Source organism: Pochonia chlamydosporia, chromosome 1 (genome assembly GCF_001653235.2).
Source record: "Pochonia chlamydosporia 170 chromosome 1, whole genome shotgun sequence".
Classification (NCBI taxonomy): domain Eukaryota; kingdom Fungi; phylum Ascomycota; class Sordariomycetes; order Hypocreales; family Clavicipitaceae; genus Pochonia; species Pochonia chlamydosporia.
The window spans coordinates 7,224,717-7,293,201 of NC_035790.1; the positions used below are offsets into that span (position 1 = coordinate 7,224,717).

General features: G+C 48.9%; 18 protein-coding genes across 18 annotated transcripts in view; 11 read left to right on the forward strand and 7 right to left on the reverse strand.

Moving 5' to 3' along the window:
* Positions 1–294: 294 nt before the first annotated feature.
* Positions 295–1,302, reverse strand: VFPPC_01907 (fungal zn(2)-Cys(6) binuclear cluster domain-containing protein; the record flags this gene model as incomplete). The annotated part of the gene is made up of 3 exons (XM_018281658.1): positions 295–879; positions 964–1,123; positions 1,172–1,302. 3 exons carry the CDS (start codon positions 1,300–1,302, stop codon positions 295–297), a joined length of 876 nt encoding a protein of 291 aa, XP_018138678.1.
* A 4,084-nt stretch (positions 1,303–5,386) lies between these two features.
* VFPPC_01910 (basic-leucine zipper (bZIP) transcription factor) lies at positions 5,387–6,238 on the forward strand (the record flags this gene model as incomplete). The annotated part of the gene is made up of 2 exons (XM_022428249.1): positions 5,387–5,975; positions 6,093–6,238. 2 exons carry the CDS (start codon positions 5,387–5,389, stop codon positions 6,236–6,238), a joined length of 735 nt encoding a protein of 244 aa, XP_022284097.1.
* Positions 6,239–8,652: 2,414 nt separating this feature from the next.
* VFPPC_16665 (hypothetical protein) lies at positions 8,653–8,976 on the forward strand (the record flags this gene model as incomplete). Its single annotated transcript, XM_018294418.1, has 1 exon — positions 8,653–8,976. The coding sequence occupies one exon, from the start codon at positions 8,653–8,655 to the stop codon at positions 8,974–8,976; it is 324 nt and encodes a 107-aa protein (XP_018138680.1).
* Positions 8,977–10,681: 1,705 nt separating this feature from the next.
* On the reverse strand, positions 10,682–13,282 carry VFPPC_16666 (mutator-like element transposase; the record flags this gene model as incomplete). Its single annotated transcript, XM_018294419.1, has 1 exon — positions 10,682–13,282. One exon carries the CDS (start codon positions 13,280–13,282, stop codon positions 10,682–10,684), a length of 2,601 nt encoding a protein of 866 aa, XP_018138681.1.
* Positions 13,283–15,259: 1,977 nt separating this feature from the next.
* Positions 15,260–16,169, forward strand: VFPPC_01914 (hypothetical protein; the record flags this gene model as incomplete). The annotated part of the gene is made up of 2 exons (XM_022428250.1): positions 15,260–15,532; positions 15,576–16,169. 2 exons carry the CDS (start codon positions 15,260–15,262, stop codon positions 16,167–16,169), a joined length of 867 nt encoding a protein of 288 aa, XP_022284098.1.
* Positions 16,170–19,034: 2,865 nt separating this feature from the next.
* On the forward strand, positions 19,035–23,721 carry VFPPC_16667 (kinase domain-containing protein; the record flags this gene model as incomplete). Its single annotated transcript, XM_018294420.1, has 5 exons — positions 19,035–19,388; positions 19,441–19,540; positions 19,589–19,776; positions 22,200–23,239; positions 23,286–23,721. The coding sequence occupies 5 exons, from the start codon at positions 19,035–19,037 to the stop codon at positions 23,719–23,721; spliced, it is 2,118 nt and encodes a 705-aa protein (XP_018138683.1).
* Positions 23,722–25,034: 1,313 nt separating this feature from the next.
* On the reverse strand, positions 25,035–27,680 carry VFPPC_16668 (FluG domain-containing protein; the record flags this gene model as incomplete). Its single annotated transcript, XM_018294421.1, has 5 exons — positions 25,035–26,128; positions 26,207–26,556; positions 26,611–27,110; positions 27,172–27,382; positions 27,445–27,680. 5 exons carry the CDS (start codon positions 27,678–27,680, stop codon positions 25,035–25,037), a joined length of 2,391 nt encoding a protein of 796 aa, XP_018138684.1.
* Positions 27,681–28,760: 1,080 nt separating this feature from the next.
* On the forward strand, positions 28,761–31,298 carry VFPPC_18181 (C2H2 finger domain protein; the record flags this gene model as incomplete). Its single annotated transcript, XM_018281661.1, has 6 exons — positions 28,761–29,101; positions 29,163–29,409; positions 29,457–29,779; positions 29,841–30,217; positions 30,270–31,048; positions 31,197–31,298. 6 exons carry the CDS (start codon positions 28,761–28,763, stop codon positions 31,296–31,298), a joined length of 2,169 nt encoding a protein of 722 aa, XP_018138685.1.
* Positions 31,299–33,128: 1,830 nt separating this feature from the next.
* Positions 33,129–35,744, reverse strand: VFPPC_01919 (hypothetical protein; the record flags this gene model as incomplete). The annotated part of the gene is made up of 5 exons (XM_018281662.1): positions 33,129–33,655; positions 33,700–34,921; positions 34,978–35,079; positions 35,131–35,423; positions 35,480–35,744. 5 exons carry the CDS (start codon positions 35,742–35,744, stop codon positions 33,129–33,131), a joined length of 2,409 nt encoding a protein of 802 aa, XP_018138687.1.
* A 391-nt stretch (positions 35,745–36,135) lies between these two features.
* Positions 36,136–37,025, forward strand: VFPPC_13179 (hypothetical protein; the record flags this gene model as incomplete). Its single annotated transcript, XM_018290956.1, has 4 exons — positions 36,136–36,147; positions 36,195–36,359; positions 36,654–36,753; positions 36,805–37,025. 4 exons carry the CDS (start codon positions 36,136–36,138, stop codon positions 37,023–37,025), a joined length of 498 nt encoding a protein of 165 aa, XP_018138688.1.
* Positions 37,026–45,272: 8,247 nt separating this feature from the next.
* VFPPC_01921 (basic-leucine zipper (bZIP) transcription factor) lies at positions 45,273–46,196 on the forward strand (the record flags this gene model as incomplete). Its single annotated transcript, XM_018281663.2, has 1 exon — positions 45,273–46,196. One exon carries the CDS (start codon positions 45,273–45,275, stop codon positions 46,194–46,196), a length of 924 nt encoding a protein of 307 aa, XP_018138689.2.
* A 1,624-nt stretch (positions 46,197–47,820) lies between these two features.
* On the forward strand, positions 47,821–48,090 carry VFPPC_01922 (hypothetical protein; the record flags this gene model as incomplete). The annotated part of the gene is made up of 1 exon (XM_018281664.1): positions 47,821–48,090. One exon carries the CDS (start codon positions 47,821–47,823, stop codon positions 48,088–48,090), a length of 270 nt encoding a protein of 89 aa, XP_018138690.1.
* Positions 48,091–49,514: 1,424 nt separating this feature from the next.
* On the reverse strand, positions 49,515–50,599 carry VFPPC_01923 (C6 transcription factor; the record flags this gene model as incomplete). The annotated part of the gene is made up of 3 exons (XM_022428251.1): positions 49,515–49,718; positions 49,790–50,350; positions 50,426–50,599. The coding sequence occupies 3 exons, from the start codon at positions 50,597–50,599 to the stop codon at positions 49,515–49,517; spliced, it is 939 nt and encodes a 312-aa protein (XP_022284099.1).
* Positions 50,600–52,158: 1,559 nt separating this feature from the next.
* On the forward strand, positions 52,159–54,653 carry VFPPC_01924 (fungal zn(2)-Cys(6) binuclear cluster domain-containing protein; the record flags this gene model as incomplete). The annotated part of the gene is made up of 6 exons (XM_022428252.1): positions 52,159–52,308; positions 52,362–52,831; positions 52,893–53,202; positions 53,252–53,568; positions 53,617–53,967; positions 54,053–54,653. The coding sequence occupies 6 exons, from the start codon at positions 52,159–52,161 to the stop codon at positions 54,651–54,653; spliced, it is 2,199 nt and encodes a 732-aa protein (XP_022284100.1).
* Positions 54,654–58,783: 4,130 nt separating this feature from the next.
* Positions 58,784–59,365, forward strand: VFPPC_18180 (RNase H domain-containing protein; the record flags this gene model as incomplete). The annotated part of the gene is made up of 2 exons (XM_022429832.1): positions 58,784–59,060; positions 59,325–59,365. The coding sequence occupies 2 exons, from the start codon at positions 58,784–58,786 to the stop codon at positions 59,363–59,365; spliced, it is 318 nt and encodes a 105-aa protein (XP_022286021.1).
* A 717-nt stretch (positions 59,366–60,082) lies between these two features.
* VFPPC_01928 (hypothetical protein) lies at positions 60,083–60,868 on the reverse strand (the record flags this gene model as incomplete). Its single annotated transcript, XM_018281667.1, has 1 exon — positions 60,083–60,868. The coding sequence occupies one exon, from the start codon at positions 60,866–60,868 to the stop codon at positions 60,083–60,085; it is 786 nt and encodes a 261-aa protein (XP_018138694.1).
* A 2,181-nt stretch (positions 60,869–63,049) lies between these two features.
* Positions 63,050–64,640, reverse strand: VFPPC_01929 (hypothetical protein; the record flags this gene model as incomplete). Its single annotated transcript, XM_018281668.2, has 2 exons — positions 63,050–63,631; positions 63,684–64,640. The coding sequence occupies 2 exons, from the start codon at positions 64,638–64,640 to the stop codon at positions 63,050–63,052; spliced, it is 1,539 nt and encodes a 512-aa protein (XP_018138695.2).
* A 2,997-nt stretch (positions 64,641–67,637) lies between these two features.
* VFPPC_01930 (ferric-chelate reductase) overlaps positions 67,638–68,485 on the forward strand; it is a gene marked incomplete at both ends in the record, with an annotated part of 1,748 nt that continues 900 nt past the window's right edge. Inside the window, 2 exons of the mRNA XM_018281669.1 lie at positions 67,638–68,183; positions 68,235–68,485. The exon at positions 68,235–68,485 is cut by the window's right edge and continues 428 nt beyond it. Of these exons, the coding sequence (XP_018138696.1) occupies positions 67,638–68,183; positions 68,235–68,485 (797 nt within the window). The remainder of the gene's footprint in view (positions 68,184–68,234) is intronic.

The window sequence follows — 68,485 nt, forward strand, 5'->3', positions numbered from 1 at the left end:
GATTACTGTATGAACAGACACTGTCCTCTGAGTTGGCCACATAGGGTCTCCTCATAAATTATCGTACTATGGGAAATCTTGCATAAAAGTAGCGCTTTATAGACACAAGAGCTTTCATCTATAATTCTAGGTAACTAGAAACGAAAAGCGCTGGTGCCTAGCGGCTGCGGATGTTAAATACACCATAAACATTGAGGAGGCTGGCTGTCAACTGGTTATCGCATCAGATTGAGAGACTAGAGAGTCAGAGAATCCACGTATGGGCTGTGCGCTTACCGAAGTATGGCCGAAGTCTTAGATGCTGTATATTGCTAATAGGTTTTGGTGAGCCGCGCTATAAGTAGGGCTGTTGTCATCTTCCAGAAGACTGACTACGTCCGAAATATCTTGACCCTGATGCATTCTACGAAGTATCTGCTCACCACGTCTCTCGTCGGCGTATTTCAGGCGTTCGAATAGTTCCCCGTATGCTTCCCCTTTTGCGTCATACCAACGGGCTATTGGCGGTAACTTGACACGTCGTTGCCGATCTGCTAGGTCTTGAGCAGAGTCTGCTGAAGCTTGCTTGGTGGCACCGTCAGGTTGCCTACACTGCCGTATTAAACCCCCATGTTCAATCCATTGAACAATATGTTCAGGGTCACAGCTTTGTTGGAGCTGGTGAATAATAGCGATAGCATCAGCATCGGGAGAAGTAGCGAGGGTGCCAACTAGCTGCAGCAGAACCCGATGAGATCTGTGGATGTCTCGAAGTTGCTGTTCTGCGTGGGTTTTGCGCCGCTTTAAAGCCGATGATCTCGTTTCAGATGGTCGCGTAGTGTATTGGCAGTTTCTTCTGGTGGATATACATGCAGAGCATTGTGGTCGTGTCCCATCACACTATCACATTGTTAGGATGACTCTGTAACTTCGCTGGGTTATACTATCGCGAGGATATAAGAACCTTTACTTTTCGCTTTCTGCAAGCTTCGCAAGCTGCAACGACCGACTGTCGTCGTTTGGTGACAGCTGGCTCCGACATGGTAAGACTACCGCCGGAGGCCGGTATGAGTCGTCGAAGAGCCCTCCTTGATGGCTCGTCGGGCATATCGTCACAGTAGCAGTTCGTGCATGAACAAAATCCCTCGCAGTTCGAGGTCATTTAGCGTCACAGGCGATTTATGTATCCAGCAATGGAAGTGACGTCTTGATCACATTTGTCTTGGTTTGGAGCGCAGCGAATGGAGCAATCCCTGAGGTGATCGGTGCAGGTGACCGGAGCACACTCCGTAGTCCACAAATCACATTGATATCATCCTGCATGTCACGTCGATGTCATGACATACATTTGCGAATGTTTCCCCATTTCTCTATTCATATGGAAGTCTTTTGATGCCTGGGAGATGCTCCTCATAATTGCGCTATATGCCCCTGCTGCGTACCTACCTCTTTCACGCGGCAACGCCTAAGTTCGCGGGTCGCATCCTCATGCCGTGCCAGGTGAGACAAGATGACGTGCAAATACCATTAACCTTCCTACCTAAGATCGAAATGCCATAAGTACTCGACTTTGTAATCACCAGCTCTCTTGTCAAATTATAACGACCCAAAAGCCTCTCAGAACAAATGATATACCAAATCCGCCAACAATGGGCGCTTCGTCTATTTATTTTCCTGACAGGTAGTCAGCAAAGGCTGAGGAAATGTTGTTACAGGCAATAAGAGTACTGGGAAAGGAGACCCATCACACGCTTACATGTGTGGAGCTACTGGCAGCAGTGTATACGAAGCAGGGACGATTGATGGAGCGCGAGGATTTCGAAACGCAAGTGGCGCGCAATGGAAGTCCAGACTTTTTGCATATTGAGGCTGCTTTAGGTGATCATTGCCAGGATTACCATTTTACTAGCGGCCCTGTTACTGAACATTGGCGTATTGCGGGGCGAGCTGTCCGTGTAAGAGTCCGTATCAATTGCCTGCTGAATTTTCGACGTCTCCAGAATGGGGCGGAGAAGGGCTGTGTTATGACGTATCTCCGTTCCGTGGATCAATGGTCCTACTCACCTCAAGCGGTGTCCTAAAAGCGCCTTCGGCAACAACCAACCCTATCTCACAGCCTGATAGGCACACATCTAGTGATGATTTCTCAATAACGACCCCAATTGATGTTTCAGACGGCTTGTAGTGTGGTTCTTGTTCCGTTACTAGGTTATGAAACAGTGGTATGTCGGGAGAGGCTGCAACATGTTGTATCTCGTTATCTTCTGGAAGACCATTTATGCCACCTGCGGTGCCAGACACCGTTTTAAGTGAATGAAATCTCGTACACGAGAGATAATCGTTATTCTGCCGGCCTCGACTCTAAGTTTTTGTAGAAGCTGGATAGTTTCAGTTGCTGGCAAGCTACTAAGTGCTTGCAGTACTTCAACAAGTGGATTATTCGACTCCTGCGACATAGGTCTTTCGTCTCGAAATACACAACCAGCAGTACGCCCACTGCAATGGGAACACATTGGGCGTTTTCCATCGCACTAATGAATTTAGTATAACGGTACTCTAGGGTAAAAGTAATGTATGATACAAAGATTAAATACATACTCCAATTTTCTTGCGCCGGCTTATCCTACCAATTATTTGCAATTCCAGTGCAGCCTATCCAGTCGGTTGCTGTTGGCAAGGTATTTCTCGCGTAACTCATTTCGATATTGTAAGAAGTTAAGAGCGACCAGAATGCGTCTCTATGACATTTACAGGAGGGTATACTCCGGCAAATATCTCTTCGTCACCATCACCATCTCGATTGTTAGGCTCACCTGATGAATCCTTGACAGCCTTGAGCTGCTGTTTTGCATACTCCCTCTGCTGATATTCTGTTTGTTCCAAATTTCCTAAAATACGACACATCCGTCTCCCTTCCCGACTGCCTTCATAATTATCGCCAAGTGAGTAGCGAGTTTTTCTTCTGCTTAGACAAGTTTGTACAGGCTGACTAACAATGTCCTCTTTTTCGCCAGTAGTCAATACCATCCCGCTGGAATGCCGTAGAGAGGAAGAAATTCTAGATATATCTCTAGTAATTGGTGCTTCGGTTGAACTTCTGGACGAGTACTCTGACAAGTCGCTTGCGAAGCTAGGCCCGACCCAGTGCAAGCTCTCTTCCATCCCACTAGTCATGGCAGGCTCTAATAATCCTACTGTTGGCCAGTCAAAATAGTGTAAATCGTGCAGTTCAGACGATGCAGTGTCCGTAGGGAGTTGTTGGTGGCAGGAGGAAAATTCGGTGTGTTCGTTAGTAGAAACTACCACCACACCGTTCCTGGAGCCTTCCCGCCACTTCAACCTCGTCGTTGGTAGCCTGGCTTCTTCCCCACCACGAAACTCCTCCCAGCCTTGTTTATGGCTGTCGGCCAGGAATGGAGCCGCAAAATGAGGAGGAGCCATTTGATTTGGACAATTTATGACCACTGCGATTATTGGCTTGCGCAATTGGTAGTGTGATTAAATATTGAATTGCAGATGAAAGCGTTGACAACTGACTGCGTTCGTCTTGGTCGTCAGAGAGTGCGAACCGAACAGTAGCTCGTGGCCCCATAGCGGCCCATACCTGACAACAGAGCAGAAAATGCAGAAGCCTGTTTGGCAAGCGGTTCGTCCTTGTCTCTGTTTCCGGTGGCTTCCCTTGGCCATATACGTCACCGCGAGCCCTGGGACTGGGTGAGTCTATTGCTGTGGCGAATTTCCAACCACATGTTTAGCCTCCCTGCGAGTGCACAGTTAGTCAAGTCCTTGGATCGTCATTTTGTGCTTAGGGGGTTTCCAATTCGCTTATCGACCATACATGGTGACACAACTCCGCTTGACCAGCAGGGAGAAAAATGTAACAATTGTGTGATCAATGATATCACCAGGGAGGAAGCACCCGGGGCCGGGACTAATGAGAGCTGCATGGACTGACTACTCTGGAGTATGATCTATTCCCCAGCACTCGACGGGTCTTTTCTCCGGATCTTCCAGCAAGAGCATAACCTTCTGCCCAGTCATCTAGCGAGTTTACCCACCGAGTTTACCCACATCCAAGCTACGTCACAATACAGTTTTGGTTTTGGATCTGGGTGAAATAAAATCGTGCCCTACAACATACATGCGCTTCAGACCTGCTGGATTTACGACCCAACTGGCTAATCAACGATGACGCAGGCTTGGTCTGGTTGAAGGTTCGTTGCAACATCGTTGAACTTTCGTATCGTAGTCCATCCTGTTCCACGTCATTCATAATGCGTCGAGCATTGCTAGTCGTCAGGAACTGCTGATCTGACAACCAAATGGCAGATAACTCGTATTTGAGCCAGTATATGAAAGGTTCTCTATGGATTAACACCAAGGACATTTTGGATCCCACTCAATTAGGCCCTCTGGGTACTGCGCTCCATCACCCTAATGAGATGAGATGGGGTGCTATTTTGCCCAGTGTACAGGGATACTCGCACTGGCATCCCATACCGCTAAGCCACTTAGAAGGCCATCATGTTTGGTTCGCGATGCAGAATTTTCCACGCCTTATTGAGAGTCCAGAATGGTATTATCTGTGCATAATCCCCAAGTGTGAGGTTTGTACTGTGACTGCTCAGACGTCGATTGGCACGCCACGGTGGATTGCTACTTACATGCAATGGCCAATACGCCCGGACCAAACGCTCCGCCGTTTTGTTTCTGGCAACAGCCATGGCAACAGGGGGTTACAAAGAAATGTGTCTATACTTTATTGCTAACCCATATACCGGGTTCGGTAGGGATGGAGCAGATCAATCCACATCTATAGGCAGATCCCAGCCAACGATGAAACTGTTCGGAGGAATGTCAGGGATTAGTCCACCGAAATATTCGTGGAATCGCAATGATTTCTGTGCAGCTCTGCCAAGTTACGTAGCCTGGATTTTAGCTTCAGGTTTGGGAAAGGATCGTCGCTAGAGTTGCCCACAAAGGCATCCTAATGCTACGGTGCTTTCCACATGCACAGTTTGACACCCTCAGCCAAAGGCTACAGGGTACCCTTTAAACTTAAATGGCTCATCGCTTGAAAATCGTTCGATTATTATCTCAACAGACTCAGTTGCAGTGAGAGAATCGTGTCTTACAGTCCGAATCCTATGGATTTTATCCCACCAGGCTCTCATATTTGGATCGACGGTGACCAACTCAGAACCAAAGCTGCCACTACACTACGCCATTTGTCTGTCTAGGACTGGGAAACAGAAACAGAAGAAACTGCCGCATTGCTGTCAAAATATTTCATGCCGTTGCTGCATTATTTGTGTCTTTCTCAAATTTGACTCATCTTTGCCATTCCACCCACTACAGGGTCCAATAAACACAAAATATCGACGGCTAACTTCTTCTGATTGGTCAAATGGCAGAAGAAAGAGTCATTGACCCTGTGCTTCTTGATCCTGAGCGGCGTTCCCTTTGTCGGTTTCCGACAAGTGTTTACGATCGGACAACTAATCCGTTGCTCTATCCGTTGTCGGGACATTACTCCGAGAATATTCCCAATGAATCAATAGAATCTAGCGCAGGAACGAAGAACAAATTAGCAAAACAGAAACCAGCTACCGCAAACACGGCCGGCTCCTTCCCAAAAACACGACGGCAGCCGGGACGGGAGGCAACAAAGGCTAACCTTCAGCTAAGTGCGGAGCCTAGCGCGAAGAAGTCAAGGAATCATCGTCAAAGATCTCTCGAAAGAAACCGCGTAGCAGCTTCAAAATGTCGGAAACGCAAGAAGCAGTGGACAAAAAACCTAGAACAGAAGCAATCTTGCCTAGAATCAATCCACCTTCAGCTTCAGGCGGAATGCATGAACCTCCGCAAAGAGTCGTCTCAGCTGAAGAACTACCTGATAAGCCATGCAAGCTGCCAGGATGCCAACATTGATGGTTGGATAAACAGCGAGGCTTTAAAATATGCTCGCAATCTACAATCTGCGAATCGTTTGAGTAGCAAATTTTCCGTACAAAGTCTACACAGTAAGTCAGCAGACCACGAGCAGTAACGGCACCGAATACTGCTACACCAACCATTTATCCACGTATCGACTGCTAACACTTATGTGATAGGAAATGTCTCAACTTCAATGAATTCATCGAGTACCAGTGCTGTTTCTGTCATATCGCAAGAATCACTAGACCTCGGAAATGAAGACTTGGAAAGTGATGAATATTCTGACGAGGATGATGACTCACAAGGCGATTCGGAGGGCTGACCAAATGAAGCCAAGTTTTAATGGTGCTTAGCAGTCAAAGCAGCCCACAAAAGCTAGCTCTTCAAAGTGAGAGAGTCACTCGACATCTCAATATCACTCAAAAATAAATTATGGGACGATGTCAAATGATTTGGGGTTAGAAGAGTATTGGAGATGGCGGTGAATGTGTTAATGAGCTTTTGGGTAACAATACAAAGGCCCTGCACATGCCCCATGATAGTTATTCACATACCCGTTATCCATGCACCGTGAAAGCAATGGTGATAATTGCATGGCGCAATTCGACAGTAATTGGGCAGTTTCTGAAGTCCATTTTTTCGATTTCAAGCTCACAAACCCTCACAGCCGAGTCAGCCAAGGGATACGCGCCGCTTCACGAATGGCGCTTCGCACGGGCTTGTTTGGAGTTGAGAACGAGCGAGCAATCGCGGTTCTGGCTGGGCTACCCTCGAGGAGAGAGACGCGTATATATATGCAGCTTGGGGCTCGTTCAATTAGGCAATGTGAGTACTTGCTAAACTTTTTAAGAAGTACTTATCCTGAGGTTAATCAAATGCCTTCATCCTACCGCCAACCGGGCTTGCCTTGCCCAGAAAATCCTCCAGCATTGCCAGCATCACGAGCTCCAAAACAAAACGGCGAGGAATAAAGTAAACACCAAAGCTATATGGATACTTTTTCTGACCTATGCCGGTTTTGGGTTCCAGTTTTGGGTTATCCTCTACGAAGTTGCTTTGTTGTACTCCAAGAACCGGGGGAATGCCGACAGTTACGGGCTCTTCCCTTTATGTGCTATGCAAGAAATTAACTTTTCCCTGGGATAGTGCGAGGACAAGCCAGTGGCCGGTTTGTATCCTTGGGATGACCTAACTCTATTAATGACAGCCGACTGGTGGATCCCACCAGTGGTGACTTTACCTGGTTCTGAGCTAACTAAGCTGCACTCCAGCCTTCAGTAGATCTTCCTGAAAGATGCGGTTACCATGCCGCGTTACCAATGGCATTTTATTTTGTCTGTAAGGATCAGGCCATATGATATTCGTGCTGTTTTCCGTACTTGCTCAGAAAATAAGATACCCCGCGACCACCGGTGAAGACGGAAAGATCGTGAATTGGTCTGAAAAAAGTTAATCCTGTCAGGCTGCCTGGAACATCTTCCAGTCGTAACGTCAAGGATGGAACATTCCCTCTTCGGCTGCGTGTGGCTTTTCAGCCGTCACATTCCAGCCAAATGGCCTTCAATTTCATCCAGAACACGAGACACATTCTATAAGATCATCAACTCTGATCCCATAATGATTACATAAAATATCTCGGTGATAATAGTGGCGAGTGGCAGTGCGATCTAGCAGGCAGAGAATGTCTCCCCTCCGTCAAGAATACACCCATCATACAAGCAGAGATAATACAATTATTAAGTTCTTAGCCTTAACAACCAACATAGCCCCGGTAGCAACTACAGTCGGATATCATGAATCTGACGTTTCTGATCTCGCCTTCAATCTATTTCATGCACATCCTCGGAGACTACCACACCGTCACAATCCTTTATGTAGCCTTTATCGTTGTATGCGTATACTCCCAGGCGGATGGAGTCTTTCATATGTATCTCATAGGCTACTAATTTGGAACTGAAGAGGGTAAGTTGTCCAACTTGTCGGTTGACTTGTAAGAAAGCTTTCAGAGTGTCGATAGGTGGCTTCCCAATGGACATTGGGTGACTCCACGTTGGTACAAAGAGTTACCGAATGCTGATGCTCCAAAGCTTTTCTGAAGCTGACAAGGTCTTTAGTCTCCTATTCCTTTATCCGCTTCTTGAACTTCTAAATCATGCCTGAAAGCAGAAAAGAGACAAGGCATCCCGGGCCCAAGTTTCTGACAAAGACGTAGCGAATCCATTAGCAGGACAGATTGTCAGACAACCCATGGGTAAAGTTCCGTTATTGACTGTAGGTGGGGCAAGCTGTACTGCCACGCCGCAAATTCAAGAAGTTGCGAACTTAGTCCTTATTTCCAAAAACCGAGTTCTTGGCGCTGGGAATAAGGACCCAAAATCTCAATCATCAACACCTTGAAGTTCCACGAAATGTAGATCATAACATGATAAAAGGTCCCGCCATCATCGATGGATAATTGTTCGAACTCGGCAACCTCCCCGGTCACAACTATCACCTGGGAGGCTCTACTATCGTCCAGGCTGTTACATCTTCGACATTCACCCGATGAGATGTGGAGAACCCTCTAGCTTTTACTCTAAAACTGTCACCTACTGCATTCAGACCAATATATAATTAGCCGGTTAGCCCTCAACAAACTTGCTACTTCGATGAATCACGAACATGCTTCCTTGTATCCAAATACACCCGGAAGTAGTCAGAACGACGAGAGTCGGTCGTCAAATGACTCGTTTCACTATGTTGGAAACTGAGAGAAGGCTGGGCATCGAAAAGCTGGATCGGGAGCACAAAGCAGGAAACCAAATGACAGGAAGACAGATGATACGGCGGTCGGGGCTTGAGGCTATACTAGTCGATGCCGAAGCCACTGTCGAGCTATCTGGTTCGATAATGCGCCAACTAGCTCGACAAGAAAATGCGCTTCTCGAATGTGTGGGAACGGATGGAGACATGGATGAAGTAATGAAGAAGCGACAGGCTGCTAGGACAGAGGCTGGTGACGCATTGCACACAGCACTGATGAATGATCCCAGTGGTCGCTCATCGAAGAGTATTCTATAGGTCGGGTGTGGGGCGTTTCTTGTTTACTCATGGGAATTTGCCTATAACGAAACCATCTTATATTGGAGGCTTTGTCTGTATATTTGATTTCTTGCCCAGCACCATGGACCAAGAAAAAGAGTGTCCAGATCACCAGAGTACCAGTGTCGCTGGTTAAGCTTAATTATGTTCTAGAGGACAGTGTACGCCCGCTGTAGACCTGAACCCGTCTCACGAGGAGGATGCCTCGGTTTTTGAGGAACTTGCTTTAATATATATATTTAAAAAGTTCTGAGTTGTGCTGTGAAAGGCGAATTACAAGTCGCAGTTGGTCAAGTTTATTACTGAACCGCGAGGCACAATTGTGGCTTGTGTGGCTGTGTAATACCACCCTTGTAGTGAGATGGTACTGGAAGGAAGAGCTTTTAACAAACGGAAGGAACTGGACAGCCCAGGTGGACTCTCCCCTTCCAAGAATTTTGCACTATTTGTATTGAAACTCTGGTCCTGTACCCGGCTTTCCTCAACACGTAATCCTCTCTCAGAAATGCGTAACCCTCTTGGAAACCAACAGCCTACGAAGCTGTTCTGCTTTGACGGACTTCCTCAGTGAGGGCTTGGTAAGTTTCCCCGGCTCGGAGACGCAGAACCGTGGCCCAAGCAATATCCCACTCCGCAGTCTGTAGAATCTCAATGAACGCCGTTTGTTGATCCAGCTTATCTTTCACTGCTCGCATCCGACGCGCAATAGTATGGAGTTCCGATTCGGGCTCGAGCTGCCCGCTTTCTATATCAAAATCAGACGGCGGAAGCAGATTGCCTGCCAAGGAAACGCTCTGTAGGCAAGTCGGTGATTGAGAACCGTAGAGCGATAGTAGATAGCTGGGCCAATACTTCTCTGGAGGAATTTCCTGCTGTCATGATACTTGAGATACTTGGCAATCGGGGTCAAGAAGCGAACAACCAGACAAGGCCATGCATCGCACCCTATCGCATCTGGGTTACATTGCTGCCTGAGGCAAAATTTAAGTGGCGTACTTCACTTCGCTTCGGTATCCAAGCACTTCCCGCGGCCACTAGTGTTGGTCCACTTTCCTTTCCTTTGCTTCCTCAACCAGCGAGAACTGCCGCTCATGGTCTTCTAAAACAGTCGGCTTCAGCCGCCTCGAGAAGAATATTACTCCAGACACTAAAGGGAAGCGGGTCTGGGAAGAGCGTAATTAGCAATATGAACGTACAATTTTTGAATGAAGGTTTGACAGAGGCTGCGCATTGATGAACTTGGCAACAGATACGCTTGTAAGCCGAATTTGGCACATTTTTCTTTATGATGCTTTGCAAAAGTTAACTCGAAGGTACAAGGTCGGCCAGAGTGGAAAGCCACAGATGGTCGAAAATAGGCCCCACTATAGCCGTAATATAGCCAATCCTGCGACAGGAATTTCGCCTTTCACTGTAAATATTACAATTTTAGTTTTTCGTGCAGTTGCAATACCGTTCACGGTGAGCAGACCTAACTGGTTAGGCCATCGGGTGACTATTCTTGGCACAGCGGTGATGTAAGCACAATGTGTCGTGCGGCGGCCCCTACAGAGGCGCCCGGGCGCGCATTTAGAATTGCGCGCCCTGCTGACTAACTATTTGCGCGCCCCTCCTCACGCACAGCTGCAGCAAAGTAAGGCTGCGGCCCAGTGATTTTTTAGTGATCGGTTTCGTGTTACCCTACCTACTGACCTAAGTACAATGCCTGTTGTGCATCACAATCCGCTGCCGCTGCCTCCCAGATCTCACGCATACCTCTTCTGTTAGAGAAGGGTTCGCCTTCCATCTCAGCCGCTACCAGTGCCTCAACACGAACCTCCTCTGCCCTGCTCCAATCAAGATACGCCATCATCTCCTCCTTAGTCCACTCTCTGGGGCCTCTCTGCATCATACGTTGCTTGCCCATCTGTTTCCAATCAAGACACCACTTGTAGCTTACTTTATCGTACCGTTGAGGCAGACCCATTGCCTTCCGATACTGCTGGTTAGTTTTAATACTGCCCCGAGGCTGCGCATTGTACCAAGCTTGTCTAGCTTCAACATATCTGTGGTGAATGGCTCGCGGGTCGTCGTATCTCAGCTCTGGCGCTGCCATCGTCTCTGCCGCTGCAACCTGGTCTGCCACTGTCTGGACGACCACGATGCAGTCTGCAACTTCCTCAATTGTAGATGTCTGGCTTGCCGCCGCATGATCTACCAATCCGTCCAACTCCTGGACTGTCTCTATCTGGCCCTCTCCTGTGTGGCCCGCCAGTACTTGAACTGCTGTCGTCAGATCTGCCTCTACCTGACCTACAGCGGCCTGAACTGAAGTTGTCTCTGTGGCTGCTGGTGCCACTGTTGCAGCTGATATCGTCTGCGTTATCTGTGCCGCCACTTCTGTAGCTTGTTCTGATACCTGGAAGAGCTCTTCATATCGCAGAGGGCATGCCTTCGAAGTCATGATGTGACCCAATGCGTGGCATCTGCTGCATGTAGGTTGCGCCTTTGGCCGCATTGTTTCTTGAATCGCTTCGAATGCGCTAGGCTCTCGCCTTGTACTTGTCACTGACCGATTGCGCCTCCGGTTAAACTGACTTGACACTGCTCTAGGCTCTAGCATTGGCTGTGGCTGAGATACATCTCGCTTTAAGTGCCAGTGGGGATGAAAGTGCTGTAGCGAGAGGGTTCGGCCTTCTTCCTCAAGCCTCTTCAGAGTATGAACACACGGCAGTCCAAATGAAGATGTGAAGGTCTTAGTACAGGCAGCTTTGAGTGGCTTTGAAAGCAATTGCCGTTGTTCTAGTACTTTACGCAATGCCTTATGGGACACCCAGCCCCTTACTGCCTCGAACAACACTCCAGAGACGTCTAGTGGCATTGATACTTGCTGAGAAGCCCGCATATACTTCAGCTCCTTCAGCTGATTTGTTACAGCAGGTCTCATGGCTTGCCAAACATCAAAGAGATCCAAGGTGGATATCTTAATATGTGCTTTGATCAATGAATGGATTCCTTCGGCCCTGGGAGATGAATTAGTCACTCCATCTTCTATCATTCCATAAGCCACCTGCCTTGAGGTAGCCACATTGCCAAAGTGTAAGTGTTTGTCGACCCATGCTCTGACGATCCTCTCTTTAAACGGGTCAAGCCAGGTTGTCCTGATATATCCCACTGCTTCTGTATAATTCTTAGCATATTTACGCTCAAATGAAGTCAGACGCTCTTGAAATATCGTTTCATTCGGTGAGGCTACAATTGAATGCCAGAATGCGTAGAACTCATCCCACCTCTTCTCTCCCTGGTTCTTGTCAGTCAGAAAAGCCGGCCGGCAATGCTGTAACACCGCCTTATTGACGTGCCAAGTGCAAAGCAGACCCTTGGACAAAGGGAACGAGGTTGCTGCAGCATTGATCGCGGCTTGGCATCGATCTGTCAAAACAACGGAAGGAAGGTCACGCTGATAGAGCGATCTGAGATGTTGCAATGCCCATAAGTAGTCGTCTTCTGTCTCTCCGGAGAGAAAGGCAAAAGCAACACAGAAAGATCGCTCGCAAGCATCAACGCCAACCATGTCAAGAAGTGGCATACTGTGCTTATTTGTCTTGTAGGTACAGTCTAGTAGCAGGACATCGGGATTACATTGGAGGTATGCAATAGAGTCCGGATGGGCAAAAAAGATTGCCGTAACCCGATTATCTGAATCCAACCGGATCTGGCACCAGAACCCCTCCTCATGCAATCGGTTGACTAGTGCCTGTATGCTGCTCTGGCCCTCGCGTAGATCCCTCCTTGCAGCTCCAATCTGATTGTATACATCTTTCTGAGTTGCAAGAGTATTGGAATTGTTGTGGAGATAGGTCCTGATTTCGCGAGGCGCAGCTCCAGAGGCAGTAAGATTTGAGATATCTTGAATATCTTTCTCGCTAAGCTGGCGATGTGATGGGTGTGCAGATGGGTCTTCGCTTGGCGGGTGGTTGTGTAGCACGTATTGTTGGCCTTGTCGATGGCTCAGGACCCAAGAGGCCCCGTCTAGGGATTCTTTCGCGAGCACTGAGAACTCGCACCCTGTTCCGCGGCTACATGTCCGGCGTTTTCGTTCGATTAATGTGCTTGGTGGAGGCTTATTCCGATCACAAGCAAAAACAACTTTAACACGGCCATTTGGAGTCTTGGAAGATTTTCCGGTGGTAAAGGCGTAGCCTCTGGGCTTTGCCCAGGAATTTATAGCGGCAAGGAGTGATGCGCGTGAATCGTATACACCCTCCGATGGGAGCACGTCATCAGGGAATACTGCTTGGGCCATGACGGAACTGTGCAGGCAGCAGCTACATGCCTTGTTGCGCGTATGGAAGGGGGGGCGCGCAAATAGTTAGTCAGCAGGGCGCGCAATTCTAAATGCGCGCCCGGGCGCCTCTGTAGGGGCCGCCGTGTCGTGCCGCTTGATTTGCGGACCCACAATCCTAAATCTGCGAGCTCGGTCTGATGTCTTGGAATCGTATGTCCAAGATCCAGCGTCCAGACATTGAGCCGGGTTGGGACAACACATGCCGCATAGCGAACGCCTTAAGTTGCGAACTTAGTTCTTATTTCCATAAATTGAGTTCTCGCGCTGGAATTGACAACCTGAAGTCTCAAATCTCAAACCTCAGCATGTGAAGGTTTCGCAAAATGTAGACCATAAAATAATAAAAAGCCCGCCATGTTCGATCAGTACATGTTCAAAATCCGCAACCTCTTCAAATCATTCACTTACTCTATTGCAAATGCCTGCCTATTATCGACTCACAATTGATGAGAACGATGAACCTGTCCTCGTCGTTGTTCTGCCGCTTTGCCATGATGGCGAAAAAGACCTCAATGACGAGGCTGACAGGACACCGGAGGAGGGAAACATTGATGATCTGACAGCAAGGCCGCCCGCCCCAAGCCCTGAGACGGGAATTACGTATGGGGAATGGGCTTCCTTTGTTATTTTGGTGGTTTTTCTTGTCGACTGTCTGTTTAGACTTCTATAAGTGACGCATTATGTAGTTTCCCCATGTGATCAGCATGCCTAAAGCCTTACAGCATGAACCGCATGCATTCAATACCTCATCCCGCGTTACGTCTTCGTACCTTTGAGATTTAGATGATTAGCAGGAATATGTGAGACTAGTAGCTTGTGAAGTTGTAACAAAATAGGCATGAAGTGTGATGAGGTAATGCAATGGAATGCTGCCCCTGAGTTTAATTGCTTATATCGACTTAGCCAAACCTTGCGTACTTGAAACACATCTACAGATGGTGGCGTGACATCTGCGATGGCGACAAGGAGGCTATGAGACAGATCACGCGGGGCACAATCACGGCCCTCGAAGGGAAGGCGCCAGGGGCCTGTTCCGCCGACCACCTCATCCTTTCAAGGCGGGTACGGAGTGGCGAAATTTTCGAGAACTTCTCGTGAAGCGCTCTGGTCTCGAGTCTGCAGCTCTTCCAGACGATGTCTTATTCCGTCTCTATTTACTTTTTTCGAGGACCGAAAACTTCTGAGTGACGCTGCCGGCTGCATCAGGAAGTTACTGCACGTGGGACGCAAAGACGCTGTAACTGGCGCCCTCGAGGAAATATTCAGCGATGCGAACCAAAGAAAGGACCGATGCGTCATTCAGTTGTCAGAGACAAGTTTTGCCAGCGTGGCAGGAGACATCGACACTCGGGTGGACCTGGGGATGCGACAGCTATGGCTAGCGGCTTTTCGCAACTATAAAGAGCTACCTCCCGACACGCAAAATAAGGGCCCTCTCGCGGTATCGCGAACCCGGGCGGACGAAACAGTTCTATACGAGCTTGCGTCTCTCGCTGCGCGACTTGGATTCGAATCAGACAAGCTCAGCGAGATCTTGCAGACATCGTCCGACCGGAGCCTGGCTGAACACGCACTTTTCGCAGCCCGCAAGCCCGGGCGGTATATGTTTCGAGATCCAGAGGCATGCATACAGCAGATACTAGATGCTTTTGCGGCTGCTGTGCCGGCTTCTGAAAGCGTTACGCTACACGAGACAGGAAATGAAGTAAGAGAGCTCGAGCAGCCGCCACAGCGATGCGGACGACCAAACGATGTTGACTATAAATACGACAAAACCTGCCTCTTTCTGCCACGAATGCACGATGAAATGATAGCGAGATGGGGGAGATGACATCGACGTTCATTCGATGGTCTGTTTACTGTGCGTATTTTGGAACCCCATCGTCCTTAGGAGGTCTTGTTGCTAGCAAGGATGCTACCGGGGATGACGTAGCGATGGCCAGCAATATTCCTATCGAAAGTGAGCAGCCTGAGCTTGTTGGAAACAGCGTTAGGCCGACGACGATATGCGAGGAAGACGTGCTTTTGGCCATCACAAGGCAGGAGCTCGAGCTAGAGCAAGCGAGACACAGTGATATAACCTGTCAAGTGAGGGACATAAGATCGAGACTCGAGGAGTTGGCACAAGACGAAGCGTCGCAGCAGGAACCTCTTAGACGAAGTCAATCGGCAAACTGGAGAGCAGAACGTGCGGCTCGAGGAATTACGGCAAGAGTCAATTTTGGAAGGGGAAAAACTGAATCGGCTAAAGACAATAGTAAATCTGGAGCAGAGTAGATTAGATGACGGACAAAGGCTGGGGGCTGAAGTCATCTCGGAGCAAGGGGGACCTGCAGTTGAGTCGGCCGCTGGGGACGCCGACGGTTCGAGGCAGACCACATTGGCGGGCTTTGGATCACAAGGAGCAGAGACCCAAATAGTGCCGCGGCGGACAGACCGAAACACACGATTCAATTTCCAGGAGTTTGTGGCACATGAACCCGACAAGGAGCACCAGGGCGCTCTGGCGATTGTTGCAGAAGCAGCTGCAGCGGATGGAGGCGAGCCAAAGCGGACGATTCGCATCGACTTTGTTCATGTAGAACCTGGTGGTGATAGTTTTGTGATCTCGGATGTTGTGGAAGTGGACCAAGCAAACTCGGACGATCTGGCACGGGTGAGGCGGATTGCGAGGGACTATATGAGGAAGGGGTATTATTTGTTTGATAAGGAGCGAAACCAATTCAACCCAACCGATTGTTTTCGCAAAGTTGTTGACGATGGCACTCACATGATTGTGCTACAGCGAATACTTGGTGACGAACACCAGGAAGAAGATAGCAGTAGAGCTAAGAGACGACGCTGAAGCGTAGACGAATTTACACCAGCTGACGTGATCGCAATTCAAAACGCCTGTGAGGTACTACGATGAGGCCGCTTGGCCCATTTTGTTTTGTCCAGAGGCAAACTTTTTTGTGCTGATCCAAGCGTCTGCTGGGTATCGAGGGCCTGTGAGCGCGGATGCCCTAATGCGCCCAAGTGAATCGGCGTGATGGTAGAGGAGTGAGTTGGGTGCCGAGCAGGCTTGAATGCAGCCGCCCAGGTAGGCGCTTGCTTTTCCGCTTGTGTAAAACTCGGCTTGTGCTACCTGTGTCACGCGGCATGTGGCGCGGACAGATGGGCTCGCGTAAATGATGGCTGAAGCCGACAAGCCAAAGCAAATCCGGGGTGGCCCGTAATTGGTTGCATTCATTCAGCGAAGGCCTATAGGCACAAGAAGAAACAAAATTCTTCAATTGATGCACTGGTTTGGTTCCCGAATAATTTACCGGGCCCTTAAAGTATCTTAATTATTGCATAATAAGAGTGCCCTCGCGTGTCCCAAGTCAGATTTACAGTGCGTCAAATGGTTCAGACAGGTCTATTTTGAGACCACCCTCCATCCCCGCGTTAATATCACTGGAGAGGACCGCCATGAAATATGTATTGAGTTGACACTAGTTAGCCTACACTCGACATATGTCCAGACCTGGCTTAAACATTTCACAGAGATAGACTATTCTGGCCTCGATCAAACTAAAAGAAATCTCAGCATGTCGGTTGCCACCTGTAGTAACAGAGCACGCAATTTTATTGATTACCTAAAAGGCTATTTGAAGTCGATCGAATGATTGAGTGATTCGACACATCCTAATGCTGTTGCCTAAAACATTTCTACTTGTTGTCCCGATTGTGCGGGGGAGGCAACAACTCGAGAATGCTAATGCTTCAAAAATCGACCTTTGCCATATCAAGAGCTGTCGAGTCCTCTAATCATGGATGGGGACCGCCTCACTTACACTTCAATGCCAAGCACTGATGCGGAGTTCTGAAGACACAGTATTTGCAACAGAATTTGACTGACTATGAAATGTACGCATTCGATGCGTCTTGTACTGTACTGTCCAATTTTGTCTTTGTGCTGGCCGCGGCTGATAGGAACTTCAGCCGCATGCTATGAACCAACTACACGAACAACGGGTGAGAGAGATTGACAGCTGATTCATGGTCAAGCTGCATTAAGCTGACCCTCGGCCCCGTCTACATGCCAGTAAATCAGCTCAAACCTCGCAGACAAAAATTGACAAGTGCGTGTAGTTGCCGAGCTTACCATAGCAGGGCGCTCCCTCTACCAACCATGCCGAATTTGCGTGTACTCGGGCGAAGATTTCTCAGCAATCACTTCGCTGGCACTGCACATCATAGCACCTGTCCGCCTCATTATGTAGGGATGGTAAGGCTTGCCTGCATGATATGTTCCTGCACCTGAAGCCTTTTTCCTTGGTCGTCTCGTCTTTGATTCGGTGGAAAAAGGGCTTGAGGCAGTGCTCAGTGAGTCTGAGGACCATGGCTGTGAGGAGGGCTGATTGCTTTGGATTTGCCCTTCGGCAGCCTCATATTGCCTTTTCACCCGGCGGAGAAGATGGTGGAGCATTGAGATGTGTTCTAATGCCAAGGTTTTAGTACTTCGAGTCTCCCATTTCCGTAATAGACCTGTCTGGGTATATATATCTCATGCTCTAGGAATCAATATCAAGGGTTGAATTCCATCCGCCGCGTCAAACAAGCTTATACAACCTTACGATTTCAACATTTTTCTGAATTTGTGTTCTACTAGTTCCCAACATGAACCGAGAGTTTCCTCTTCGTGTGATTCCCACCTGCACACCCTGCAATAAACCGGCTATTAAAACGACTATTCAGGAAAACAACCCGAATGGCAACGCTGGGCGGCCGTATTATTATTGTCGTTCAGGGCACAAATTCGACTTTATAACTTGGGATGACAAAATAGGTATCTTCCCAAGTAACCCTCATTGCGACTGTGGCTGTCATAGTCGGCGAAACACTGGGAAGGGAGGCGACTGGTACGCTTGCTCCTCCGGAGAATGCTCATTTCGACAGGACGTTGGCGAATCCCTGCCCTACTCTGCTGGCAATCAAGACTGTTCAGCTTTGCGACCCTACGCGAGGTATGTAATGTCATTCGCTTGAGAACATCCCGAGTTGACCGGCACATTAGTCTTCAAAAACCTGAAACGAAGCCGTATATGGAGGTATTTCTCTCTACATATACCATCCTGACAAAGTTCATCGCACTGAACAGAATACACTCAGACAAAAACCATGCCTGGAGCCGAGCCGAGAGGGCGGTCTTCTAAGCAGCCAGGAAAGCGATTCCGACTTGCGTATAAACGTTTCGTTATTTGGGCCCTCTGTCTCAAGCGTTGTCAATGCTCCGGCGTGATTTTGTATGATGAAGAGAATGGCCGAGGTACGATGGAATATTATGTCAAGCGGTAGATGCGAGACTGTCTCCAATTACAAAGACTAGGGAGCTAGGGCCTGGATGGTAGCCTCCAGTTGCATTATGTACAGGGTTGAGGAGTGCTCTACTTCACAACTTGAATTTACGGTGGCCACTTTTGGATCGTCAAATGAATTCTATGAGCCGGTTGTGTTGCCGATTTGAGGGAAAATGCTTCGTTTGTAAAAACTTGGGCTCAGCCAGAACGAGCTCGAATCACTTAAGGGTGTCCATTTTTGGCTGCGTGCTGCTGTTGCTGCTAGAGCAGCGTTACTGAGGCCACAAGTGGCTCATGAGGAGACCAGAGGTAGTCTTGTTACCGACCTTTAAATACACTTCCCTCTTGCATCTAATATTGCTTCCTGATCTTTTTGCTAAGACAATATGGTTGGCATAAGCAACGCTGACGAGTCTTACGAGCAGCAGGTGCATGGCTACCGACCGATTGGGTGTGGCAACAACGGCGAGGTAGTTGTGGAAGTATCCTGTAAGGAATTGGGCTACCAGGGAATGGTCTGCGTACAAGAATTTTCTGGACCGGACGTCGAGAATAGGTTAAACTTTGTGCGGCGACTTCGCCATCAAAACTTAGTAAATGTACTAGGCATATTCCGCGATATAAACGCCGTACACAAGGCTTCTGTTACCTTCGAATTCATGCCTGTTGTTATGATCGACCTGTGTGGCCAGGTACATTCATATCTTAATGAGATTAGGCTGGCGGCAATTGTAGGGCAGGTGGGTACTCGGTCGACCGTCATTGGTTGTCATTCTTGTTAACTGATAGTAGGTATGCCAGGGTTTAGCTTTCCTTGAGAATGCAGAACTGCAAAACACGGTGATTAGCAAGAGAAGCGTTTTGGGTGACTTGAACGTCAGTGTGAAGATCCGTAGGTCTCCCCCGCTGCTCGTTGCAGTGCTCACTAATCTGCTGCTAGGTGTGCAACCTTGGTGTGAGCCATGCTACCATCCTCCGCAGCTGCTAGCATTCGCACAGCATGTCATGTTCCCATGGAAACTACGCCCAAATATGGTAGAAGACGAGACCAAATGGGCAGAGAATTCTTATGCAATGGACTTCTGGAGAAAACTGCCGTGTGCAACCTCCATGGGGGGTGTCGTAAAAGTAAGTGCAATCTACAGGCAGACTGGGCCAACGCAGACTAAATTTACCAAAGTGTGCCCTGCTGGCGCTGCCTTGGAGGACAGACCATGTGAAAGAGCTAACAGGGCTCGCACTTTGGCAAGGTAATGTATAGAAGTCTCAAAAACAATGGAACTACCGAAAACCCACAAGTAGAGCCTACATAATACCAAGCGTACTGGCTCTCTCCAATAAATATAGCTCATTTGTCTCAGCCTGTTGTGTCATTACAGCAACGGAAGCCTTTGCGAGTGGACAATTTGTAGCCTGGGTCGGCGGGAGATCTGCGATATGGTATGCCTAGGGCGGGCGGCATTCGGGTCTAACGGAGTCTACGCAGTCCTGATTTCACCGCCATAACATCTGCTGCTTGAAATGAAAAAAAAAAAAAAAATAAGAAGCAACATACCGGTACCCAGGCACACATGCTGTTGTAGACATTACTTTGCCCACTATTAAGCGATTGTAACACTGTATATATAATCGATTAAGCTGCGCAAAACGTTCAGTACCACGATGTCAACAAGAGGTATGTCGTGCTCTTAACTGGGTGGCTGCAGCGGAGACGTAAATCAGGTCGAGGACCTCGCACCCGCTTCCCCCACCCCACCACCTTCATAGAGTTTTCAGAGGCGGTGTTTGCCGTTTGGTCTGGCGGGGGCTTGTGCTTCTTCATACCGAGGTGATGAGACAAGACAGGGCTGAGAACTGTGGATGGATGGGCAACTCACAGACTGCAAATGGCCCGTTGCCGGAGACAGATTATGGAAACGTCTGCTCTTATCGGCTGATGGGAACTCCTGACAAATGGGTTATTGCATCATCAACGCGCCGCATTGGCTTTGGTGCCTGACTAAAAGGCACTCCACCCAATCTTCAATTGTGGGTCCTGGTGATGGCCAGCAGTGTCCTGACCAGTCAGGTCGTCGAGCTGGACCAGAGGGATACTGGCCTTCACATCGCATTCATGCGTACAGAGGGGTCCAGGTTCAGCGTCCGCCCAGATCTTACCAATTTGTTAAGTCTCCACTGCATCTTATCGTGGTCCTACCTAACATTGTGTAAGTAAATTAGCGGACGCTGAAACTGGACGGCGCTGTACAGTAAGAAACATTGTCAGATAGGATATGAAAACCGCATCGTGCAGTATTGATCTGTCTCGTTAAGCTTTTGTCCATGTGGACGATTAAATAAAAAGCCCGACACCGTCTATTCATACATCTGCAAAGCGTGCGCCCTATGCAAGATCTCCCCCGCATCGATCTTCAGTTACAGGGTATCTAATGGCACACAGAAGACACCATTATTTATTCCCACACCGTCTACCCTACTTTTTCACCTGTCCGATGTTGAGGTTGAGGATTCGCTTGCATGGCGTGCCATTTCTGCCGCTGTCACTTGTAGAGGTAGTGGAAAGCTGTTTTGCTGTCGCTTCACATTAGTATCTTCGTTAATGTAGATCGCATTAAGGGTTATGCCTTACAACTTCTTCTGGAGTCAGCGGCCAGCTCTCGCCGCCTGATCTGAACTCATACACCTGACCTTTACGCCTAACCAAGACATAGACATCTGCATGGTACGCTCTATGTACGTCGAATCCGCTTTTGACGAATGTACGCCACCTCTTGCGGAAGTTTTCGCTGCTCCTGTCCCTTTTCTTTGGTTTACTTGGTACGGCAGTATGCATTGGGGAGATTGAGGTGGTGGATTTATTTCGTAGAACTCGAGAGGTTCTACCCTCTTATAGCAGACCATTTACCGCCGGCACTTTGTGACATGAGCCTCGACGATACTTAGAGCGGTGACATAATTAGAATGCGCTCACCTTTGTTGACAACCATGAGTACACAATCGGACTCACATTGAGTGAAAAGCAGACACCCTCCCTCTTGGGGCGATTGTGGCATGCGCAATGGGTCTCCGCAAAATGGTGCGTCAACCATTCACGCTCGCCCCGTCGTCCGCCAAATGGTGACGTAAAATCCCATTTATCACAAAATTTGGTTTGGCCACTTCGATTTCGTAAATATATTGAGGAGCTCTCTCGTTTCCCTCTTCTCAGAGTGTGATGCGATTTGACAGCATGCGATGAACAAAGCGTGCGACAAACATCACGTCAGTACGACCGTCTAGGGAAGGCTCCAGAAGGTGGGGCGGGCTGCCTGTCAGGCAGTTGGGATGGCCTGCATCCATGTTCCTGAGACCAGGGGAGGGGTATAAAATCACCTGTCAGTCCAAGCCACCTCCATGCAGGATCCTCGACCTGCTGTGCAACCAGTTGTCACAATGTCCGACGACATTACAGCATTATTACAAGAAAAACTATGTGAGCTCACAGATGTCACTAAGGTTGAGAAAAGTACCATTTCCTACTGAACTCAAATGATTTTCTAACTTCGGCGTAGCTGATTGATTGCGTTTTGAGCGATGACCGGTGTCGACAACTTTTGATACAAAGATTGCAGCCGGCCATTATGCGAGAGCAGCGGCCGACACTTCAAAATATAAGCCTGAGTACTCCTGCGTCGACACCACGACCTGAACGATTCGTAACAGAGGAGGCTGCGGTGATCGAGAGGTGTGACCCTCCTCTCTGTGAAAAACCGCCGTGTGACAATGCATCACTTCGTGCCAATTCGCCATTAAGTACTCACTGTGGCGATAATGTGCCGGCCAATCTGAATCCGAACGAAGAAGTAGTGCGTGACCGTGGCCAGACGCCCGAGGAAATGAATGCCCCTTCATATCCATCTCCGTCACCAACGCCTAGGCCCCAACGTAGATCCCGCGTTACCGACGGCAAGGACAGCGTTGCCTCGACCGAGCAGCCGGCCCGTAAGCGCCGACGAACGAATGAAAAAGAAAAAGACACAGAAAGAATGCAAGCGTCGTCGTCGTCGTCGTCGTCGTCGTCTATACAACCCCCGCGTAAAGTTCGTGGCCCAGGGAAGAAAAAAAAGAAAGTCGTCCCAGAATTTCGCACCTTAAAGGAGCCACTGCGACGTCAAATTAGCGAATATACTGAGCAGGATGCCATCCGAGACGTCGGTCGACTGATTGACGCCTTTGTGTCCCAGTCAGTTGAAGAAGCGATGATTGACTCAACGGGCTCTTGGGTGAGCAAAATGAAATGCCACATAGATTTCTGTGACAGACTGCAGGCCAAAGGTAAGGCCTTAACTATTAGGGGCCTGGTCCAGCGTCGATTCAACGTGCTTCTATTGATTGCCGAGTTTCTCCGTCTCAAGAAAGAAGAGAAGGAAGGGAAGCGATCTGGCGACATTGCATCAGAGATTAAAAAGGGACTATTCCCAAACAAGACCCGTGGGAAGGCGAACTCTGAGTGGGATAACATTTATCGGGAAGGAAAGGTATTGTATGACGCAGTTCAAGAGAATGGATTTGGAGTACTCATCTTTCCACTGTGTGGCGTGACTAAGAAAAGGTTCGTGTTACGGGTCCACTCACGGTCCGGGGGCTAACGACAACAGCTTAAATGGCGTTAGCCACCAATCGATGACTGACTTCATCGACTACATAGACAAGTGTCAGCCAAACCTCAAAGAAAGACTTCGCAATCTGTCTTACATTCTGCCCAGATTGATGACTCAGGGGTTGCCACCTGGTGGCTTGGGGGTCGATACGTTGGATCTTGACGGCACGGATGCTATTAATCGCTGTTGCCCATTGCCCCCTGGTGTTGACGCTGCGGAATTGCATACGGCGATGTCCTTTACAGTCATTCCATCCTGGCCGAAGCAAGCAGCCGTTGATGTTGTGTCCTTTCAGGATAACGATTCTCCCACCGACCAGGGAGAACTTCCGTCACAGGTATCTTGGAATTTGCCTTCAGAAGCAAATGGTCTTTATGGCGTTGATTACGACTTGGGCTCCGGAGATACCTTGGATCAACAATTTTTGGCGTAACTTTTGTTTTGTGATGCCGCAAGCGCAGATCGGTGAATTGCTGTAGTTAGCAGTATTAGTATTGTATAGTAAGCTGGGTGTTGTATGGTATTTATATGTTTTATTCTCGAAAGAATGCATGCAAAAGTAAAAACGCCGCTCGCTATGGATCTGGAACCTGTATCAGCCCGCAAACTGCGGGGATCCTGACCGGTCAGGATCCGCCCAGAGCCTCGATTCAGAGGCTGCAGAGAAATGTGGGGTTGACTTGTAAGGCCTGCAGCTTCGTGTTCACTTGGACGTGTTCGCTGAGTGATGCTCCTTGCAAGATGTTCACTGAATATGGAACCTTGCTCCTGCCGCCAACTCGTACGACCACACCTTGTTCTCTGAGGCGTCAGCACCGCCCTGGGCCATGTAACTGTTATGCTCTACGAAACAAATAGTGTCGTAAAAGGCGCAGTGCTACAATCCAATGGCCAAAACCGAACCAACTGGCGGCTGTAGCATGCCAATGCGTAGTGCTGTACAAATGCGTAGTGCTGTAAATGCGTAGTGCTACGGGAAGTGTAGTGCAACAGGAATGTCGGGAACGTGTAGTGCTGCAGCATGTGTTCGATAGCCGCAGGTGGGTCTCCACATTTCTGTAGCACCACATATTTCTATTGCACTACACATTTCCGTAGCACTACACATTTCCGTAGTACTACACATTCCCGTAGCACTACACATTTCCGTGTAACGGTTTAAGCTGAATATATGAACAACTAGCTAGACGACTATAACAGGTATCTAAAAGGTAAAGAAGAAAGGAAGAGAAGGAGAGCTCCTGAGCTCCACGCAGCTGATCTCGCTTGCGGACAGCGATAGAGGCGAGAGCACAGCTAAGCCACCATCGGGCTCAGCCTATTACACCGCCACCCACGCCCCGAGTCTGTCCCAGGACAGTTGGATCTCGTGTCGATGAACCAGGCAATAGCTCCTGCATATTTCACAGGGTAGTCCATATTGACGCTTCTTGAGGGCTGGTCTTATCGAGTATTAGTTGTCTCTGCCTCTGATACTATACCATCCCTGTTGACAGCTTTCTGTTGAAAGCAAAGCCCCAATTACAGGCCCCGAAAGGTAATCCAGGGTTCTGTATCGGATCTTGGCACTGCGACGTAGAACTACAGTCAGATGATAAGAGAAAACGTAATCATGCGACCTAGCTATCTATGTATCCGAATACACGCAAATAATGTGTGGATGCTACTATACAATTATCTTGTTATTCACCAGATGTCCAGTGACTTCTCATACTGGCGGTGATAATTACGACTCTCAGTGACCCTTCACCTGGCCAATTTCGTCCTGTGGACTCCTTGCTGGCGCTGTGATTTCGCCTCCCGGACCATCTGGCGACGTTGTTCCTGTCTCATTCTTCTACGATTTACCTGCTCCGAGGTTCTCAAAAGGACATTGTGGACAGACTTGACATGGTTTCTGAAATGATCTAAATGCTTAAACGTCTCATTTCTACATTTAGGATGTTTACAAACAAGCGCTTCCCCTCGCTGCTCGATAGCTTCGCGGTCTGTCAGGTGCTGGTCGTCAAAGTGATCATTTCGTATGGTCGGGCGACACCACTGAAACGTGCGCTCTGCGGCTGTCAATCGCTCGTCGCCGATACAATCTGGACATTGGCTTGCATGCATGAGAAGAGGGAAGAGGCTGGGCTCGCACCAAGCTTCAAACGCGGGTGATTCTTCCTTGATAAATTGCTGTACTCGGGGTTGGGGTGGAGGCCTTGGCCGAGTTTGGCTGACTTTACCGGTGTCCCTTTTGTCGCAGAGCGCGACCATCAAGTCGACTGCCTCTATTCTGATACAAGCGATTTGTTCTTCCGTCAAGTCCTTGGGCTGAAAGCAGAGTATCTCGGACAGCCTGGCGCGTTCGGGAATGACGAGCTCAATAACAGGCTCTTCGTACTGCTCTTCGACCTCCCCGCGAGCCTGGGCCTCGATGTCCCAAGTTGGACGATGATAGAAGTAATACTCGCGATAGTCTTTGGCAATTCGCTTCTCTCGCTCTGCCTTTTTCGTTCTGATTTTGTCTGTGAGCTCCCGTATTTTGTCTTCATGTACACTACCAGCAATCCGATACTGGCCCTGCTTGAGTTGCGCGCGCTCTTCTTCTAGTTCCGTGATATCTGGATCAGGTGGCACCTGAGCCCATACTTCGTCCGGCACCATATCGCGGGTTGCTCGAGGGTCTCGGGTGAGGCTCACGTGGGCAAACATCCGAAATAACTGATCCTGCTTCTCCTCTTCTAGGAAGGCATTTTGGAGGTCGAACCTCGCAATCTCATTCAAGTACGCACTAAAGAAGGTAGAAAACCTAGGGTCATGCCGCATCATCTGGTCACGAACTGAATCGGGCGCGTCACCTACCAAGTGAATTACTTAGCATACACTTCCCGCAGGATAGGCGGCGGACCAAAGGGAGAATGGTACGATTCACTTACCATCGGCCGCATTGGCGGCGCCTCTGCGAGCAAATCTTGGTGTCCAAGCCTTTTCATGCCCAGAATCGAGACTTTGCCGCCCCATGTCGTAACTCAGCTTTGAATATAGCATAGCCTCGTTGGTAGAGAGGTCACAGCCTCGAACGCGGCGGAAAACTGGCACCTTCAGCATCTCCTCTCTCCACCGAAGCGGCGTGCACTCGGTCGGACCCCAAACCTGTGATTCGAACACACGGGATGCATTGGTCAGGCTTGGTGCGTCGAAGGCGCGGTCATGCAACGCAAGGGCGAGAACCACTGTAATGGGGCAAAAGATCAACTTCTTGCTCGGAGTGAAGAAGAAAATAGTCCTGAGATGCATCAGTAGGTTTACCACTCAAAGGTGCAAGTGATTGGAATCATACGGCTTGGGCTTTTTATCGGCTCCCTTGTGATGAATGAACTTAATCGCCATAGCCAGGACAGGCAGTCCTGTGACAGGATGACGGACAAGCATCATAAGAATGTCCTCATAACAAAGAGCCTTTGGCCGTCCGCGCTTTGTTGTTTCCATGGAAAGCAGCTCCTCTACCTTCTGCGACTCTTCATCTAAGGCATCTGCGGCATCTTCCGAGGCATCATCGGCTGACTGGACGACCTTCTGCCCGAATAGCTTTTCGATGGAGCCGTCCTTGGGCTTCTTCCTTTCACCGTTTACTAGTTCGGCCGGCCGCGCTCCAGTATAGCAAAGAATTTGGTAGCAGCCGGCCAGTTGAATGCGATGCCGCTCGAGGTCGAATGCGCCGGTGTCGTAAGCGATATTATACGTTAGAATGACTCGCAGACTGTCGACGTTTAGGACAGCCTTCCCATCAATGTTCGGCGCACGGAGGCCAAATCTAGGAACTAATACATTGTGGTGGTACTGATTAACTGTTAGTGGGTGGTTAATGGTGAGGCTCAATGTGGGAGGATATCGTTGGCACCTTATACACTTCTTTACTGTCGTTCCGATTCATGTATTGGCCCGTGACCGTCGTGTACAGCTGCTGGAACTGGCGCACGTACTCCTCCGAAGTGCCCCACGACTTGACATTGTAGTTACCGCACACGAAGAGGAAGAAGTCCATCGTAGTTTCTCGAGATAGAGACCGGATCGTCTGCTCCCAGTCACCAACTTTATTCTCATCGCAGTACCTGTATCGTCTTCTATTAGCAAGTCGTATTCCTGATAGACACTATAACGAGGTGCCACAAACCTTTTCCACTTCTTGAAAATGCCAGTGATATTGATCATGGTCTCTTCTGAGTACTTCGGCTTGACGAAGCGGACTTTGCTTAGTCGCTTCCGATTCGCAGCATGTTCCTCTGCTGAAAGAGGTGCCGGCCTTGGAACCCTCCGTTGCGCCTCTTTGGCAGCAAAACGCTCGAGGAACTTGGCATGGTGATTCGGCGGGCCGTTAGCCCTTGAACGACGTACCACTGTACCAGGCATCGTGGGATGGGCGAAGGCGTTCTAGTGAAGGGAAACGTGCATCTATTGCACTCGCGGTAGACGTGCAAAAGATGAGAAAGCTTACGAGGGGAACGTTGTTGGTGTTGCCGCCCTTTATACACGGAAGTCGATCATGGGTCACGGCTCACTGGCCCGAGCCAGCTTGAGCGGTTAGCTATATTTGGCTTTCAGTGATGACGAGAGCGCTCAGGGACGGTTTCCGCCACTGACTAACCGCGGCAATCATTTAGTCATGAATGCATGGTGGCGGATGGGTTTCAGACAGGGGTGAGTCGGTGCCTGGAAGGTACAGTGTACCTGGTTTGGGCCAATGCCCCTCATTGTCTGCTACCACCAAAAGCGGCGGCATGAACCACCAGATTCGGGGCTCAGCAGCGCTTCTTGCATTTAAAGAGTAGTATATAAGCTATATTTAGTATATTTATATAGTATATAATTTTTACTATTTATTTATATAAAATATATATTTATATCTTATATACTTATAAAGTTATATACTAAATAAAGTCTAGAGCTATTTAAATATAAATGCTATTATAAGATAACCTCTAAAATATATAAGATATTAGTTTACTTTTTATACTAAAATATAGCTAATAAATAATACTATATACTATCTTAAACAATGAGACGGCGATTTCACCACCGGTTGTAGTGGTCTTTCCCACCAAGGCTGGTGGGCAATTTGCCCAGGATCCAGCGCCGCTTTAAGGCCTCGCGGCTGCTTCTGCTGGTGGGGCTATTACACCAGCCAGCTCCATGTACCTCTAAAGTCCTCCTTCGCCCCACCAGCCATGCCCTGCAACAAAGCTCAAGCTCTTGAAGCAAGCACCTCCAGGCAAGAACTAGACATCAAGGCTGCCTTCTCGAAACCACCTTTCGGACACACGAATACGAAGGCACAACCACCAAATATGGCGGCATTGCACGGATCGTACTTAAGGGGCACTCACCCCGCCGCAAGGATGGTTGGGATTGCAGCCTTTGTCTACCTCTTTGCTGCAGACACTCGCCACGCCCAACCGACTCCCTACCGCCTAGAATCAAAAGCTTCCAGCCATGACACGTCGAGCACACTCTTCCGCTCCATCTTACGACTCAGACGCCTCGTACTCCCCTGAGGACGATGATGTCGAAGATGACATCTTTGACCGGAATGGTGCCGACCGCTCGGAATTGGAAACAGACGCGACGGATGTCGAAGATTTAAGCCTTGTTGACGAGGATGGCTGCGACGACATCGACGTCGATGACCAGGTTCAGTACTTCGGAGGAAACATTCATCCTCCGGAGTACTACCGACACGCTGTTGAGAGTTTCAACGAGAGCGCCTACGAAACTCAGGACTACAGTGACGGTAGCTTGCTGCTCCTAGACGCCTGTGAGGAGCAATGGCGCCAGTACGCCGTACAACTTCCTTCTCTTTGCTGGCTGCTAATTTGTCTGCTCCCCGCCCTCTAGATACTGCAAAATGCTGGAGCGCGACCCTCAAAGCTGTTTTGAGTCTATCTCCGAGTCTAACGCCCTGCGCCTCCTCTATAACTTTTTCGACTGGTCGCTCAATCAGAAAATCGGCAAGGACGGAAGGAAGAAAAGAGGAACCAGGAAGAGCAGCTCCCTGGGCACGTACTGGAAAGTCTTCCGTCTCGTCCATGAGAGAGCCACGGGAAACAAGCTTGATCCGAAGCTGAATCGGCGTATGCACAAGGTACGGCCAATCCCTGCCAACGTGAATGTAGGCGGCTAACCGAGTAGGTGCTTCGAGATCTCGCCAAAAAACATGGTTTAAGCAACGAGAAACGTGCGAATCGTTGTATGACAATCGACGACCTTAAAAAGCAAATTGAGACGACAATCAGCACAACGAAGAAGTCGTTCAAGCTAGGAGAGCTGCGCATTCTTGCTGTTCTATTTCTCCTCCTCCTCGCACCTGCAGGAGCACGCCCTACGTCCATTTTGCGTATGCGGTTTGGAGATATCCGGCTCGTGCTGGCGAGGGACCCAGAAGGCGGGCCACACAACATTCTAATTAGATTCACACTGGCCTTCACGAAGACATATCTTGGGGTCAAAGACGCGTAAGGAGGCAACGGCCTTGCTTTTCATCCTTTTTAGAAACAACTTATTAACATACCGCAGAAAAACTTACCCGGTCCCTGAGAACTTGCATGATCCTTCCTTGTTACTTAGCCCGCATGTCTTTTTACTCGGCATTTTGTTCCGCCATCGTGCGTTCCGTGCCAAAACCCTCACCTCTCCCGCACAGCTGGCTAATCTCGACATTCACCCGCAAGAGCGAGAGTTGCCTCTGCCGTTGAGGGACGAATTGAAAGAAACACACATATTTCGTCGGGCTGTGAAAAACCTGACTGGCTTTGAGTTATCTCAGGATAAACCCATCTCCTACCAGATGGTTGCACAGTGGATCAGAAGAGTCGGCGAAGTCTTGGGGTTAGAATATCCCACTATTCCCTACAGTTTGCGTTACAACGCGGCAAATGAATTCGACCGGAGCGGTATGTCCGGACCAATTTCTTGTCAAGTGCTTTAAGCTTACTCTAGTTGTAGCCGATATAAGTGAGGCGCTGCGAAATCTTGCCATGGGTCATGCCAACTCGACACCATTCCTGCGCCACTACCTGGGCCGAGAAATTGGCGCAGATACATGGGCTATTCTCCGGCGACAAAAACCACAGCAAGCCTTGATTACGCAGGCCTGCAGCGTCGGTCACTCGATAAGCAAACGACGGCCCACGGACCTCACACCTGAACAAGTAGCATCCGTGAACGGTGATCCCCTAATTAAACGGCTAGAGCGAGACTTGCGACGCCATCGTCAGGGGTCGGAGAAGTACATGGAGCTCCGCCGCGAGTTGCGAAATGAGAAGCAAAGGCTGAAGAGACAGCTGAAGCAGAAAATTCGGGATGAATGGACCGCCGAACAGGCTGTCGACGACATCGAGCGGCAGTTGCAAGGTGTCGGTTTTGCTAAGGGAGCGGCCGCGGACACAACTGTCTCTCCTCAGCGACCAGCTCAAAAACGACTCGTGGAGGCTCTCACTGCTCCCCTTGGCAATACACTCGAGGGTCAATATCGGCGAAGAGACAACGCCATTTGCGCCATCATGGCTTATTGCGTGGTTGAGGAGGGGCAGACCATCCAGCGCCGTACACCCTCTGTCGAGTCCAGGTCGACCTTTATATCTGAACCACCAGTGAGAGGCCCTCAGCACATGGCTCTGATGTCTGTCTTTGTCAAGAATGAGAAGGAGAGACCGAGGAGGTGCTTCATTTGTGTTGGCAAAGCACTCACCCTGGCTCCTGAAGACATGGCTGTGGAGGATCTCGTACATCAGTTCTATACTCCGGGGGACCTAAATAGGCACTTCCGTCGCAGCCATCTAAGTAATATGCAAAAGGACGATAAGATAGAGTGCCCAGCTTGCTGCATACCACTCGAACATAAGCAGCACTTGCTGACCCATGCTCAAATAGTTCATGGGATTCACCTGCGTCATCAGCACCATGTTGAAACTGATGGGGTTGTATTTTGACTCAGTTGCACTTTCTGTTATTCAATACATTTTAATAATTTAGATAGTCAAATCATCTCAGTGTACAAATTGCTTATCAGGTTACCCTTCTGAGCCCTCAACAATTAATCGTGCGTTGTACCTGTGTGCACGGCACCGTAACGGGCCACTGTGTTCTCCAGGAACGACGCCAACAACATCATCACGTTTACGGGGAAATGTGACCAGTAGCCGGCGAAACCTATATTCGACAAGGCTCTGAAAGTGAGGCGCACGTACGGGGTCCGTACATACAGCCCGAAAATCGACCCAAGATGCCAATGCGGACTTCAGTGGGTGAAATATTGGCTTTGAATCGGAGCTGCGCATTCTACAGAGCAGCAGTACAAATATACTTCCTCCGCAGCACCACGGCATTTGTCATTTCGGATTAAACCCGAGAAGGAGCGACCAAAAAGATGCTTCATTTGTGTTGACAAAGCACTCACCCTAGCTCCAGATGATGTGGTCTCGCACATCAGTTCCACGCCTCGGGTGACTTGTCCAAGCACTTCCGCCGCAAACATCTGTCAAATTTGAAGCATGGTGATGACATAGAGTGTCCCGATAGGCACAACATTGACAAACTTCGTTGCATTCAACGTCTGCCAGTTTTCGGTTAGCATTTGGCTTAATGGGGACGAAGCGACACGATTTACGTGTTCGGAAGTGTATACGCAGGTCCTTCCGTTTTGAAAATGGTTCGGTTCGTTCGCATCCGTAGTAAGGACAATAGCGCCTCTTGCCGGTTTCTGGACCTTCTTTGCCACCTGTAGTGCTTTCGAATTTCGCTATGGCGTGGACGCTACATCTTCCAAGAGCAGCCGATATGTTCGCCTGTGATTTCTCAAGGGCGACTTTCAAAGACTAAACGGTGTCAGTTCTGTAGCTACGAAGAAATAGAGGTAACCGTCTGCTCGTCAAGGTGAGTGCAATCCTGACGTTCCAAAGGAGATCCCCAAAGCTAAGCTGGAAAAGCTTCCCCCCGATCCCGAATCGTCGGCCTTGCCAAACAGATTAAGCAAACGGCGCTTTGCATGAGGCGAGAGTATGGTTTCATTAAGTCTGCGCCCAAGGAGGTGAGGGAAGAATATCAACAACTGCGGAGAGATCTCAAAACTATTGAAAAGTGTTTTCGGGCTGATATGACGAAAGTATATCAAGAAGCATGCCGTCGTCGCATCCACAACGAGGAGTTGCGGAAGCAATTAAGTGGAATGAGCATAGACGCTGAAGTTGACGGACAGCCTAAGCCCGAGCCTACTGTGCAGCATCAGCTAGAAGAGCGAACACTGTCAGGTGTCTTCCACGCTGTCTCGATGTTCGGGTGTTAATTGTAACTCAATCTGCCTTTTTGCGCTCCAGTCCGATCATTGTTCCACCTGTGATAAAACACAGTCTTTGGCTCCAAGCGATTCTTCCATTCGGCCTGTGAGTGGTGAAACTAAGTGTTTGGGCTTTGGACGACATGCGAGTACACAAGGTTGCTGAAGCGTACTGGTACGTGGGCTGGTCGGCTCAAGCCATTATTTATGCGAGCCCATCAGCATGCGCCACCCGCTGCGTGGCACATTCGGCACAAGCCAATTTTCGCACAGGCTCAAAAGCCAGCGCCGGGCTGGGCCGTAGCTGTCAAGCCTACTCGAATATCCGCTTATGCCGTCACCTTCACGCCAAGTTACTTGGGCGTACCAAGGCATCCGCGCCAACTGGCCTTCGACACTGAGCTGACGCTAGGATCAGCACATAAAAGTTTGCCTCCGAACAAAGCAAAACAGGCCAAGCGGCCTCATCATAGTACCTCACAGGCGATTGGAAGTGCGCTCATATCAGTCCGTGCAACTTCGTCTACGCTTCAACGCCGTCTCTTAACTCTACTGCTATCTTCTTCCTGGTGTTCTCTCTCACCTGGTAGCCTCTGTACCACAATCGTGTGAGTGCCATCGTCAACAACTTTGCGAAAACAGTCTGTTGGGTTCAATTGGTTACGCTCCTTATCAAATAAATAGTACCCCTTCCTCATATAGTCCCTTGCCATCCGCCTTACGCGCTCCAGGTCGTCCGGGTTTGCTGGGTTCACTATCAATGGATCAGAGATCACAAAACTATCACCAGATTCTACATCCACAAAGTCAATACGAATCGTCCGTTTTTGCTCGGCCCCATCCGCTCCAGCTTCTTCTGCAACAATCGCCAATGCCTCCTGGTGTTCCTTGTTGGGGTCATGTGCCACAAGCTCTTGGAAGTTGAATCGTGTGTTTCGATCTGTCCGTCGCAGCACAATTTGAGTCTCTGTTCCTTGTCCCAAGCCCGCCGATAAGACCTGCCTCGAACCGTCGGCTGCCCCAGCGGGCGACTCGGGTGCTGGCTCTCCATGCTCTTCTGAGATACCTCAGCAACCTCCCTTTGTCCATGATCTAATCTACTCTGCTCCAAGTGTACCGTTGTCTTTAGCCGAGTCAACTTTCTTTCCTCCAAGATTACATCTTGTCGTAATCCATCAAGCTGCACGTTCCGGTCTAGAATCTGTCGATTGATTTCGTCTAGCCGTTCCTGAAGCGACGCTTCGTCTTGTGTCAACTCCTCGAGTTTCGATTCCTTGTCCCTCACTCGACGACATATGTCACTATGCCTCGCTTGCTCCAAATGAAGCTCCTGTCTTGTTATGGCCAAAATTATGTCCTCTTCGGTTACCGTCGTCGGCCTACTGCTGTTTCCAACAAGTTCAGGTTGCTCACTGATAGGCATACAGGGGATCATCGCTACGTCGTCGTTCCCGGTGGCATCGTCGCAAGTAATAGGGCTTCCTAGAGGCGGTGGCGCTCCAAAGTACGCGCAGTAAACAGACCGTCGAACGAACGTCGACCTCATCTCCCTCATCTCGCCATAGACGTCGGCATGCATCTGCGGCAAAAAGAGGCGGGTTTTATCGTATCGGTAATCAGTGTCGTTTGGTCGTCCACATCGTTGCGGTGGCCGCTCGTGCTCTCTTACTTCGTCTTCTGTCTCAAGTAGTGCTTCGCTTTCAGAAGCTGGCACAGCAGCCGCAAAAGCATCTAGTTTTTGTTGTACGCACGCCTCTGGATCTCGAAACACATATCGGCCAGGCTGGCGGGCTGCGAAAAGCGCCTGTTCAGCTACCTTTCGGTCGGAAGATGTCTCCAAGATCTCTTCGAGCTGGTCTGATACAAATCGAAGTCGCGCAGCGAGAGACGCAAGCTCGTGTAGAACTGTTTCGTTTGCCTTGGTTCGCGATACCGCCAGAAGGTCCTTCTTTTGCGTGTCGGCTGGCAACTCTTTGTAGTTGCGAAAAGCCGCCAGCCATAGCTGGCGTATCCCAAGGTCCAGCCGAGTGTTGATGTCTCCTGCCACGCTAGTGAAGGTTGTCTCTGACAACTGAATGATGCATTGGTCCTCCCTTTGGTTCGCATTGGTGAAACGTTGGTTGAGCACACCAGTTACGGTGTCGTCGGGCCCCACGTGCAGTATCTTTTTGATGCAGCCGGCAGCATCATTCAGAAGTTTTCGGTCCTCGAAAAAGGTGAACAGGGAGGGGATAAGACATTGTCTGGAAGAGCTGCAGACTCGAGACCAGATTGCTTCACGCTGTGGGCGAGAGAAGTTCTCGAAAATTTCGCCACTCCGTACCTGTGGTGAAAGGATCCGGGGTCAGCGGAACAGGCCCCTGGCGCCTTCCCCTCTACGGCCGTGATGGTGCCTCGCGTAATCTGTTTCATGGCTTCCTGATCGCCATCGCAGACGTCACGCCACCATCTGTAGATATGGTTCAAGTATGCAAGGTTCGGCTAAGTCGATGTCAGCATTTGAATTAACAGGCGACTTTACATGTACACTACCTCATCACACTTCATGCCTATTAGTTGGTGTATGGTGCCCAGTCGGAAACTGCCAAACAGTCCTGGAATGGCTAGGAGAGTGTCAAAGGCGGGTCCGTACTCCTTGTGCTTCGAAAGTTGGTTGAAGAGTCTTTTTTTGTTCGCGTTTGTTGCAAGCCTACCCAACCATAGATTTTCGAAGAAGGGGTTTTTCTCGCCACCCTTTCCTTGAAACTGCCTGATGGTAACGAAATATTCTCCGTCATCCGGCGCTTTCTGATAATCGTAGCCATCCGTGAGTAGAAGTCGCAGGTCTTCACTAAGATCTGTATTAGCATAGATCACTTGCCTCCCTCGGCACGCGACGTACCATCGAGATATAGATCAACGATCCATCTCTTCTTAGAGCCTTGCAGCACCTTGTCGGCCGCCGCAAGTCTGTCATGGCCCTCGAGGCACTCTATCTTGACGCCAGTAGGGAATTCCAGTTCCGGGTACGGTAGAGCATCCCTCATGAGGCTGGAGCTTGGAATTGAGGCACGAGCTACTGCCGCCTCTAGGACCTGCTGGGGGATAAGAGCCTTGACATGATGGCGGCTGTCTTCTTTACGACAGCCACGTTCTTGGCGAAACATTGTTTTGATGGCGTCGACATGGTTGTTTTTAGAGCCTGTAGCCTCATCGTGCGCTGGGTCTCGATACTGCAAAGATGCTATGCATATATATGCTTGCGGTTCCACAGTACTTGGTTCGTCGTTCCTCCTCAATACGACGGTTCACAGTTGTGAAGTTCTCTACAACCATTGCGTGCACTTGATAACCATTCCGAAAGAAACAGACTGGATGGTGCCGAAAGCTCACTACGTTTCTGCAGCCTTCTTCTTGTAGTCCTAATGATGTTCACAATATGTCCAATTATGGCCGCTGAAATTGGTTTTGGTCCATTTTGGACGAAAACGCGGCATACCAGTCAATAAACCGGCACACTGGTTCCCATCAGGGCAACGGAGTCCAAGGTAAGACAAGATGTCAAACACGGTAAATCGACCCCAGAAACGCAACGCAACCCGTATTGATCCGCTCAGGCTTGTGGATGCGAACCGACTCGGACGTCAGGCCATGGAGACGGTATTGGTGAAGCCCTATTCACCTTGGGATTATTACTCGAAGATTTACAGCTTGCGCTGGGCGAGAACGAACCGGTTATTGTTGCTGAGAGGAAAGGTGGTCCGTCCTTTGATCTGGTGTCGGTCCGTCCTTTGATCTGGTGTCGGTCCGTCCTTTGATCTGGTGTCGGTCCGTCCGTGCCAAGACCTCAGCCAGGGTCATCTTGAACTACTGCTCTCGATACAGCACCCAAACTTTGTTACCGTTCATGAAGTTTATAACAAACAGGATAAATGGTATATAGTTATGGAACATATGACACGTTCTCTACAAGAGGCCGTCGGCAACCCTTTTCTTGATAGCTCCAAGCTCGCCGCCATTATAGGGCAAAGTACGTGTTATGCCCCTCTCGTGATACGTACGCTTACCGTTGTTAGATTGTCACTGCCTTGGAATATCTCGAAAATAAAGGACTACGCTTCGGGTCCCTCACCTGTTCCGACGTACTACTGCATCCCAGTGGGAGAGTCAAATTATGTATGTCGTCCGTAGTTTTGGTCTGAAATAGAGCTAACACAAACACCTCAGGTAGACAGCACCACTGCACGCAATCAGATTCAAAAGATGACATACGGCGCCTCGACAACGTCATGATGGAGCTGGTGGATGGCTACGTCAAGGATGGTGCCAACATCGGTGTTGACAACCCGGAGCGATGGAGCCTCGAAGCCTTGCACTTCCTTGGCGCAACGACATCTGCTTCGTCGGCGGAGGAGCTTCTGCAGGTATGCCGACTTCCCTTGTTCTGAGGTTGTTTCCTAACCAGAAGCAGCATCCCTTTCTTCATTCATGGCAGAAAGGCACACTCCAGGGTCTTGTGTCTTTTGTAACGACGTGGACTAAGCAGAGTTACCATTATCTTGGGTGGCAGAATAGGCAGGCTGAGCAGCGGCTGGAGAAAAGTCGTTAGTGTCGTGATGTGCACCCATAGAGGTGATTAGCAGTGGACTTGGTACTTGATTGAAGCTATTTACAGGGGAAATTTATCCGTGGTTATTGGGGTGCGGCAAGCTGTTGTCTTTGCCACTTCAGCAGCTGTTAGCTTCCAGCTCTTGTAGTTATCACTCGTTATGGGTTCGTGCTTCGTAGGTATTTAGTCTATTTAGTCAAATTAGCAAGATGTTATGCTGAGTTGAGACGAGAGGTTCGCATTGTGAGGATGCACTTAGTCTATGGTAAGCATCAGTCAGAAGCAATAGCCCTGGTGTCCATTCAGTGGGTGAGCAGTCTACGGGATGGCCATGTTACGTTGTCACGGTCGGACCACAGCCTGGGCTGCCACGTGACTCTTAACCAAGTGTTTCAGCAAGTGTAACGGGCAGTATCGCGAGTTGCTCTTCTTCTCTTCCTCAGTTTAGTTGTTCGTAGTCAATCCACTGCATTTCCAGCGCTTCAGGCCTGTAGCTTGCACCGTGCCGTGACAACATTATCAGGCATAGGGTAGGACACATTACATCACCACCTGTTAATATGTTGTTTTGGCAAAGAGTTCATCTGTGGGCTGGCTGGCCGCCATGAGCCCAGAAATGGCATGCAGGGGAAGATCTGAAAGTGGTGGGGCCATATTGAAGAGCAATTGATTCCCATGTCGAAGCAGAAAGCTGCGCCATGCATGGATCCCCAAGCCCAGTACATTTCGAACTGAAGAGCAGCATCGTCATGAAGGAACCTGACACAATCCAAAAATGCTCTTCGCATCCCAGCAAGTCATGGCAATTTTCCATTTCAGCTGGAAGGCTCGCAGATCCACTGCACCTTGCCTCGTGTGGGTGGAGCGTGAACGGACCTCCAAGCCACTAGGGAAGGGTAAGGCTGAAGGACAAGGGGTAAGAAACGGTTGCCTTGCGGGAAAGCCTCCCACGAAGCCGCTGATCGGCCCCCTGGCATTTGGATCGGGTGGTTCCATTGCGGGTGGGCGGCCTTACTGGGAGTTCATATCCGGCTTTCCCGCCGCCCTGTTGTCAATAAAGCTGAGAGTTCTCCGTCCGCGCACTCAGCATTGCCCTTAGCTGACCGATTCGTTTGTACTCATATTACCTTAAACCGTCCATTGGATGGCACTCCTTGCATTCGTTCATTGCGACTGCCCTACATTACCTGGCGAAAACATCTTGCTGTCATGGGTGTACTCCCCATTTTCATATGTAGCCACGTAACATTGCAGTGCTTCTACGAGCTTTACCGGACATCATGTTAACAGATATTTGATATCCTGCTGTTTAATAGTACACTGTGTGGTGTCCAAAGCGGCAGTGGAGGCAGGACAAGAACTCTCAGTCGGGAGCTTGTTCGCAACTCTGGCTTGTAGGCCGTCAGTAATTGTGGGGTGCAATTGCCAACAAATCTCTCGGTGAACATGGGCGCAGCAGGATGTCGAAGTGCCATCCTTAGGCGGTCTGTAATTTCTCTGCTGTCCGCAAGGACTGGTGGCTTGTTCACAGTCCCGTGTATAGTAATGTATATGACTATAAGCTACAGGTTGCTATTAACACTACGTTGGTGCCCCAAGTCTGATATCCTCCCAAGAGGAAGGGGCAAACAGGCCCAGGGGTCCAGGTGGTATTTCAAAGAATTGCAAGGGAGCCAAAAAGCTATTTTTGGCTTGTCGCTGATTCAAACCTGGCCCTGGCATCCACACTACACAGTCATCCAAAAGGGTACTTTCGTCCTGGCACTTTCTCCCACTGTGTATACTTTGATTTACTTTGGCAACACAACAGGGCGCCATGATCCAGGTGAGACCCATATGGAAGCACATAAACCTGTAACAACTGCGCCAATTTTTGCTTGATCCCCGTTGTTATCTGCGGCCTTCCTACACCACCATAAACCACTGAAAACGGCTTTTACAGGTGTACCGTTCGGCCAATTTGGGCGGCCAACACTTCTTAGTTTTGGACTAGTTGCTGTCGACAGTTATCCCCTCGTCGTTCAAGCACACGCTGCACCTGTGTGGAGGGTGCAAGTGTAAGTCTTACTATAAACTTTCTTCTCACACCATCTCTCATGTCTTGGCAGAGTAAAAGCCCACGAACAGTAGTCACACATGTATCAATATCACGATGGGTCACAGTTTATTTTATTTTTATTTTGTACCAATCTTAGCTGACCTGCTAGTTATTCGTTTTATTGATTACACAGGTTGATAATCTAATTCTACCAACTCAACTCTGTCGTCAACATGCCGTTGCACAATGGCCTGCAACTCCTTCCGTACGGCAGGGGATGCCGCAACTTGGTCTGTTAGTCATAATCCCAAAATAGATGTTCCGATGTTACTTGCCTGTGACAATCATGTCGCCTCGTGAAGAGGACTCCTCTTGCACACGTTTGATATATTTGCCCTCAACTTCCTCCCTCATTATAGAATACCAATCTGGTAAGCCCTTGATGACTTCAGCCCGTGGGCTTAACTTTTTCTGCCTGTCTACGTTCTCGACATACACTGATATCTGAAGGATCTTCACTCCGATAAGCGCTGAACCCGGACAACAGGGGGTTGAAGGGGGGGGGGGGGGGGGGGGGGAGGGTGTTGTTGCTTACATATCCATTATCCAGAGTATCATCAATAAGCGCGTTGTTCAACAGACTTTCAATTGCAATCGCCAGATCTACTAGTGTGAGAGGTGCTCATATGTGTGGTGAACGTAACTTACCAAGTGTTTTCAATGCCCAAACAAGGTGTATCCTACGAGACCGCACCTTGCGGCTGTTGTATCCGTGCAATAGCTCTTTGAGATACGGCAGTTGCGCAGCAATCCCGTACCCGCTCGCAACCATTAGGACGACCTCATAGTTACCAACGGGAATACTATTACCATGTGGCCCGCTAAAGAGGGCACGACAGAGATCTTGTCGTGTCTGGCTGCGATGGAGAAGGTGCCGGGTGAATCCTGTGCGAGGCCGATCAGTAAATCTAACGTCTCGACAGGAGCATCAGACCAAGATGCTACCACAAATGGATGGTATCCGATGAGAGAGTGGAAGCTTGTCGAGGGTATGAACAGCCAAAGACAGATGTACTGGCCAGCCTTCACACGGACCGGACGGGATAGAACCACTCTGACGAGCACGACGCCTTTAGAGTGCATAATGTCGGCGCGAGGGAGCCGAGAACGAAAGATGCCATTGCGGCAAATTACCAAGAGGCCGAGAAGCACCGCTGAGAAGCTGGCGACCCCTATTAACACATATACATGGAGCCGAAGGAGTAGGCGCTGCGGAGCCATGTGCACCCAGATGCCGTACACCGACGCGATCGCCAGACACTGATGAGCGTGGGCAAAAATTTCGTACCATCGATGTCTGATCACGGGGAGACAAATAGCGACAGAGATTCCGATGGACGATGCTGCCTGAAACGCCATGATCAGTTGCCTATGGTCAGCCACCAATCGTTGAACTCGACTCACCACGACTGCCCATTATTCTCTGCATTTGCAATAGCGAATGGAACCCGTGAAGACGCAAACACGACGACGTGGAAGATGAGTAACAATGCCGTCATAATCCCCAGAGAACCATGGAGTCTGCGAACCGTACGCAACCGCAGCCCAAGCGTATTGGTAAGGGCATCAAGGTGCGGTGTTGCACATAGAAACATGAGATTAACGATGCACATGTTCGCCGCTCGTCGTCCTGCTGCAGCGAAGGAGGAGGTTCTAAAGCAGACTAAGAAGGCATTGACACCCAGGAAAGCGACTTCTGCCAAGACGTCAGCACGGCTCCATTGCACCTTGAAACGTCGACTACGGACAACAGGTTGGTAGGACAGATGCTTCAACAGAGGCTTGTGCAATAAAGCCCCCAAAGCTCGAAATTTTGACCTGAAACGATAGCCAAGAAGACCAAGCACTACTCCGAAGAGAGTGAGCGAGTAGGTGACGATGACGCGGTCTTCGAAGGGTGCCATTACGACAGCACAGGAAGAGATGGGAGAACAGCAGTAGACAAAAGCAAATCCTATGTTATTGTGCGCAAGAACGCTTCCTGTCTCTACGCACTATCGTCATATGGCAGCACGGCGCTATATGTAGAGGAAAACTTGTACAGTATAAACTTCCAAAAGCTTGATTTGCAAACTAGGCCAATTGAAATGCAAAGCTTTTATTGTTAACAATTTTTTCGTGAGTCTAAACGAGAATTTTGGCGCTGACCATCACCTACTGTTCCGCAGAGGAAGCTGAATGAATGAAAATGTCTTACGGGCGAGAAAAGCTGCAAAGTCCTCCACTAGGACAGGGGCAAAAAAAGGCCATTTTGTGCCACTGTTGAGGCCCAAACGTTGGCAAGGAAGGACCAGGCCAATGATGCACCTACCAGCCAGATGTGGCCGAGAAGCTCACCATCAATGGGTCAATATGAGACGGATTGTCAACATGCCAGTCAGCCCATTTTGGAACTTGTGCAAAATAGACGTTGTTGTCTGTGATAACACAGCACTGAAATAACGCCTACAACTAAAATTGGAAGTTGCTTGCGCCCCTGGGTAAGGCGGATGATTTTGGAAGGCGTGCAGGCTGTGCGACCCTGACGAGACACAATGGTCGCTGGAACCGGTTTAGCGCCAAATAATGAGCAATACTGGTAAGCATTACGATGTAAACACATTTTTCAATGGAGAGACAGTTACTATTGGGTGAATTGCGGGGGGAGTGTGGTATTGCAGTGCTCACGCTTTGGTGGTTATGTAAAGGCCCTGCTCTCCGCGAGCTCGGAAATAGGTTCTACCGGGACTCCCCCTCATAGGCGCTGATGTGACCCCTCAATTGCGTTTGGTGTCGCATCTACACTGACTTTTGAACTACCTTTATTGTAGATTCATGAGATGGCTCGAAGCGGTCTGACTGGACAGGTATGCAAGTAATCATTACTGTCGTTCCAGAATTTTCGGGAGGTTTATTTTTTTTTTTTCCCGATTAACTAGCTAGTAGGACACTGCTGAGTTCACTGGCCGATGTCCCCAACGACCCACTTCTGATTCGGAATGCGACCGACTTCGGTCAGATATCGAATGTCAGGTTAGCCGACGAATGCTGCAAGCATTAGAAGCCGACGATGAAATGTTACGAATGCTGTATCATTTTCTACGGACCAAACCATGGGATGAAGCTTTGGCTTTGTTGCAGCGCCTTCGAGCTGGTGAAAGTTGGGAATCTCTAAGTCAGTTTGTCGAGACAAAAAATCTGTAGCTCGGCGAAGCTCGCAATATATTGTTATATTTCGGCGAAACTAGACCTTTGCCCAATGTATTAGGTGACACTTCCTCATTAATACATCCACGTCTCTGTCTTTTTCTCCAGTTTTGAGAAGAGCACTCTTTCGTCGACCTAGTCGGGCTAGCAACAAACCGGATAGTTTGACTGTGCTTCAGCAGTGTCCAGAAGAGCTTCAATGACCGCCGTATTTCCCGTGAGGAAAAAAGTTTGATACATTGAGGTACGTGGGGTCCGCATAATAAGCAAAGTATGTCCTCTTTCATGCATATCCACCATACAGGCATTAACTCAGAGTACTTATATTCACTAATAGAGTACTCGGTTCAAGAAGTATGTCACTGACCATTTTCCTACCCAGCCCCCCCGTGGTGTGCCACACTCACGGGGGACGACTTTTAGGCCTCCATAGTATACCCTCGGCCGGAAATTGCTTCTTGGCAAGACCTGAGGCATAAAACTAAAACTAGTGTGGAGGCTTGATCTGTTACACTTCAACCCTTGCCGCTGGAGCAAAGTTTGGCCGAAGCCAGATCTGGCTCCCATGAAATCCAAACTAGTATAGAGTATACAGGTTATGGCTCGATTATTGTATTGTGAATTGTCTTCCGTCATACCACATGAATCAGAAAAGAAGTGATTCCAACTCTCCCAAAGACTTTGGCGGACCAGCAAGGTTTCTCACGACGGACATGGTACCGAATCACAAACGCTTGAAAATGATGCCGAAGGCTTCGCAGAAAACGAGGGCATCTGCGTATGCTTCAAAGAATATGCGGACCATGGATGGAAAAGCATACAAGAAGTTGCAGGTGCTAGTGAAAGTGAGGTCAAAAAAGCAGCTGCTGAACTGTTCAATGCTTATTGGCTAGTTGGAGCTATATATGATCACAGATTACGTCATGTTCACTTAAGGACAATTCTTGCAGATGATTGTTGGCAGTACGCACACGACTCGGGTATCAGCACTGTGCTTTTGCTCAGCAAAAGTAATGAAATCATTGATCTGTATTACTTGGCAGAACAAGCAACTGTATTGTATTGCAAGGAGTAACGCTCTCACAACAATGGCTCGCTAAGGCTTTACGATAGTTCCGCCAATTTTAGCCATTTGGTATTAATAGGTTAATATAATAGGCATTCAAAATGTTTAATCGTGACCTAATATTGAGCAAAGGTATAATGTCGTGCGTGGCAAGGCCGTGTAACTCCCGAGAGAAGAGGCGAAGTTCCCCTACAACAACCCTGTCCCTACTTGGCTGGGTAACCTCCCTGCAGTTTGTGGAGCAGAGCTGGTGGAGCAGAGCAAGACTGACTAATCGCCATTGGCTTCGAAAACCTCTGCTGTGTTGTCAACAAGACCAAGTCGGCGGATGGTCAGCTTGGGATGGAGGCATAACCTGGAGCAGTCCTGTAGTTCTAGCTCTCCAGTGTCGTCTCGCCGATGGCTGTGTCTCATCTGATTGAGCGAAACCAATTCCACTGCAATTGGATGTCCACTTAAAGAAATCCAACCACGAAACGAAAGCGAAGACAACCAATTACTGCCAAAAATAAACGCCAACACGCAAAGTCAAAACGGCCTTTGTCGGTATTGCCCCACATCCTTCTTGGTCGATCACAACCCGTGCCGAAGAGAGCCCCAACACTTTTCGCGCTGCGGAGCTTTTGCTAGCGCTGTGTTTTTGTTCCCCGAACCATCTGGAGACGCTGTTTCTTCCTCGCTCGTCTACGATTTACCTGCTCTGATGTTCTCAAGGGGACTTTGTGGACGGACCAAACATGGTTTCTGAAATGATCTAAGTGCTTAAATGTCTCATTCCTACATTTAGGATGTCTACAAAAAAGCGCCTCCCCGCGCTGTGCGGTAGCTTCCCGGTCTGTCAGGTGCTTGTCGTCGAAGTGATCATTCCGCGTTCGTCACGGCGCTGGGAAAGAGGGAACAAAGCTCAAGCTTGCTAGACACTTCGTCGGCTGATAGGAGCACTTAGGAGCACCTAATAAAAGTCTTATAGCGTCATACGGAGCCATCTGCATGGTAGTCCCTGGACAAGAGATATTGACAGTTGAACACCCCACCGCTTATGACGCAACAGCTGGAGCCGACGGAGACAGTCCCCGCTGGCCCGCCCCTAATTGGATGATTTCGATTCCCTCTATGACACTTTTCTGATGGCGAACTGCAATTGCGCTGCTTTACTTGGTCCGAACCATGGGGTTCCAGGGGATTGGACGTTCCTTTAGCGCTCTGCATGATGACGTCACTTTCGGACTTTCTCGAGCAAACCACAGCAACAGCCGAGACACACCCCTCAAACAACTTCCATTGGTAGAAGGGAACCAATCAACTCTCTAACCATCCTTCGCCTCTCTGCCTACTGGTACATGTGCCCGGAGCGTTGCCTCCGGTAGACTACCCACGGCTCAATATCCAATGTTTAATGTCAGGTTTTGAAAGAAAAGATCACCACCAGAATTGCCCTATAGAGGCAGCGAGGCGGCAAAGTTCCGTCACACTGGCCACTGCTCGCCGCCCTCTGAGATCATATGGCTGCAGGTTAACAGTTTACCTTCAAACCTTCCAACTGCTGGTGAGGGAACCACCAAGCACTGGGTACACCCTTGGGAAGGGGAGAGGAGTTGGGCTATTCAACATTTCCTGCATTTATCATGATCCCTTTTCAGAAAGTAATTCGATCAAATACCTAGGGCTCATAGCCACCAATCCATTCGCAGCAGATTCCAGCAGAGAGGAGACAGCGATATCTGTCATTTGGACAGATGGCGGGAGAGACCACCGTCGACCCAGTGCTACTTGACCCTTGCCTCCAACCTCTCTCTCCATCTCCGACAAATGTTTACGGCAATGGAACGGCTAATGCATCGCTCTCATCGCTCTATTCGTTCTCGGGATTTCCATTCGGCCCCAAACTCCAACCTCTTTCCCCAATAAACCGAGTTGGGGAAGCAGACGGGAATCGGTCCCCTTCAAGGCCGGAACATCAGCATGATCGGAGCCCATCGGATCCGGTTACCAACCCTTCAACTAACCCTTACAGCATTGCCAGTCTAACCACGCCGTCAGATATACTTTCCCCAGAGGATATATCTGATGAAGCAAAGAAAACAAGAGCAAAGAAAACAAGCGCAAAGAAAACAAGCGCAAAGAAAACAAGCGCAAAGAAAACAAGCGCAAAGAAAACAAGCGCAAAGTCAAAGAATGAAACGCCAGCACCGACTAAGTCAACAATGCAATTGCCATCTACCGAAAAGGCGTTTAAACCCTCCCCAAAAACACGACGACAGTCGAGACGAGAAACAAGTAAGGCCCGCAGCCGGTCAATTGCGGAGCCGCAAGAAAAGAAAACAAGGAATCTTCGCCAAAGATCGCTCGAAAGAAACCGTGTGGCCGCCTCAAGATGTCGAAAACGCAAGAAGCAGTGGGTTGACAACCTAGAACAAAAAAAATCTGGGCTAGAATCTATCCACCATGAGCTTCAGACGGAGTACATGAGGCTTCTCAACGAGTTGTCTCTGCTGAAGGGCCACGTTATAAACCATGCCCGCTGCCGGGACGCAAATATTAATGTTTGGATAAACAACGAGGCTTCGAAATACGCTCGCACTCTACAATCCGCAAACCGCATGAATAGCATTCACTCTATACAAAGTGTGGACGGTAAGTCAGTAGACCGCAGGCTGTAAAGAAGCTGTATACTGTTACACCGAGTTCATCGCCGTATCGACTACTAACAATTGTGGGATAGGAAATGGTTTCACTTCAATAGATTCACCGAGTGTCAGTACTGTTTTCGGGGCATCCCAAGGATCACTGGATCTCGAAAACGAAGAATTAAGAATTAATGAAAAAAGTGACGACTATTCGAGCGATGATGAGACTTTTGAGGACAATTCTTGGGATTGACAGAAAGAAATTTTGCTGAGTGCCAAAGAGCTCAAATAGAAACAGCCTAATGTCGACCTAGCGGCTCTGCAGCTGAGATGGCCAGGAGAACGGTAATACTTTGACAGCAAATACCTGGATGTATGATACTTTTTTTGCAGCCAACCATGCGTACTGAGCAGGAATGTATTGCCATGGTCAATCTGCTGTTTTCGAAATGAAGTAATGGATTTGGTGGCACTTTTCAAAACAATCGAGACTCACACGAGTAACCGAAAATGGACTTCTACGCTGCAACACTGACAATAGACAAAACAGGGAGATGGCAAAGACGAAGCTTAGCCCGCGACCAGCGCGAAGTTGCCCCTTTGCTATTTTTGAGCAGAACCACGACTGCTACCGGACAGGATGTCCCTATTCGAGCTAGCACCTAAACATCGCTGGGAGCATTAGGCCGTGACAATAGTATATGCCAGTGGATTTGCATTTTTGAACGCGGAATGGACCGAGACGGGTTGCTCAGTCGTTGAACAGCTTAAATACGTGTCTTCCGGCCAGAAATCCACGCGTCCTGGGTCGCGATTCCGGTTTTGGTTTGTCAGACGTGACATGCGAAGTCTGACCTAAATGAGCCCTAAAACCTTCAAATCAGTATTGCTGATACTAGTCTGCTGCTGGCATTGCATTGTAGAACGTACACGATGCGAGGTTAATCTCCAGGCACCTTACGCCAGTTTTAAGGCAGATCCTACTACGCTAGTAATTTCACTAAACCTTGGAAGGAGCTACAAACAGTTAATCATCCTGCCGTCTGGTGGCCATCGTTTCGTAGCTGTAGCAGCAACTCTGCGTCATCCATTTCATGCTGGCCTAAAATTACCTTTCCAGCTCTAATCTGCTGATACAGCCTCTCAGACACTTCCTGCGAAGAAGTCCTTAAGCGATGGAAAGTCTCCTCATAAACCTTGAGTTTTCGAAGTAGTTCAAAGTTCGACCTTTTTAATGCGTCATAATATGATTCTCCTGCTCTCACATCTCTGTAATAGCACGTTTTCCCACGGCGAATACAACTCCGGCAACTGGGACTCTCGCCTGAGCACTACAACGATTCGGCATCAGTGTCAGGGCTTTCCAGATCGATGTTGTCTTAGTTGTGTGTATTGACTGATTACCTTCGACTTGAAGATTCGACAAGACTCACACGCTACAGCGATAGTTTTTCGCTTGCAATTTGGCCTTTCCAATTCTGGAGTGACCACGCGGCTCGAAAGTGGCCCCTGGTAAGGAAGTAGTCGTGGGAACAGGGAGGTTGTTGTGCACGAGTTCTTCGACATGATATAAAGCCCAAAGCAGTAGAAGAGTCATAAGCCGAATGTGTACAGATGATTGAAGTGTAAATCTTTGTCTTTATTTCCCTATCAGGTTATGCCTGTCGCCTCCCTTGAAAGAAATGACGGTGTGGCCAGCTGTGCGTCAAGAAGACTTGTCGCTCTCTATTGCCACCTTTGCAGTCCGTCCTGTCACGGTCTGCGCAAACCCGAGTTGCAACAGTTCGCCATCATCCACGATAGCTATATGCGACAAGTCGAGCACGACGTGTTCTGGACCAACAGGCCCCCTGCCTGGTTTGCAGATCTTCCCAATAGTTATGACAATAGACCAGTTCCACACTTACCACAGGCACTAACTCCGTAGCTAAAAGCAGTAAACCCTCTTCCTTGGTGCTCCTTTTTAAGGTTTTAATTTTCCAGGCAAATAGAGGGACTTCTTAAGGAAATGGTCTCAACCATCCATACTCCGGTGGCGTGTGGCGTCCCAAGGCGTCGACATTGGACATCTTCAGCTGAATGATTACCCCGCACCATACTGTGCTGATTTCGCTATGTCACAAGCGCGTCGCCGCCATGAACTCTCTCTCCCCTTACGAAACACGAAACGTCGTGGGAATGTCTGCGAGTGCTGACTAGCCACCAGGCCTCACTACATTAGTGTTGCACGCAAGCGGACACATTCATGTTGTAGTCTAATACAGCCTGTAGACGTTCTAGAAGTAGATCACATGCAGTTTGTCCATGGCACATACCACTAGCTGGCCTCGGTGAACCGAGGAGATATGACGGCTGGACAGGTGTCTCCTATGACTACCGCCACGATTCTAAGATGAACCTGATGTTTTGAGCTACAAGGCCAGCAAGTTACGTTCTCCTTATCGCGCAACGGACCCTCTGATATCTTTATATCCTAAGGTATTTGGTCAGCGCGTTGTGGACCATTTTGTATTAAGGTGCCGACAGAAGAACATTACGTCTCACGATTTCTAACCCTCTATAATCGCCTGTCGGTAGATAACCGGGCAAGGTCAAATTGTACACACTATAAGGTGCATAGTGCCTCGGTACGTAAAAGTATACCGGTAAATCCAAATTACCAAATGCATAATTAGTGATACAACCGCAGCGTCGAATGTGTCAAGAGAATGGCAAGTCCGTATCGCTTTCGCCCTCCCCGCCCCTTACCCTTCCCCTTTCTCCGGTCCAGTATCGCGAGTAGATGGCCTGACTTCATTCTATCAAGTAAATGGCCCGCGGACTCTACAGCCGGCATTCCGAGGTGTGACGAAGAAGGCGACATACTATACTGGCCATACATTGTTCATTCCGGAGGAGTCTGACGCTGGCGCTGAGGCATTTGAGAGCCTAACATGGGTATATTCCATAGGCCGAGCACTATTTCCTCTATCACGGCCGTACAGACCCGCTGGCAAGACAAAATACGGAGCAAATCCTGGTACACGTCGTAAAGTGAAATGTTATCATGTGACTAACCTCAGGATAAGTACTCTTTAAATAGTTTAGCACGTACTCATGTTGCCCAATTGAACGAATCCCAAGCTGCGTATATATACGCGTCTCTCTCCTCGAGGGTAGCCCAGCCAGAACCGCGATTGCTCGCTCGTTCTCAACTCCAAACAAGCCCATGGGTAGTGTCATTCGTGAAGCGGTGCGAAAATACGCGAGCATGGCATGATCTCTGCCTTGGCCTAAGTATTATTCATGTATCGTCGGCATGAACAACATCTGACACTGTAAAGGAAATGATGTATGAAAAGTGTAGAACAGTCATGTGAAAACTACTTTGGCAAACACGTCACCGCTGGCCTCGTCTTTGACGGCAACGGCAGCATGAATCAGGCAAGTAGCTGGGCAAGTTGGCAAAGAGTCTCGCTTCGTTTCCTTTTGGAGTAAAGTATTTGCCTCTCGTAGGAACTGTTCAGCCATGTCCTCACGTGGTGTAAGGCCGAAAGACTCTTTCGGAGACAGAAACTAGCCATTGATTGTAAGTACTCATAAAAGCTTTTCGGCACCAAATGGCTCAAACTCACGCATTGCTGAGCACATATGGCGTTCACAAGCAACGGGGTACATGCAGTTGACGCAGCGGGATCCCCACTGTTCATTTCATAAATAAATATAGAGCGTGGTATCGCGGGAAAAACATATAAATAGTCGAAAGTAAAGTATTGGGATATAAGTTCCGAAACCACATCGTTCCCCGCGACGACAGTCCAGGGTAATGCTTGAATGTCGGCAACAAAAGCATTGAATGTTTTGACTGAAGTTTCGTCATTTTCTTTGACCGAACTGGAAGATGCTGTAGGCCCAGCCAGCGTAGTGTCGCCTTGGCCCAATAACCTCGGTACAGCAATTGCAATGTAATTGCTACTAGATCTGATGTTTGAGAGGACTTTTAATGTTTCGTTCTCGGTCCCCGTGCGGATCAAGCTGTAGAGCTTTTTGAAATGACGGTTTTCCTCCCTCAGCTGCCCAACTTCCCTATCAAGTGCGCCGTACCTTTTCCTCAATGTTGAAGCCCGGGATTCGCCTATGTTAGCATCATAGTGGCAGTCGATACCATTCCGGGCACAACGGTCGCAAATTGGTCTCTGTCCTCCACACTGTCAAACGCGGTACAGTATAAGCTGAGATACAGTCCTTTAAAAAAGAGAACCGGAGGATTGTCCTACCTTTGCCTTTTTTTGGCGGCACTGTCCGCAAGCCACGGTGTTGACAAAACAAACACGTGGAGGTGAAGCAGGCCGGTCAGCGTCAGTTAAGGTAGTACTGGGGTCTGCGTTGCCATCAGATCTTCGAGAGCCGACCTCGCGAGGTAACAAGCGCTTGTAAGAGGACATCGTAATGACCATACCTGAGTGTGAGGAATAATACGTATGGTGCGTAGCTTGAGTGGGACTTCTGGAGACTGTGGGTTATAATGTTAGGAACGCCATTTAACGTTTCATCAACATATCAAATACACCCAATACGACACGATGATGATCAAGAGGTATGGGCTGGTGTATACGAAGTCATCGTAGGCATAATAAAAAGAATCCGCGATGCAGACATTGAAATAGCGACTTTGATGGTGGGCAGCTACCTGCGCACCCTGAATGTTGGATGCCGTCGCCAGGCGGTCAGCCACCAATCAGACGGGAGCACATCACGCTTCGGAATGATCTGGATCGAAGCCTTTGTGCCGTGTATTGTAGCCACCAGGTCCTTAGTACATACCAATCCGCTACAATATGACTAAACTGCTGACGACGGAAGCTTAGCGAGTCAGGACCACTACCTCAATACAAAAATCATACCAATAAAAACCTCCAACACCAGAAATTAATAAACATCGTCTCTATCCTCATCATTAAATGTCTTTACAGTAATCTAACAAGTGCGGGCATCATTAAGCGACTTCCCGGCTTAGGTACGCTGTGTGATGCTCACCTTATGTACGCTTATCCCAGGAAATTCGTCAAATATACTGCGCTTGAATGTCAATACATCGAACACAATGAATAAGTAGCGTGTAACCCCCCTGTAATAGTCTCAGACACACTGGCAGCCTGTTAGAGCCATCGACAATTACTCGGTAGTCTTGACCAACGCCAAGCTCATATTGGCGCGGCTGAGCGGATTTGAATGGCCCACCCAGACCAGGTAATTTGGTGCTGGACTGGGATGAACACACTGACTAGCCCACTTTAACAACCATGTTACCTAAACTGTTGAGACCGCCGGCTCTACATATTCCAGTGGTTTCTATCGATTGAGCTTCCAGTATTTGAAGTAGCCAGTGACGCGGAGAGTGGCCTGACTTTTGCCCAAGTCGCTGGAAGCTGACTGTCTTGTCAGTGGTTATTGACAATTAAACGGCAATGTGACTTGAGGTGGAGGTTTGGAATATGAATTACTATCTCGTGAGATGTGGAGAGGCCTGTGAGAATCTCGTCTTCCTGAGAATTTGCAAAAGGTGCCCACTTGACGCTGGAGATTGCCAGGCTCAAACCGAGAATGCCGATGAAAAAGGCTGGCAACCTTGTTCCGCCAGCTGAGACGGAATCGGCGGCTGTTACATGGAGCTACCACAGAAACGCCACAGCACCAGATGCCCTTGAAAAGGTCCTGCAGAATTGGTTAGTAGCGGCGTGGTGGCTGCGTCTTTTCCAATGCCACCTGCGTGCTCTTTTTTAATTGACCCACCCTACCTGTACTGTCAAAGTAGATTTGGAATCGAGCACTCACTAAGTCGTAAAAGAGTAAAGCACTGACGCACAATTTACATTGGAACCCCAAGACTGACGCAATTGCTATATCCGGCCACCAACAAAGACACACTTGACTCATAGCATTCTTACAGTTGGGAACTTATAAGATTCCATATCGTTCGTCGTCAAGTCGTTCATCTTCCTTACGCCAAACAAATATGCAGAGGAGAATGAGAACACTGCTCCCTGCGCCAATCAGGTCACCGGACGACCCACACGCAGAGACGACAGCCGAATCCAGCGCGCAAAAGAAGAGGCGAAGCGGAGTAAGCATCGCCTGCAATTTCTGCAGAAACCGAAAATCTGCTGTAAGAAAGAGTAGTAAGCTAGTAGCGAGAGATGGTTCTAATTCTTTTATTAGTGCGATGGTAAACAGCCAGCATGTACACCATGCTTTAGACGCGGGATTGTATGCACCTACGTTACTAAATCCGCCAACGAAACATACATGGAGGCTTTAAAGCGACAGAACGAGGCATTAAGATCAAATGAATATGCGTTATTAGAGATTTTAGACCTTCTGAAGTCTGATTCAGACGAAAGATCAATGACTTTAGTTCGCAAGTTGAAGGCATCCAATGAGACAGATACTACCACTCTTCTGGAACAGTTGAAGCAAGATGTGACAGCAGGAGACGGGAGTATCCTGGATCAACTTGAGGTAACAAACAGTGCAGGTGCAACTTCGCAATCGAGTGCCGAGATCAATCTCATGCTTCGTCATCCAGTAGCATATCCTGCTCTGGCTCAGGTCGATTTGCCCTCCAAGTTTCTACACCCATTGCCGATTCGGTTAGCGAAAGTATACTGTAACGGAAATGCACTACTTGGGTGTGTATCTCTATTCCCAACCTAGAATACGTTTTCGATACCATTTCTAAATGCAGTACAGATCCGGTAGGGAGGGCCTTAAGCCTATTCCCACACTAGGCTTCCAAACTCCTGAAGGTCCCTCCGCTACGATGTTGGAAGAAAGCCCATCGCCGTACTGCGATAACCGGCTGGCGAATTTAAGGATCATCCAATGGACTTCAGTCCCTGTAACTGACGAGTTCGCTGCGGGCGCCATATCTCTCTTCCTTAAAACAGATCACCCAATTCTCGGGATATTCGACGCAGAGCTCTTCATAAGGGACCTAATCGAACCGCGCCTTCGATTTTGCTCCCCACTCTTGGTGAATTCTCTTCTCTACTGGGCCTGTGTAAATATATTCGTTGAAGCCTCTAAATACAGGATATTGACGTTAATAGCAAGCTTATGCGTCGTTTGAGCCGCGAGCTATCGCGTACAGTGAAGCGTTCTTCAACGAGGCCGATAGTCTCTGGTCAGTCGAATCGCAAAACGACTCTCTTAACGCCGTCGCTGCTTCCCAGTTTCTGAGCTTAGGGTCAGTCTATTATGGTAAGAACGCTGGTTTGTCATATTGGAGTCAAGGAATTCAGATGGCGCAACGCATGAAGCTCTTCGGAGTGCCCGATACGGTCACGGAACAAACACTAAGCACGCAACCGCACGAATGGGTACAGGCCATGTCGCACACGGCCTGGGGAGCTTATAATTGGGCTGCGTTAGTATCGAGCGTTCTTAGGGCTCGCATTAGCTAAACATAGACCAGAATGCGATCCTTACAATTTCAGGAACAGGATCTGTCAATTCGCTATCCACCTACATTGGCAATACCCGGATTGAGAGGCGGTGGCCTCGAATCCGACAACACGGCTAGGCAGATTCATTCGCATCCTCTCCCTTCCTATACGGGGGATTCATTCCCCGCGTTATGTGAGCTTTGGTCTATGGCAAGTCAATGGATTCTATTATGTTATAAGGATGGAGATAGCTCGACTGCCAGTAGAGTATCTCAAGAGTATGCTGAGTGCATGTTTCAGAATCTTTTGAGCTGGTCGGACAAACTACCCAACTCACTAGCTCGCGGTGACGAAAGCACTGATCACAGCCTAATAATCCAGTAAGCACACCTTTGGACATTATTTCAACTTGGCTGATGTTGAACTAACCATGAGCGGCATCTGGCTACACGTTTTAATACTAAGTATATTCCGACCATTCACTATAACTGCACTAGGAGTCGCTACGAAGGGTCACACGACGCACACCGATCCCATTGGGCCTTTTACAGCATCGTTAAAACAACTGAAACACCTGGTTCGAATTTTCGACTGCAGGTATCCATCATCTACCTATAGCATTCTATGGCATGTTGCTTTGCTACAGGTCGCTAATGCTATGGTCAACGAGGTAGATGACCCGGATAGTCTTGGCTATTTTCTGCTGTGTGTCGCATGTTATCGAGATCTCTTTACTTCATACCGCGTTGTTTACTCCATTGTAAAGGGGTTGCTCTCAATGGCGCGAAGAAAGGGTGCTATGTCTGCCTTAACAGCCCAGTTAGTGCTTGAACAACTGCAAAAAAATGGCAAGCATCATACAGCCCTCGACAATATCCGAGCCACATTTGTGGTTGACTTGGACCTAGCTCTTACTGATACGCGCGCCGCCCAGGCGGAAGCACTTGCCAACGATTTTGACGCTATGGCTATTTTTGACGTGCTGACTGTTTCTACCGATTACATTGCCTCATCATCTGCCGACACACGTGGCCACAATCAGCAAGACATAATCGACGGAAGTTAATGCTTTCGGACGGATGCTAGCCACTATGAGCAGCTAGCTTCTGTCCAGCTCTGTTGACTCAAAACCACCATTAATTTTACCCGTTGGCTGTTCTCGGAAATAGGTTGCCCTCATTTTTGGATGGACTATAACGGCACTTTGTCAATATTTTACGTCGCTCTCAAAAGCATCCTCGAAGTCTGAATATTTGTCGCTTTCGGAGGTCTTGATTTCGAGATTTGGTGATTCTTCGGTTATCCCTGTAACAGGCCTGACGCTCGATGAATATAGTGAAGTCGAACCAGTGCCTAACCCGGACTTGTTAGCAGACGATGCAATTATTGACGGTTGGAATTGCAGCATTCGATGTCTTTGCTGCTCGTGCTTTCTTGACCTACCGTCTAGACTTGGTGTGGAATATAAACTATTCCCGCGGTTTCTAGTGTGCAGAGAGCGAACGTATTTTGAAGCCTCATTATTTACCCAAATATCGATATTTGGATCCTGGCAGTTTGCATGGCTTATTATGTAGTTTTTCAGATGGGATAACTCTTGGACAAGGTTCATGTATTCCGTCTGAAGCTGGTGGTGGATTAATTCTAGTCCAGATTTCTTTTCTTCTAGATTCTCAGTCCACTGCTTCTTGCAACTTCGACATTTTGACGCGGCCACGCGGTTTCTTTTACGCCATTCTTGACGGCGATTCTTTGTTTTCTTCTTATCCTTCCACTCCTCGGTTGGATGACTAATAGTCTTTGTTGCTTCGCGTTTCGGCTGTTTTCTTGTTCGACCTTGTGCTGGATTTATTTGGTTCCTTGGGGCTATTCCCGGGGAGAGCACACCCAAAGTGGGGGTTTGATGGCCAAAGCTGGACGTGATATCTGAAGGGTCGGCAACCTGATTCCATGACTCCACGCGTAAGAGGGTATTGATATTCCGTGGTTAAAGGGTACACCCCCCTGTTCCTCCAAGTTGATCTAGGGAGGGTAATGGTTGGCATTTGAGTCCGACTGACAGCCTTGACAACGGAAAAGGAAATATATTTATTGTCCCATCGTCGTAAACACTTGTTAGAGGCGACCAAGAACGGGAACGCTGGCCATGCTCTAAAAGGGCCGGGTCAACGACGCATTCCCCTGCCATTTGTCCAACCAGGAAGTCGGCAGTCGATATATCGTCTGTACTGGAGCCTCCAATGAGTGAACCGGCGATGAAAAGCCTAGTTTGATTGGTTTACTTTTGAGAAAGCAATGATGACTGCACGGAGTAATTTAAACCAGATGGTGCGGGTTTGTTGGCTTCAACCCGAAATCGGAAACACCAGAGGTTGCCCCAGTACAGATTGGCACGACTGTCCTAGCAGCTTTGTTCCAGGTTCCTCAATGAGGGTGGACGGATTTACCCAATATAACTTGGCCAGGCTAGGACGTAAGACACGATGCTCTCAGTAGGATCGATTCATTTGAGATGTAACAAACTCATTTTTACCGGACGACCTGTCTCCAATACTTGAGGTGTCCGGGGATTGACCTAGATGTAGTTTCTGACTGACGCTAGAGAGACAATTTTTGTATTCCTGTTTGAGCCACAACTGCCTTTCAGGCATCTCCCAGTGGAGGCTGACCTGGGGCAATCTCAGTGGTTGTCAGGCCGTGCCCGCGGACAGGGCCTATACCACTTTGGATACCCTTGTCGGGCAATCTATTGGCGATGCTCTCCACGAAACCTGAAGTAAAGCCTTGGCAGCACCAAGTTGGCACAGCCAAACGGAATATTTGCTGGTGCCGCGAAAATTTCGGTGGAACGCACGTCGGACATGCCTCCGAACAGTCTTTTCATTGGCTGGTATCTGCTGAACGTAGCGACGGAGCGTTGTCTCCGGATGTGCAACGAAAGGCCCCAATCACAAAACGGCACTGCCATTCATTATTCTCATCGCTCCTTTCCAGGAAGTTACACAGCTTTTTAAGCTTATGTGGCAAGGTAGGAGAACGGATTTTCTCCCGTGAACCGAGCGACTCTATACGAGGGACAGTCCAGTGAAGTACTTGACAAACTTTGAGCTTCCAGGCTTTGCGAGCTCAATGCTGGTCGACGTTAGACGCCTTCACTCGCGTGGTTACTGTCTCATGGTGAATAGCTGGCAGGTGTCCACCACATTGCTCCAGATGACCTTCCTGGGTAGTTCTTGTTGGCACCGACAGCTGCAGAACCGCGACCAACAAATTCACATTGGTAGTCATTGCGGGGAAGTGGCCGATCCCACGTAAATGCTATAGCATGATCACCTCTACAAAACAGAAGGGACGAAAGAAGCCAAAAGACAAGAGTTCATAGCCATACTGGTTTGATGTGTCTGGCTTTAGATAGGTAGGTTGCTCAACGTAATGTCATCGTACATGACCCACTAATCCGGCCAAGCAGCTGCTCCGCCTCGTGGTGGCTGCAGCTCAGCTCAGCCACTCCAGTTTCCAAGAAGCGAAGAGCAGTTTAATAATCTATGTCCTCACGACTTGTTTAGCGTCATGATTTCCAAATGATGCGTAGATTGCGGAGTATGCTCCGGTCACGTGCATCAATTATCTCGGGAATTTCTCGCTTGGTTTTGCTCCAAACTAGACAAAGTCGCCCAGTATAACTCGCCTTGAAGCTGGACGACCTCGGATTGCAATGGTTTTGTATATGCGTTGAACTACAACAAAGATGCCCGACGAGCCATCAAGGAGGCCCCTTCGACGACTCATACCAGCCGCCAGAGCTAGCCTTACCACGTCGGAGCCAGCTGTTCCGGAGCGGCAAAAGCCGGTCACTGCAGCCTGTGAAGCTTGCAGAAAGCGTAAAGTAAAGGTTTTTAATCCTTGCAACGTAAAACCAGAAGAATTGCGCCGTCTTAACGATATGATAGTGTGACGGGCTACGACCACAATGCTCTTCGTGTATGCGGACCAAAAGAGTCTGTCAATACACTACACAACCATCTGAAACGAGATTATCGGCTTTAAAGCGACACAAAAACCACGCAGAACAAAAGCTTCGAGACATCCACAGATCTCAATGGGTTCACCTGCAACTGATACGCGCCCTCGCTACCTCTGCTGATGAAGATGCTGCCACTATTTTCCAGCAACTCCGGCAAGGATGCGACCCTGTACTTATTTTGCAACAGATTGAAGAAGGGGGATTGATACTGCAACTTAGGCAGCCCGCCGATGCACCCAAGCAAGCTTCAGCAGACCTTGCTCAAGACCAAACAGATGAGCAGGCAACTGGCAAGCTACCACCAATGGCCCGTTGGCATAGCGCGAATCAGGAAGCATACGGAAAAATATTCAAACGCCTGAAATCTGTCAGCCAGGAACGAGGCGTCGAGATACTTCGTAGAATACATCAGGGTCAAGATATCTCGGACATGACCCATCTTGTGGAAGATGAAAATCTCCCTCTCCGGTAGCACTCCTAATAGTCCAGACCATTTAGAGCACTATTAGTGCAAACTGCAATCCAGGCTAATAGTCCTTGGACTGTCGGGCCGGTCTGCATCTTCCGAATTGGAATTGGACTGACGGTCCAGTCTGTGTATCTTGGACCGTACCGACAAGTCAGACAATCCAGCCTCCGTCTCGGACCGAACTGATGGTGCAGTCTGACTTCTGCCATGAGGATTTGGCGGTGATAGCAAGATCAGGAATCGCTTTTGGGAATGAAGGGTCTTTGGCTGAATTGTAGTCGTAGTGCCGGTGATTTCGGCGTACAATTATGTAGACATTTCGTCCTTTTACAGGGCCAGTTTTTGCTTGTAGTCGTTATCCCTTTGACTGCGAAAGTGTTACGTTTTAGCGCACCCCACTTCTACTTCGCGATACATCAGCGCGCCATTCCATCCCTCCAAGGGGGTGACAAGAAGGGCGGCACTGCAAAATGCCCCCGCACACACAACAAGGCCTAACAACGCAATAATAAGACCACTAACTTGAGGCTATTTTATGATTAAAATTCCAGTCATTTCCCCATCAGCTTCTAGAACAGCATTAAAGCGATTTGGCATTGAGCCAAACCCGGCTTTAATTCAACTTATTGCCTTGCTATGCATGCGGGGGCGTTTTGCGGTGCCGCTTTTCTTGTCACCCCTTTGGCAAGCCCGCCTTGCCAGCATGGTTTACATCATGGAAATCTATACCGACGGTGGCTGTAGAGGCAATGGACAACCGGGAGCAATAGGTGCCGCTGCCGCTGCTTTCAAGAAAAGAAATGGAACGTACGATGCATGGACAACATCGTTACCCCGATATCCGCCACCCACAAACCAGCGGGCCGAAGTCAAAGCCATCATCGTGGCCCTGGAGCAAGCCCTGGAAAAGTTTGAAGAGCTAGACACAAATCCATATCTAAATGTCAAGATCTATTCGGATTCCAGATATGCGATTAACTGTATGACGAATTGGATTTACAAGTGGGCCTAAAATGGGTGGATCAATGTTGCGGGCAACGAGGTTGCGAACCGAGATCTTCTCGAGGAGGCTTCAGATCTTGATGATAGATTGAGAGAGTTGGGAGACGTGGACTATATCTGGATTCCGAGGGAGAACAATCAGTATGCTGATAGATTATGCAATGAGGACATGGACGAACAATGAGTCTCTGTCAATGTATCAGACTAAGCTGCTGCAGCAGAAGCAGACTGACATAATTTAGTGAGAATGGCCGCCAAGATTCAAGCTGAAGAAGACGAATGAAAGTGCATAATGATTTCTACTTTACATTGATCCTATTGCCGTCATTCTTTTATCCGCTTCACTATCATCCTCAACGTTAAGCTTTCCAAACCAGTCCCAGAGAACATCACACGCCTCGATAATGTCTGCCTTGAACTAGACTTGCGGATCTCGCCGAAACTGTAACGGTCCAAGCGAGTGTATTGACAACTGGCTTTCCATGCCCGAGGCAAAAAATTCTTTCCGCAAGGCAATTAGGGAAATCTTATGGATTGACGTACTGACAGCCTTCGACTGAATTAGGCAAGAGTAAGGACAAGGCCTTCTTTAAGGTTCTTAACAGTGTCTTTCGGAAGTGGATCCTTCTTATCGAAGGCATAGTGCCTCCGCTCCGCATTGCTCCATGTCGAGATGTCCAAGCCATCGCCTCCAATGGCATGCCTATGCGTCCCACGGAAGGCATACACAGGTGGGACACACATGAGCCGGTTAGTTCGAAAAGGTCCTCGCCCAACCCCATGGATCTTTGGCGTTCATCTTTGGCATTATGAGATCGACGTCCTTGGAGATGTCCTCCACACCGGGCACGGTGATACCACAGCGACAGACATACGCCTGCAAATAGAGATCCAAGTTACCCGCTCGGAACTTAAACATCTTTGGATTCGAAAGGTGAGTATCCCCCAGTAGACCTTGCTCCTGCATCGATTTCGCCGTCTCCTGGTACAGTGCCATCACTCAGCCCAAATTCTTAGTGTCCGTATCGTCCGCAAGCTGGGCCCTGCCGTCCAGGACCGCCAGCGCTGCGAGCACCATCCGAGTTATCTGCGCCACCGTCTTCTCGATCATCTCTCCGTCGTCGGCCATGCACATTGTATGACCCTCACCCACTAGCATAAATAGCGCCATGGCCTCAACCACTGCCCAGGCCTCACGCCACTGCTGTGCTTTGTACGCTTCCTCAAAGTCTAGCAGCATATTCTGCACGACCTCGAGCGCTCCATAGGCCATGTGATCATTGAATGTGTACATAGCAAATGCCTCGGGGCTGCGAAGGTTCATCATGTCCCCTGCCATGCGATATCTCGCCAGGCCAGCCCTGGTCATGGTATATGGGTGGGAGGGGAGTAAGGCGGCCGGTTTGCCGCATGGACATGTCTTGCCCTTATCACAAGCTTGCGTGTTGGGCTCCTCGTTTTCATCACTCGCGTCGCAATCGTCCTCTGCTTCGTTCTCTTCGTTATATGCGCCGTCGCGGCCTTGAAGTGGGTTGCAAATGCAGATGAACTCGTACGCGAGACGGGGATTCTGGGTAGCAATTTGATAATTTATGTCTAAGTTTTTAGAGCCCGACACTTCTGCCCAGCGCTGTTGTCTGTGCTTGATAGTTGACTGCAGCAGGATATCCTGCAGCTGAGGCTCAAGGGGTGCCTCCTGGGCGGCGGCGGGCTTGGCCTTCTTCCCATTGCTGCATTCGTTGATGTTGGGGTTGGTAGATTTGAGGGCCTTGCGTTTCGGCGGCATCGTGAAATTTGGGCAAATTCGGAGAGACGGACATGCTGCATCACCTTGTTGAAGAGCGGCGAGTTGTGATGTCTGTCAACGCGAGGAGAAACACATGCCCAATGTAACGCGTACCAAACATTGACTAATCTCCTTGAGTGTGTTTAGGCTGCACTTTGGTTACTACGGTGGGTGATAGGGATTGCGTGGCTTGGAGCTCGGCAGCCGAGTTCGGCGCTGACCACTGGAAGTGGCGGAGCTGCTTCATTATGGCCATGAGCTCCGGCGAGCCGGCAGTGATCTCGTTGGAGCACAATGCACTTCTCACGACATCAATTAGACGTGTTGTGTTACCGATGCTATCGGACTTGTACACCGAAAGGGCCACTTCATCAGCCTCGGGTGATTTCTTCCAACCACAAGAATACTTCTAGTCTAGTTCTATCACCTCGACATTGTCATTGACATATTGCTTGACCTGCTCTGGCCAGAACGTTGGATAGCGGCCTTTGCCTTCGAGTACCACCATTTCTAGCCTTACTAGCTGCGTGCCACAGTCAGCGAGCAGGTTTTCTATCCAATGTAATTTTGCAAAGACTTCCCAATCCGCTTCATCTTCGTCGTCCTGGGAACTGGAATCCGCGCTAGATATGATTATATTGGGTTCGATTGCTCTGTTGGACGCCTCGTTGAATGAAGAGCAGTCAATATACAAAATCTTTAGCTCTTTCGTCCGCAACATCGCTTTCTTGGTGAACTCTGCGCCACTGGTATTGAACCTGTCCTCGTTACGGAGTTGAAGGCGAATCTTCTGGACGCAAGCCCAGTCAAGACGGCCTTTTACTGCGAGTTGGAGCCGGAAATTCCAAGGCGAGTAGAAGGTCATGGCCACCTCTCGCAGCCGCCTCACACATCGCATTTCCGACATTATTTTCTGACAACTAGCTTCAAATGATATGCCATGGCCCTCGTAAGGTTTGTCCTCGTTGAGAAACAGGTGTTCGGGCTGGTTCGTTCAGACGCCATCTGCGATGGCATCGATAGCGATGTACTGCTGGTAGACAAGGTCACGGATCTCCCTTGGGAGGCGAGTAAAAAAGAGAGAGTTGGCTTGGTCTAGGCATTCGGACTGGAATTTCGAATGTTTTGACAACATGTCCGTAGTCAGGTATATCAAGTTTGAGATGATGCAAGGAGTGTGACAGCAGCATGATGATTGTGTTTCGATGAAGAGGAGGGGAAGCCCGACGAGAGCCCTGATGATGTTGGTTAGAGCAGGCATCAAGGTGCTCCACGACCCACCCAGGCGACTCCGGTAGCGGGTCCAAAAGTCTTAGGTCGGAACCCCATACAACTCTACGCGGGCCAAGTCGCGACGATCACCAACCAAGCAAAGAAAAAAAGCCGATGCTGTGCTCAATTCTCAGCGTACCAATATGCAAGCACTGCGCTGCTGCCTTCTCTCGCTATTCGCTCATTGCCTAGGATCTGAGCAAATCGCTGATATAACGTTATTTCGAAGAATCTCCGCCATTCATTTCGTGGTGAAGTGACAGTGCAGATGTCCTGATCCGCCATCATTACAACGGACTCCTTGTCGGCCACCATTCGGCTGGGAGCTCTGGAGTTAACCACGGTGGTCTGAAAAAAAAAAAACCAGGTGGTGATAGGAATTTATAGTTGGTTACTAGATTTTGTACAGTAAGGATTCAGTGCGTCTCTGTGGGTATTGGCTACCAGCGAAAATCGTCATCGAGCGACTAAGAAGATGCTTCATTTGTGTTGGCAAAGAACTCACCCTGACTCCAGAGGATGTGGCCGTGGAGGATCTCGTACATCAGTTCCACGCCTCGGGTGACTTGTCCAAGCACTTCCGCCGCAAACATTTGTCGAATTTGAAGAATGGTGATGACACAAAGTGTCCCGTTTGTGACCCGGCGCTTGACCGCAGGTAAAAATTTTAGAGCCATGCTTTGCGAAGTCACGGAACTCTGTCTTCGCATACGCATTTTGCAAGTGTGTTTTGCACGTGCCTAAATACGTTCTCGTTCATTGCTGTCTTCATTCATATTGTATCATTTAGCCTAGCTTACTTAGTCGTTACCATCACTACTACCTTGCATGACTCTTATAGATGTAAAGAGTTTGCCTACTCCATACCTTAGTTCATGAAAGTCCCATATCGCCGTCTCATACGAGCTGTCACATCCGGGCCAATGTGCAGAGCTCCAGCTGCACGTGCCGGGTGGATCGAGGTTTGAAGACTTCTCTTTCCAGAAGAAGAGCATTCGTGGGGCATGCCTCGAGAAATTCGGCGTGTCGATCCAGAAGCTCGTCAAGGTCTATGTCCCGCTGCACGTCTTGAAAGTAGAACTGATACGGACTCTGGTTGCCATTTGTCAAGAAGGCTCTGCGCAACATGAAGCAGCTATCCGCGAACCTCCCTCGGCACGAGAAATCTCCGTATGCTAACAAACGGAGAGACGCAACTCCATTAGGCCCGAAAGCCCAATCCGCAAATTGGCGAAGGTCATCAGACAAGATTGTCGTGACCAGGATGTTCTGGTTGTTAGCCACGACTGATTGCCGAGCCACCCACCCTAGCATACCATCTTCGCAAATCTCTTGCCGTCCCAGGCCCGAGCAGTCCCCAAACAAGGTAACATCGTCTAAATGGATCTGGTGGAAGACCGAAGATCCAAATTTCCTAATGTCTGGCCCTGACTGCCTAATATGAAGGACCTGTAAACTGTCATTGAGAGACAAGGGCTCTATAACCTCTTTCTAAATCCAAATTAGATACTGCACACTCGACGTGACCAAGGCTAAGAAGAGCAAATACCAATCGGCGGGGATGACACGCCAGCCCGATACATTCGAGAGTCAGCTCACTCAGTGGGTTTGGGGACTGCTCAGTGAACCAGGCATCATCTTCAAACTTCATTTCTTCGTCAGAATCTTCGTCGACGCTCAAGTGAGCCAGAAACGAGTCACTCAACAGCGCCATATCATTGAGGTCCATTTCCTCTTCAAATAGCTCAGACTCATCGTCAAGATTCACGCTTCTGGCGTGGTAAATGAACCGTCGGAGAGTTGCCTTGTGTCGCACCGCCGTTCTCCACAAGGCCTTTGTATCCGTCGGACTGGGCAGGGAGAGATAAAGGCTCTCTAACCCACTAATGCTTTCCAAAAAGTTTCGCAAAATCTCTTCTTCCTCATTCTCGGCTATACCCAGCAATCCGACTGGCTGATATATCTCTAGTGACGTTATATTAAGAGCACAGTTTGGTTCTATCAACTGTTGCAGAAACAGCTCCCAGCCAGGGCATCGGCGAATAGTAACGGACCGCAGAGATGCAGCATTCACAGCATATGCAACTCCACATGAGTGCGATGTTAGATCAAGACCAGACAGCGACAGTTTTTCCATGGCTGGAAATCGGAGTTCAGTTGACTGAGGGCGTACTCTCAATACGAATCTGAAGAAATCTGTAATATCATCATCCATATCATCCCAGTGTTCCTTGACTAACTCCCAGTCGATGAAATCGAGCTGCAGGGCTTCCAAATGGTGCGCATTCTGCTGCAGTGCCAGGCCAAGTGCGATGAAGTCAGAATATGTCCGTAATCCTGTCCAAGAAATTCCTTTAAAGATTTCAGCTCCTGGAGGGCGAGCGCTGGGCTCTGGGAATTGAACGCACAGTTGGCGTCTGTCACGAGGCGGAGATGCTGAATGCGATTCTGATGGGTTAGGACATAGCCACGTTGTCCGAGAAGCTGTTGAGGGACGCATACGCCCATGTCCCAGCTGCCATCGCTGTCAGTTACAATCGGCCATGCGGCCACGCCATGACGTACGTGAATTTCTGAAGTCTTCCATCTTGGAGCTTCTGCAAAATGCGACTCCTAAGCAGCTGCAGCGAAGAGCGATCTTGTCCGTTATCATCGTGGTCCATTGTCATATGCACCTCCTCATCGTCAACGTCATCGTGCACGCAGCGGAGCCTTAATCTTTCAGAAAACGGGGCTGATATCCGTAGGTTGGTTACACGTGCCAGGAGGTCGCTCGATCGTTCGGCAGCTCGAAGTAATCCTTCCACCTCCACCTCATCCAAATAATGCTCGTCGGGAGCTCGCAGGAGGACTTCATGTGTACCATAAAGATGCGCCGCTGCTAGAACATAAAGAGCCTTCGAGGCCTCACACAAGCTTTTGAGATCACGCTTGTCTCCGGTCCGCTTTGCTTAGCTGTCATCCGTAGATGGACCAATGACAGGTAAAGGGATTACATACATGTTCAATAATGCACGACAGGATGTCTGTCGGCAAGTTCAAAAGCATCTTATCCGGGTAAGATTGACTAAGCTGGCCTTGTTGCATAACTTGCTTACATTCAAACTGGGTATTTTGGTGTAAGCTTAGCCGCTCTGCGAGGGGCAGATGCCTAGACTTATATACCAACAGAGCGGAGCCCCATGTACGTTTTTGTCATGTGACTTTTGTGAGGTCATGCTGGAAGTTTATGAATTATGTCCATACCTTCGATCTGGAAGATTCCTCTTTCTTGTTCCTGAGCACATAATGCGACGATACAACTGTACGGCAGCCTTGATGGCCGTTGTCGCTTATGCGATGGGTCACTATGTCCTGAACCAGGCTACAAATGGTCCACTAGGAATGGCTTCCATGAAGGACGCTAACCCACTCTAGCTGCTCTGGGACAACGATCTCTATTCATCAGAGAGTAGCACGGGGTACTTTGTAGGGTCTACTTGTGGGTTTTCGGTAAGTTGGTTCCATTATTGTTTTTGAGACTTTTCTGTATTGCCTTCCCAAAGTGCAAGCCCTATTAGCTCTTTCACATGGTCCGTCCTCCAAGGAAGCGCCAGCAGGGCATACTGCCATAGTTAGCCTGCGTGGGCCTACTCTGCCTGTAGATTGCACTTACTTTCACGACATCGGACATGGAGGTTGCATACGGTAGTTTTCTCAAAAATTTCATCGCATCAGAATCCTCTGGCCATTTGGTCTCGTCTTCTACCATATTTGGGTGTAGTTTCCATGGGAACGTGACATGCTGTGTGAATGCTAGCAGCTGCGGAGCATGGTGGCATGGCTCACACCAAGGTAGCACACCTAGCAGCAGATTAGTGAGTTCCGCAAGGAGTGGTGGGGGAGACCTACGGATCTTCACACTGCCGTTCAAATCAGCCAGAACACTTGTTAATCATCGTGTTTTGCAGTTCGGCATTCACAAGGAAAGCTAAACCATGGCATACCTATTATCAGTTAACAACAATTACCACCACCGATGGTAGACCAAGTACCCACCTGCCCTACAATGGCCGCCAGCCTCAGCTCATTACCTTAACGTGTCTGTGTGCCTGGTCACACAAGTTGATTAAAACAACAGACATGAATTCGAAAGTAACAGATGCCCTGTGTACGTCGTTTATATCGCGGAATATGCCTAGTACATTTACTGAATTATGATGGCGAAGCCGCCGCACCAAGTTCAACCTATTCTCGACATCCGGCCCGGAAAATTCTTGTACGCATACCACCCCTTGGTAGCCTAATTCCTTACATATACTTCCGTAACTATCTCATGGTTGTAGCCACACCCAATTGGTTGGTAGCCATGCACTTGCTGCTCATTGAAGTTGTGAGAGTCGTCGGCGTTGCTTATGTCGACCATATTGTCTTAGCAACAGATCAGGAACATATTATTATAATAAAAGCAAGGGGAAAGTACGTTTTAAAGGTCTGCAACAAGATCGGCTCTGGCCTCCTCATCAGCCTGTTCTGGCTTCAGCAACTCTGTTCCAGCAGCAACAGCGGGACGCGGCGAAAAATGAACATCCCTTTGTGAAATTGAATCGAGCTCGTTCTGGCTGAGCCCAAGTTTCTGCAAACGAAGCAGTTTCCGGCATTAAGTATTGTTCCACTAATTGACGACACAACCAGCTCGTAGAATTCATTTGTCGATCTAAAAGAGACCACGGCAAATTCACGTTGTGATGTAAAGCACTTTCTGGCTGAACCAAGCGCTTGCGCAGTACCTCTCGTATTCCACCCGCATTTACTGTACGTGTCTAACTTCGCAGAAGGTAGTCTATTTCTGCTGTGGTACAGTAATTACGCAACATTAGCTTCCAGCATTAATAAATATGAGAAGTGACAGGTCCAGAAACATCGATGAAATCGGACGAGATTGAGAATTATATTAATCTAGCAATGTTTAGGTTGAATGCTGAATGGTAGGCTCCGACTGGAGCGGCGCTCCCCTTTAGCCTTCCGGCGCGCCAAGTATACACGGATTTTGTTGCAGGATTCCCTATGTCAAGATGTCCCGAGGCCGCCTTCACAACCCTTCTCCGATCCACATTGAGTGCCGATGAGCCTCATCGCCACATGGTGGGAAAATAGAATATGAACGGGTAAAACATTTTGTAGTGGCAATAGATTTCTTTTTATCGTGTATACATTTAATATTTCCGGTTTCCCCAATTTGCTGGTGACTTGTCCTTTCTAAGTAAACTCAGTCGATGGACGCCGAAGTAGTCAAATGGTGCGGCTCCAGTGGCAACCTGACACAGCGGCTAAATTTGGCCGTACCTGTCGAAAAAGTCGATCTCGAAATATTCATGTGGATCGACATGGGTTGGTACTGTATGTATTGGGACTTCCACCAAAAGAAATTGATGTGGGCTGCCTTAAACACTGCCTTCTCCGTATATAGAGTGTCAGGCTGCCGGCCTTTTTATTTCAAACTTCCTTCTTGTCAATCATGGCAATAATGGAAACTACACTGATTTACTCTATTGGATTCGGTGCTCTCTTTCTCCTGCTTATTCTTCGTCTCCCCATCTACCACTTTACCAAGGCTGCCTGCCCGCTAATTTTGGAGCTAGGGGACTTTCCACCAATTCATGCATTTGTTAAATTTATACACAGATTGACATCTGAACATCTCATCTATCCAACTATTTTACGCCGAGGCAAGTACATCGGCCGCTGGAGCCGCAGCGATACCTTATTGCTGCTGGTTTACTTCGCCATCAACATATCATGTATCTTGGTTCCTCTGCCCGATATTGATCAGGTTTGCCGTCGATCGGGAACACTTTCGGTCGTCAACTTACTCCTCGTTTTTGCTGCACCGCATTTGAGCTTTCTTGCTGACCTGCTTGGGCTATCGTTACACTCATGTCGACGTTTTCATGCATCTGCAGGAAGTGCGGCCTTCTTGCTTGCAGTTTGTCATGCTATTTTTGCGGCAGTTGCTCAGAAAAAACTTGATTTGGAAAAACCGCGCGATTTATTCGCGTTGATAGTACGACGTCGCGATTCTAAACCTACTAGATACTAATATTGATGCTACCAGGCGATCGTGTCACTTTGCGCCCAGCTAATTCCCTTGGCACTGCGGCAGTTCAATTACGAAATTGCTCTGCGAACTCATCAGCTCCTTGCCTTTGTATTTGCATACGCCATTTGGCGTCATATACCACCTGAAGGTTTCTTCCCGCGAATTTACCTATACATAGGAGCAGGCTTATTTCTCGTAACGTGTGTCACCTTGTCGCTGCTTGCCTTTTATCGCAACAATCTAGGTCTCTCTCGAGCTCGCATATC